At 35.7% G+C, this 64,331-nt stretch overlaps 6 protein-coding genes across 8 annotated transcripts; all 6 read left to right on the plus strand.

The window, feature by feature from the left end:
* Window positions 1-9,355: 9,355 nt before the first annotated feature.
* LOC145056243 (uncharacterized) lies at window positions 9,356-10,274 on the plus strand. Its single transcript, XM_079004188.1, has 2 exons — window positions 9,356-9,743; window positions 9,883-10,274. The coding sequence occupies exons 1-2, from the start codon at window positions 9,356-9,358 to the stop codon at window positions 10,272-10,274; spliced, it is 780 nt and encodes a 259-aa protein (XP_078860314.1).
* A 355-nt stretch (window positions 10,275-10,629) lies between these two features.
* Window positions 10,630-12,300, plus strand: LOC145068904 (putative FCP1 homology domain-containing protein C1271.03c). The gene is made up of 6 exons (XM_079015876.1): window positions 10,630-11,123; window positions 11,214-11,295; window positions 11,386-11,452; window positions 11,549-11,716; window positions 11,825-11,885; window positions 11,955-12,300. The coding sequence occupies exons 1-6, from the start codon at window positions 10,868-10,870 to the stop codon at window positions 12,152-12,154; spliced, it is 834 nt and encodes a 277-aa protein (XP_078872002.1). The 5' UTR covers window positions 10,630-10,867; the 3' UTR covers window positions 12,155-12,300.
* A 3,414-nt stretch (window positions 12,301-15,714) lies between these two features.
* On the plus strand, window positions 15,715-19,319 carry LOC145056259 (uncharacterized). Its single transcript, XM_079004189.1, has 9 exons — window positions 15,715-15,964; window positions 16,059-16,140; window positions 16,238-16,304; window positions 16,404-16,586; window positions 16,671-16,731; window positions 16,818-17,017; window positions 17,840-17,891; window positions 18,341-18,363; window positions 19,221-19,319. The coding sequence occupies exons 1-9, from the start codon at window positions 15,715-15,717 to the stop codon at window positions 19,317-19,319; spliced, it is 1,017 nt and encodes a 338-aa protein (XP_078860315.1).
* A 301-nt stretch (window positions 19,320-19,620) lies between these two features.
* LOC145068915 (putative FCP1 homology domain-containing protein C1271.03c) lies at window positions 19,621-21,186 on the plus strand. Its single transcript, XM_079015887.1, has 6 exons — window positions 19,621-20,004; window positions 20,091-20,172; window positions 20,262-20,328; window positions 20,428-20,586; window positions 20,684-20,744; window positions 20,856-21,186. The coding sequence occupies exons 1-6, from the start codon at window positions 19,749-19,751 to the stop codon at window positions 21,041-21,043; spliced, it is 813 nt and encodes a 270-aa protein (XP_078872013.1). The 5' UTR covers window positions 19,621-19,748; the 3' UTR covers window positions 21,044-21,186.
* Window positions 21,187-53,207: 32,021 nt separating this feature from the next.
* LOC145089753 (protein PSK SIMULATOR 1-like) lies at window positions 53,208-55,759 on the plus strand. Of its 2 annotated transcripts, none has more exons than XM_079028150.1 (2): window positions 53,208-53,360; window positions 54,242-55,759. In XM_079028150.1, exon 2 carries the CDS (start codon window positions 54,292-54,294, stop codon window positions 55,741-55,743), a length of 1,452 nt encoding a protein of 483 aa, XP_078884276.1. In that variant the 5' UTR covers window positions 53,208-53,360; window positions 54,242-54,291; the 3' UTR covers window positions 55,744-55,759. The 2 variants fall into 2 exon arrangements, with proteins under 2 accessions (XP_078884276.1, XP_078884283.1); XM_079028157.1 differs by having other exon boundaries at window positions 54,245-55,759.
* A 3,077-nt stretch (window positions 55,760-58,836) lies between these two features.
* Window positions 58,837-61,618, plus strand: LOC145089766 (protein PSK SIMULATOR 1-like). 2 transcript variants are annotated; one of them, XM_079028168.1, is made up of 2 exons: window positions 58,837-59,063; window positions 59,827-61,618. In XM_079028168.1, the coding sequence occupies exon 2, from the start codon at window positions 59,878-59,880 to the stop codon at window positions 61,345-61,347; it is 1,470 nt and encodes a 489-aa protein (XP_078884294.1). In that variant the 5' UTR covers window positions 58,837-59,063; window positions 59,827-59,877; the 3' UTR covers window positions 61,348-61,618. The 2 variants fall into 2 exon arrangements, with proteins under 2 accessions (XP_078884294.1, XP_078884290.1); XM_079028164.1 differs by having other exon boundaries at window positions 59,830-61,618.
* The last annotated feature ends 2,713 nt before the right edge of the window (window positions 61,619-64,331 follow it).

Raw genomic sequence — 64,331 nt, forward strand, 5'->3', positions numbered from 1 at the left:
GCCTTGCCAGGGTTCGCCTGATACCTGCTAACCATGCTCAAGGCAAAAGCTACATCGGGTTGAGTACACGTCATAGCATACATGATCGATCCTACAGCCGAAGCATAAGGTGTTCGACTCATTTCTGCTATCTCAGCCTCAGTGCTAGGGCTTTGTGTCTTACTCAATCTGGTGTTACTCTGGATGGGTAACTCTCCTTTCTTGGAGTCCTGCATGCTGAATCTCTTCAGCACCTTATCCAAGTAGGTACTCTGACTAAGTCCAATTAGTCTTTTACTCCGATCTCTCAAGATTCTTATCCCTAGAATATAGGCAGCTTCACCAAGGTCCTTCATAGCGAAACACTTCCCAAGCCAGGACTTTACTTCCTGCAGGGTTGGAATGTCGTTTCCTATGAGTAGTATGTCATCCACATACAATACCAAAAAGCTAACTATACTCCCACTAGCCTTGACATACACACAAGATTCATCTTCACTCCTAGAAAAGCCAAATTCCTTGACCTTTTCATCAAAGCAAAGATTCCATCTGCGAGGTGCTTGCTTCAATCCATAAATGGATTTCTCAAGCTTACACACTCTATTAGGGTACTCGTTGCTGACAAAACCCTCTGGCTGACTCATGTAAACATCTTCAGCCAACTTTCCATTAAGGAAAGCGGTTTTGACATCCATTTGCCATATTTCATAGTCATGAAATGCAGCTATGGCTAACAGAACCCGAATAGACTTAATCTTGGCTACCGGAGAAAAGGTCTCATCATAATCCACTCCAGGAATTTGAGAGAAGCCCTTTGCAACCAGTCTAGCCTTATAAGTGTGTACTTTACCATCCATGTCGGTCTTCTTCTTGAAGACCCATTTGCACCCTACTGTCTTACAACCTGGTACATTTTCAACCAAGTTCCAAACTTGATTGTCATACATGGATTGTATCTCGCTATCCATAGCCTCTTTCCATTTAGCAGACTCGGGGCCTGCCATGGCTTCCTCGTAGCTGTTAGGGTCATCTTGACTTACTAGTGTCTCATCACTAATAAGTGTCTCACCTTCTGCAGTAATATGGAATCCATAGTAATGCTCAGGTGCACTCCTAACTCTCGTGGAACGTCTCAGAGGTACAGATTTGTCAATTGGCTCAACAGGAGTTTCCTCCTCAGGTTGAGGGCTAGAGTTTGAAGTTCCTTCACCGCTTGATTCTTGAATTTCTTCAAGATCAATTTGTCTCCCACTGTCTCCTTGGCTTATAAATTCTCTCTCTCGAAAGACTCCTCTTCTTGCTACAAAGACCACATTGTCACTAGGTCTGTAGAAGAGGTAACCAAAGGATCGTTGTGGGTAACCGATGAAAATACACCTCTCGCTTCGAGGTTCGAGCTTATCATGAGTCTCACGTCTCACGAAAGCCTCGCAACCCCAAATATTGATGTGGTCTAGTTTAGGTACTTTACCAGTCCACATCTCGTGAGGAGTTTTGGCAACTTTATTTGTAGGGACTAGATTAAGAATATGGGCGGCAGTCTCCAAGGCATACCCCCAGAATGAGATTGGTAGCGTAGCTCGACTCATCATGGAACGAACCATATCTAACAAGGTTCGATTGCGCCTCTCAGCTACACCATTCAACTGTGGTGTCCTGGGAGGTGTCAATTGTGAGACTATCCCACATTCCCTTAGATAGTCGAGGAACTCTGAACTAAGATACTCACCACCACGATCGGATCGAAGCATCTTAATATTCCTGCCCAATTGATTCTCGACTTCCTGTTTCAATTCCTTAAACCTCTCGAAAGTCTCTGACTTATGCTTGATCAAGTATACATATCCATATCTACTATAATCATCAGTAAAAGTCAAATAATAACGATTAGCATCCCTTGTGGCATGTTTGAATGGTCCACACACATCCGTGTGTATAAGGTCCAACAAACCTTCACCCCTCTCACACGAACCTGTGAAGGGTGACTTTGTCATTTTTCCAAGTAAGCATGATTCGCAACTATCATCTGACTTTAGGTCAAACGACTCCAAGACTCCATCCTTTTGGAGTTGGCCTATGCGTTTCTTGCTTACATGTCCAAGACGACAATGTCATAAAGATGCTTTATCCAAGTTATTATTAGTAGAATCAATACACAAAACATTATTTCCTAAGTTATCTACAACAGATACAGCTTCATACACACCATCACAAGGTAATGCTTTAAAATAAAGAACATTATTAAAGAAAGCATCAATAGAACCAACTTCATTATTAAATGAAAAGGTAAACCCTTGTTTGTACAAAGCATGAAAGGAAATAATATTTCTTGCCATTCCTGGCGAATAACAACACTTATTCAAATCTAAACTAAACCCACTACTTAGCGATAAAGTATAAACTCCAATCTTGGTAACAGGTATAGCTTTCCTATTCCCCATGATCAAGTTTATCCTTCCTTGCTCCACATCCTCACTTCTTCTTAGTCCCTGCAAGTCACAACAAATATGAATACCACAACCGGTATCAAGGACACAAGAATTAGAATGGGGTGAGTTATTAGAAATGATAGTGTAAATACCTGCATGGTTGGGTTTAACTTTCCCATCCATCACATCTTGCTGGTATTTTGGGCAGTTCCGCTTCCAATGAGCTTTTTCATGGCAATAGAAGCATTCAGCCTCTTTTGGGTCAGAAGAAGGAGTAATGAAACCTTTCTTGGTTCCACTTGAAGAAGAGCCATCAAGGGTCCGAGCCTTGGTACCCTTAGAAGAGCTCTTTCTCTTCCTCCCTCGACTTTTCCCGATTGCCAAAACCGGAGTAGAGTTATGAGTAGGAGTGATAGCAATCGACTTCCCCTTAAGACCTGATTCTGCGGTCTTGAGAAGTCCCTGAAGTTTGCTGAGGGTGACTTCTTCCTTGTTCATGTGATATGTCATGCGGAATTGATCATAGCACGATGGTAAGGAATGCAAAATAATATCTATTGCAAGATCCTCCGGGAAGTTCACATTAAGCTTCAGCAAACGATCCACATACCTTTGCATTTTCTGCATGTGGCTCGTGACGGATTCCCCGTCCTTCATCATGGTTGTTATCATGGAGCAGATGATTTCATACCTCTCTTGTCTTGCACTTTGATGGTATCTTTCCATCAAATCTTGGTGCATGTCATAAGGGTAGAAATCCTCATAAGATTTTTGGAGTTCCGCTGTCATCGTGGCCATCATGATGCAAGCCACTTTCGTAGCATCCCTTTCATGTGCCCGAAATTCAGCGATCTCCTGAGGAGTTGCAGTGGACTCATCAATCTCCTTAAGCTCCTTGTCAAGGACATATTCTTTGTCCTCGTAGCGGGTAATCATCCTGATGTTTCTGATCCACTCATTGAAGTTGGACCCATCAAAGGTGACTTTCCCACACAAGTTCATAAGGGTAAAGGAGCCATTAGGATTAGAGCCAGAAGCATTGTTGAAAGACATCTGAAGGAAAGAGGACAAGATTAGTTTAGATATAAGAGACTCCTTAATAAAACACCCAAATGTAATATTAAGGCTAGGATCCAATCACAATATAATATAACTTAGAAGAGGTATGCCGTAATCTAAGCTATATCATATTTGAAAGGTAGGTGAATGACAATTCACCAATTTCCACCACGAAAACCGCAATATTTTAGTATTAGGTTTTTGAATGGTTCTTAGAAATTCCTAGATTCTTTGAGATTCAATGAACTTTTCAAAGACATGTTTCAATCTCGAGTGTGCCCTCCAAGTTTTGTGACTGGGATACCGAGGATCACAAAACGAGGTGTGAAGTAACCATGCAAATCACTTGGTACCCTTAAAGTTTATCACTCAATCGATGTGCCGGTTAACCACACACGCTCCATCGATACTATAATAAACCCTAAGTCACCCTTTACCTACCTTGTTAAGTCCAAGTTAGTGTGCCGGTTAACCACACACGCTCCACCAACGACTTAATCAAAGTGTAAAGTGTAATTTCATGGAATAGCACCTTATTCACATTTTTCCTAAAGTAACTAAGATTGGGGATTTAATAAAACATTTAGTTACTTTATAATATTCATCATACTTTGAATGAGAATTAATAAGTCCTTGTCTTACCCGTTCGGCTAACGACCCTCCACCGATCAAGCAAGCGGTGGGTGAGAGTGGACACCCATTAAGTCACCATTTTATAGGCAACAACCTTATACCCACCTTATAGACCGGCTTCGTGAATGAGGCGTACTAGCGGTAAGACGACTTTGTTCTTATACATATATATATATATATATATATATATATATATATATATATATATAATTATTAAATCATAATAATATAAGTATAAGGGTTGAATTTTAACTTTTAAAATTCTAGGGGTTGGAACTAAAGTTTTAACTTAACTTTACTTGTTCCAAAACTTGAGGGCAAGTTTTGTAAACTTTCAAAACTTTTCATTTCTTGTAACTTATGAGTTTAATAGAGTAATAAAATGAGGACTTTTCATTTTTCCTAACTCTTGTGTTCTTTTAATGGTTTTTAATCCAAGAGACTTTTGGTTTTCCATAACTTGAGGACAAGTTATGGACTCCATTAAAACACATTATGATCATGAATTAATCTACCACAAAGGTTACAAATAATTCCTATGATCATCTAAACATCATAAGAACAAGAATATGAATATGAACACTTTCAAGAATCAAAATCACATTTAATCTTTGTAATTTTGATAGCTTGTTGTTGTAAATGAGTTAGAAAAGACATTACACCTTATAAAATAAGTTTTCAAGTACCAAAACATTTTAGGGTAATGATTCTAATCCATTTCCAGCAACTCAAGTCGAAATTCTGCACTCTGTCGACCCTACTCGCCGAGTGCATAAACCTACTCGCCGAGTAGGTTGAAGATACACATGAAATCGACGAGTCCTCCCCATGGACTCGCCGAGTCCATCAGTCAGACAACAGAATTTTCGACTTTCTTCAACTTTTAAGCACAAATAACAAACAAACAAGCCTAGGCTCTGATACCACTGATGGGTTTTGAGCATTCTAACACTTCCTAAGTGTACATGCAACCCTAATAACCTTGGATCTATGTTTGTCTAATTATCATGCAAAGTTGAATTCCAAGGTTATATTCCTATCTAGCATACATGGGGAACAATTTTAACTTGAATCATAGATAGAATAACTTACCTTGTTGTTGATTGTGTTCCTTGAAACCTTGTGAGCCTAGCACCCCAAGTGTGATGCCTCAAATGCTTCACACAACACCAAATGCTCTTGGAAAGACTCTTGAGATAACACACACTTCTCAAAATCGGCCAAGCCCTCTAGTTTCTTAGTGTTCAACTTGTGTAGCCAATTTTGTGGAGAATGGGACTCTTATATAGTGTTGGCACATCTAGGGTTACACCATGTAAACCCTAATGTGTCATGACTCTTCATTTCCATGACCCATGGGTTTGTAACTCCCATGGAGTATCCATGGAGCATCCTATGGGTAGAACCCAACTTGATAATCCATGGAGCCTCTTAGCCCACTATACAAGATATGGATGATTTACATAATCAACCCATATATTTAATTAGTTATCCTTTGATCACTTAATTAATTCCAAATTAATTCTTGATCAAACTAATCAAATAATATTATTAATATATTAGAACTTATAATATATTAATAATCTCCAAGTGTTATTTCTCTCATTTAGTCTATCCAATTGCATGGTGCCATGCAACCCAAATGGACCATGCCGGGTCGGGTCAAGTACAAGCCCGAAATAGTTATGGACTTAGACACCTTATCCAACAATTATGTGGTAGTGGTAGGGGTGGAAGAGTCCCCAGTTACCAGTTGAAAGATACCAAATGGGAGGTTAGCTCCCGACTATCGGTTGAAAGATACATAAGGGGAGGTTAGCTCCCGACTACCGGTTGAAAGATACCGAAAGGGAGGTTAGCTCCCGGTTACCGGTTGTAAGATACCGAAGGGGAGCCCGACTCGCAGTCATGTTAGCTAGATACCGGTTGAAAGATACCAAGGGACGAACCTTATGTGGTATGTGGTATGATGGGGGAACTCACTAAGCTTCGTGCTTACAGTTTTATGTTTTGTTTCAGGTACCACTTCAGCGAAGGGACGATGATTACAACACCATGTCATTCTTGGGATTGTACTCTAATGTTATTATTGTTTTCATGATATGACTTTGAGACATGTGACTGTAGTTTTGATGAAATGATATGGCTTGATGATATTTTCTTATAAATTATTTTCTATATTGTTATATCAAAAATGAAATTTTTGGTCTTAAAAATTTGGGATGTTACAGACGTCTTCACCCATCCTTCTTTTTTTGGTACTTCAACTCTGGCGAACCAACACCGTAACCTATTGTCTCCTTATCTTTAGTGGGTTGTGGTGTTGATTCGACGGAGTTGAAGGACCGAAAAAAGAAGGGACGATGAAGACGTCGATATCACTAAAGATGAAAATTAAATAGAAGTTGAGGAGGACGAGAGATGGGATGGTGAGGAGATACAAATATATGGCGTCTACTAATTTTTCTTAAATATATAAAGAATAAATACATAACCAAGAAAATTAATTAAAAAAATAAATTAATAAGGGCACAATAGTCTTTTTAGGTAAGACAAAGACCAAGCTCGTAACAAAATTAAACAGTAGGGATCATCCGAGTTAAATAAATAAATTAATTAAAAAATAAAAAGTAGGGATCTCAGAGATACAAATATGTGGGGTGTATTAATTTTTTTAAATATATAAAAAATAAATACATAAATAAGAAAATTAATTAAAAAATAAATTAATAAGGGCACAATAGTCTTTTTAGGTAAGACATGGACCAAACGCGCAACGAAAATAAACAGTAGGGACCATCCAAGTTAAAAAGAATAAGTTAGGGACCAAAAACACAAATTTCCCCGAACCACACGGACCATTCATGTAATTTACTTTTGCTTTTCGTTTTGTTTATATTTAATTATTTTTTTGTACACATCTAGGTAATGATCTTGTTGAAAGCGTTCACATCTAGGATTTAACCTGCTATAGTAGGTCATAATGGTCTTATGTAAACACTTCCAACAAGTTTGTTACCTAGATGTGTACAAGAAAAAGATAATTACCCAGATGTGAACATACTAAAAAGTTAACTACCTTAATAAATCATTTTCCTATTTTCTAATGTTCTGTTTCTGGTATGATTGCAAACATAGTTTTTCTTCAACTTAAAAAAAATTCAAATACCCTTGACTGTGCAATTTATTTCTCATGTTCTTATGTTTGCCATTTGTGAATATACAATTTGGTCCACTATTTTCCTTTAAATTTTATAAAAACTTCAAATGCCATTAAGTGTGAAATTCTTTTGGTATCATGCTATTTTTTATTTTTTTATTTGTGAATACATAATCTGCTGTTCAACTTCAAGTTGAACTTATTTGGGAAAATATTGTTTGTTTTAACTTAGGAGATGACACTTTCATTTTTATATTCATTAATGAAAATTTCAAGCATGATAATCTAATATAAATTTCAGTACTCCTCTGTCTGAAATAAGTTTATGCCTTTCCTGTATTAATTGAACATCACTATCCATGTGTTCTTGCGACTCTTAGATTTTTTATTGAAACTATCAAAATATGGGTTTCTTACATCTCTATCCTCGTGTGCTTGCAACTCTTAGATTTTTTTTATTGAAATGATCAAAAGATAGGGTTTATAATCGACATGATAATGGAAAGTTGGGTTACTATAGATAAGAAAATTGGGTTACTTTAGATAAGAGTTAAATGATACATTGGTATAAGTTTGGGTTACTTTAGATAAGAGTTAAATGATACATTGGTATAAGTTCTCATACGAACAACTTTCAAATTATTAATATCTAGGACACTTAAAGGGTGGTGAAGAAATTTATTACTATTCACTTAGTTATTATTGGTTCAAATTGGTTCATCCTATAGTTGACAATGACTTTTCCATTTTGTACAGAGCCTGAATAAGAGTCAAATTAAATGTAAAGAGTGTCTACATACAACCTCATGAGCTGAACAAGAACCTCGTGAACTGAACAAGAATCTGATCAAATGTAAGGAGTCATCCAAGTGATGCCAACCATCAAGTGTAATACAATTACCTTTTCAATGCAAATTGAAATCATATTTTTTTTGCTAATTGACTTTTCATCAACTATTTTTATTATCCGCTATTTGAACATGCTTTGCAAGTGATGCCAACCAACATGCCATACATATGACATGTAAGTTAATTATAAAAATATATTTTTCATTCCTCTTCTCATGCAAAATGTGATACTATTACATCATAAGAAACACAAAGTTATATTTTCATTCATTTTCTATAAACTTGTAACGAAATCTGTTTAATTTACTAGCATCAAAATTTTAAATATAATGAGCTCAACAACTATCTAATAATGACATAGGAAAAAAACAGATGGCGTTTTTTCACTTTTTTTTGGTATCCATGCCCGGTGAAGGCCATGGGTAGACAGAAGGCATAATGCCCATTCTTTTATGGGCACATTTTATACTATATTGAGAATAGCCTATGAATGTAGTCCACTAATCCACTTGTCCAAGTCCACATTTGTAATTCGTTGATCAGTGGGAGTTGGGATTTGGGACGTACGCAAGAACGCAACGCCAAAACCAGAAGCGATTGATCATTCAGGCTTCGACACTTTATCCAACATTCCAACGACCATCGATCAATTCTAATTACCCTTCGATTGAGTTTAATCGATCACTAATCTGCTAATCAGGTAAGTGTTTTAATTTTACAGTCAAACACTCAAACCCGAATTGAGAATTGGTATCATAATTGTTTATTGTTGGTTGGTAATTTGGTATTTATGAAGAATTAGATTCGAGTTTTACACTTTTAGTTTATATGATATAATTTTTTTTTGTCTTTTTACAGTAAAACAAGAAATCAATAATATATTATATATGTTATCACTTATCAATATTCAGAATAATAGAATTCAGTCAATTTCATTCAATATTCATGTCTCTAGTTTGTTTTTTGTTCCAGACCTCGGAATTGAGTAATGAGTATCTAGTTTGTTTTTTGTTATAGTATTCAGAATCCAGTCAATGACTATTGTCTAATTTATGTTATAAGAAATTAAATGTTATCAGAAATTGAATGTATTTATAATTTATGTTATCACAAATTGAATGTTGAATATGAATACTTTATGTCTTTATACTTGAATGAATAAATTATCATAATCATTTTATTAGATTTATACTTGAATGGTATTTGAAATTTGAATGAATGTTGATTGTTGAATGTTGAACTTTTAATGACGAAGTCTAAGCAACCATCTGATAGTCAAAAACGTAAAAAAAGAAAACTAGATGAAGAAAAGAGAAGGGTTGACGTCGGTGCATTAGATAAATTTATCTATAAACAATTTGTTGAAGAAAAAGATAATGATGCTGTAATTGCAAGTGAAGCAACTTCACTAGCAGAAAAAGTACTTGGTGACTTTGAATTTTTGGTATCAACTATTATTTGGTATGAAGTACTAAACCATATGAATATTGTAAGTAAGGAGTTACAATCAAATGATATGCATCATGATAATGCTATTACAGAAATAAACAAATTGATTGAGTACTTCAATGAGTATAGAGAAACTAGTTTTTCAAAAGCGATTGTTGAACCTAAGGAGATTGCTATTGAAATAGGTATGAATCCATTATTTCCACAAAAACGTTTGATTGTAAGGAAAAAAAAGATTTGATGAGAGTTAAAGTAAGGAAGAAGTTTCATTTACACCTGAATATAATTTTAGAGTCAACTATTTCATGTATATTGTTGATCAAGCCATTTCTTCTCTTGAGACAATATTGGAACAATTCAAAGAGTATGACAAAGTATTTGGTTTTTTTTTATTTCCACGTAATTTGAGGGGAATTGAAGATAAAGATCTTAAGTCGTATTGCCGTCATCTTGAAAATGCACTCAAGTGTGTGGAAAGATCGGATATTGATGCCGATGAACTTTATACGAAGTTGAAGTTATTTGAGACATTGGAAACCAATGAATTTAGCAACCCTATAGATATTTTGAAAATTTTGAAAGAACTTGATTATTTCCCAAATGTATGCATTGCATTTAGAATATTATTGACTATTCCAGTAATTGTCGCATCTGCAGAAAGAAGTTTTTCAAAACTGAAGTTTGTGAAATCTTACTTACGCTCCACAATGACATAAAAAAGACTTAGCGGTTTGGCAATGATATCTATCGAGAACGAAATCTTAGAGAGTTTAAACTATGGAGATTTGATCAACCAATTTGCAATCAAGAATGCTAGAAGAGCTTCACAGGTCGTTGGTTAGTTGTTACGATATGTAATTACTCATTAAAATACTATGATTTTACTATGTTTATTATTATCAAATTTATTGTCATTTTAATAAAAAAAATTGTTTATGTAATTTAATTAGTTAAACGTTAAGATCTAAGAGCTTTTTTTATTCGCCTTGTCCTAGATATTTGAATCCTTGGTATCAAGTCGATTTTCTTACCCCTTCATGAGTTTATCTTTAATAGGGAGAGGCCGAAGACGTCCGAACTCATGAAAGTTGTTAAAGAAATTATTTTAACGTTATTCCACTATTAACTTTCTCACTTCATGCCTCTCTCTCCTTCCTAAAATCCCAGACGCCTGGATGTTAGTACTATTGAAACGGCCGCTAGTGATTGAAATCCCAAAAGCCTTCTCGTTTCTTAGTTGCCATCAATATAAACCATTCCATATCACATCATTACAACCTACCCCAAACCAAAAACCATTCTTACAAAAATGGCAGCGGAAGAATCGAAAATCAAGAATGTGGCTATTGCTTCCGATGACAGTCAAAGCAGCGAAAAAGAAGAAGAGATTAAACACGAAAAAGAAACTGATCTGGGTATTTCGTTGGATAAACTTAGCCTTGGTCCCAAAAAGAAACTGCTTGTGATTCCTCTTGGTGGCCTCATTGTTCACCGAGCTCATGTTCGTGACCGGGGTACCCTCCCAAAAAACCGCCGCCCTGATCTGACCTATGGAAAGTTTAAGGGTGAGTCTAAAATTCTAGCCATGCATATTTTCATTTGGTTATGAGGGTATAATCCAAATATTTGTGAATAACATATGTACGTTTATACAGTCTACAAAAGGCCTTTTTGTGAAGAATTCTTGAGGTTTTGCTTTGAAAGATTTGAAGTCGGACTATGGTCTTCTGCCATGGAGTTAGTATCCTTGAGTTTTTGTATTATATATCATTAATTGATTAATTGATCACTACGTTAATTTACAAGTTTCATTGATGTTTCTTTTAGGCATAACATAGACAAAGTTCTGACCCAAATAACCGGGGAACTTAAAAACAAGTTCTTATTCACGTGGGTGAGTTTAATTAAACTCACTTCGATGCATCTTCATTTTTGGTGTCAAAAAAGCCATGAAAACTCTTGAATTGTTGTTTGTTATTTACCCTTACAGGATCAGAATCAATGTACCAAGACAAGATTTACGTGTTTTGGGAATGACTACAAGCCATTATTCTTGAAAGAACTTAAATATATATGGGAGCAGAAATACCCGAGTGGAGAATACTCGTCGTCTAATACGTTGTTGATCACCGACCCAGAAAAAGCCCTTTTAAATCCTGTATTATTCTATATCTTTAATTTGATATTTTATGTGTATGTATATGAATATAAAATTCTTTGTCCTTTATTTTTATTCGATGGTCTTTGTTTAATTGTTTTGTTGCAGCCTAACACTGCCATATTTCCTAAGGAGTATGATATTAAGAATAAGAACGATGATTTTTTAGGTAAAGATGATACTGGTTGATTTATGGATATATATGTGTGAATTTTTTGCGATAATTAATATTGATCAGGTCCAAATGGGGAGCTAAGGGCATTTTTGGATGGACTTGCTGACGCAATTGATGTTCCAAGTTATGTTAAAGATAATCCATTTGGGGAGGCTGCGATAACACCTTCACATCACTGGGATTTTTATTCGGAGATAATTAGTTCGGGTGGCAAGGAAGAAAGGTATGATGACGAGTTTTGGGATTCTGACCGGAGCTATTAATGTTTTGCAGTTGTGGGTTTTGGAGCTTTTGGTAATGGCGTTTTGTAACTTTAGTTTGTTTTGAACGATGGATGTTTGGTTTTGACATTACCAATATTCAAATAAAATAACTAAATGTGTTATTAAGGTCATTATTATGAATATTTTATTGTAGCCTTAGTTTTTTTATAAAAATTATATATATATATATATATATATATATATATATATATATATATATATATATATATATATATATATATATATATATATATATATATATATATATATATATATATATATATAATCGCGTGTTGCATAAATTTAATTGATAAAAAAAAATCGAAGATAAAACAAACACCCTTAGGCTCGCCATTTCAATATTTCACTTTAATTGATAAAAAAATCTAAGATAAAACAAACACCCTTAGGCTCACCATTTCAATATTTCACTCCGCACCATATCATTTTCCTCATATCTTTCACATCATTTTTTTGAAGTGAAATATCCACCTATCAAACATACAGCTCTAGCACTTCTAGGACCCCTTCTAAGACCCCGAGCATGTGGGCGTGATGTATCCATGCATCAACGAGAGCCACAACACTTTGTGCTTCTATGGTGCTGGAGAACTGTATGGCCTTATTAACCTTTGTTTAGTGGTGCTAATTAGTCGTTGTCACGATGTTAAAACATAGGCTACAAGGAATACCACCACCACACTCCACATCAACCCACTCAACATTTCACATATTTTCACCTTTGGAGGGTATACCACCACTGCACCCTTTCACTACAAGTTTTAGTACATGTTTAGGTTCTAATGCATACAAGAGAAAAAGAATGAGTTGGTGTAGTGTTGAAGCGTGGGAACCAAGCACCAAATTCAACATTTGTGGGCACCGAACATCGAATTGTGTTGCCGCACTATCACCGAGGCCACGTCACATCATCGTGCATGCACCCTGTATGGTAGTATGCCCCATAGCCTTAAAACCTATCTATAGTTGATTAATTTCCAATATTTATATATTTTATTTTTCTGCTAATTAGAACGGATATAATACACTTGAATTAAACAAAAGTTTAAAAAATGTTTATGAACTTTCGATCATTGATTTATATATATATATATATATATATATATATATATATATATATATATATATATATATATATATATATATATATATCAAACTACATGTATTATGGCAACCAAATAATTACGATGTTGACAAAACTACAAGATTAGTCCATCTGTTATTTAAAAAACTTTGGATGGAGTTCAAAAACTTTCTTATTTGTATAGAAGGTCCAAAATCAAGGTTTTTCCTTATTTTTATTTAGTCCATGGACCACTTGAAAGGACGATTTTACATTTTTTTTTTTTTTTTTTTTTCTATTTTCTATATTTATGTTAATACCTTTTTTATTTTAAAAGAAAAAAAAACTAGTCCTACCCACCTTATCACTCCATCGGTAACCCCTCCTATCTTTCTCTCTCCCCCCCCCCCCCCCCCCCTCCCCCTCTGACACACACATACACACCCGCAGCTCAAAAAACACACCCACACCTTTAACTCGACCCTTCATATTCTTTCATCATCAAACCCATCCACCAAAATCTTCCTAATATGTTTAAAACTCTCATTGCTCCCTGTAATCTCCAAATTCTAAAGATGATGACGATGATTTCGAAGAAGACCCATATCTGCAAGCAGTGTTGTAAAACTCGCCGAGTTGACCGATTACTCCTTCGAGTACTCGCTACTCTCCCCCTTGCCGAGGCGAGTTACATGATCCCGAGTACTCCCTGATCGACCCCTTACGAACTGAGTAGTGTTGTGAAATTCGGTCAACTTGGTGATTAATATGTATAATATACTTAATGATTTATTATTGAACACACACATGTGATTATTACTATATATATATATATATATATATATATATATATATATTAAATTTTCAGTAATTATTCACGAAGTGAGACCATTATGCGTTTTCGTTTTTTGTGTATTCACATGTATCCGATTTTGTTATATATTTCAATCAACTTATGATTTGAACATATATAATTTCTCTAAAAATATTTCTACACAAATTTCCAAATCCGAGTACTCCCGAGTACTCGCTACTCGGTAGTCGGCCGAACAGGTACCGAGTAATGAATTCTATAACCTTCTCTGCAAGACCTCAAGTATGTCTACCAAATCAAAAGAGTTAACTCGTTTGGCCAAAAATCCTTAAATACATGGATTATTTAGTGGATGACATGGGATAGAGACATAATGATTTGGTGTTGCTCGATAGGAATGAGAATTGAGAGAGAAAGAAAGTTAAAGAGAAAGAAGGAGGTGTCTCTGATCTAACAACCCACCCACCACCGATACCTCACTCATCACCATTTGTTGCTCATGCCATGAGAAAACGAAGGTGTTTGTTTTTGGGCTCCAAAACTGTAACAAAAATGGAACTAGGTCATTGTTACAGGTGACTTCGTAGATAAATCTCATGATGGAGTCGGAGATACCCAAATTTACCCAAAGGGAACTGTATTTTTCGGCCGTTTGATCGACCTACTCCACCCATCTGTTTAGTGGATGATTCCATCCTTTAAGGAACGGGATTGAGCGGTAGGTCTGAACATGGGATCAACAACTTCTTTGAGGAATTTAGCTACTGGGTTTAGGAATATTACGATCCTAGGAGCAAAACAATCATTTGTTAGTGAACCCATATGCTCGATGGTTGACTCTCTCTGATGGTTCGCTTGTCATTACTGTATGTTCGGACCTTGAAACCTCTCCTGATTTCAGTCGAAACTAGATGTTGATTTCCATGGCATGATATTGGTTTCGATTTTAGGGCTCCAATGATTTTGATGGAGTTGTTTTAAGGAACTGTGTATGTTGATTTCCATGGCATGATATTGGTTTCGATTTTAGGGCTCCAATGATTTTGATGGAGTTGTTTTAAGGAACTGTGTATGTATGTGTTTTTACTGACGAGAGAGAGAGAGAGAGAGAGAGAGAGAGAGAGAGAGAGAGAGAGAGAGAGAGAGAGAGAGAGAGAGAGAGAGAGAGAGAGAGAGAGAGAGAGAGAGAGAGAGAGAGAGAGAGACCATAGGGGCGGGGTGAGCCTTTTTTTTTAATGAAAAAAGTACTAAAAAAAACAAAAAAAAAAAACAGAAAAGAAATTAAAATGACCATTTCAAGTTTACCAAAAACCAAAACCAAACAAAAACCTTTTGGACCATTATCCAAGTGAAAATCCATCCTAAGTTTTTTGAATACTACATACACCAATCTTGTAGTTTTGTCTATGTTATTTTGATTATGCCATGTTGATTAATGTTAAAATTAATTTTTTGTTTACAACGGGTTAATTACTTTTATTTTAAATATTAAAAATCTAGCATTTTACCAAAATTAAAGAAAGAAAAAAACGTTTGAGATAACCTTCGGCTTAGGAAGACGTTTCATTTCACGCATAAGCCTGTTGGTTTCATAATTGCTCTTTGAGTATATCAACACATCAAAACATACCCGAATTCAAAGTTTAAGCCATCCTCACAAAAATGGCAGCCAAAGAATCCAAGATCAATAATATCGTCGTTGCTTCTGAAGACAGCCGAAGAAGCAAAGAAGAAGATGATGAAAATGAAACAAGAATCGATTTGGGCATTTCATTGGATAAAATCATCCTTCGTCCCAAAAAGAAACTGCTTGTGCTTCCTCTCCGCGGCTTCATCTTTCACCGAGCCCATCTTGGCAGTCGGACCATTCCCAATAACCGCCTCCCTGATTTCTCTTACGAAGATTATCTGGGTGAGTCAAAACTTTTGGCCATGCATGATTCCATTTAAGTATGATCGGAGTATAACACAAACTTTGCTCAATAACACGTGGATGTTTTATACAGTTTACAAAAGGCCTTACTGTGAAGATTTCTTGAAGTTCTGTTTTGAAAGATTTGAAGTGGGACTATGGTCTTCATCTATCGAGTTAGTATCATTGTGATTTCTTATATTATATGTCATTGATTCACTTTTTTTTATTCAAATATATTTACTTAACTGCATGCATGTCTGTTTCATTTAGGGATAACTTAGAAAACATTCTGACCAATATTGTCGGAGAACTCAAAAGCAAGTTCTTGTTCACTTGGGTGAGCTTAACTCACTTCCTTCACAGTATCTTTATGTTTCGATGTGTATTTATTTTTTTTACTTTTATGAAGGTTTGTGTTATTATTTACACTTGTCAGGATCAAAATCAATGCACTAAGACAGAGTTCATGTGTTTGGAGAACAAAAAGCAGCTGGTGTTGTTAAAAGAACTTAAACAGCTATGGGAGAACAGGGACTCGAGTCTTCCCTGGTATGAAGGAGAATACTCATCTTCTAACACGTTGATGATCACTGATCCTGTGAAGGCTCTAGCAAATCCTGTATTACGTTTGCTTATATGATTATTTATGTCAATACGAATATTTACATTAAAATTAATATTTGGTGCATGGTGTTTGTTGCAGCCCAACACTGCCATCTTCCCCGAGAAGTACGATGCTGAGAATATGGACGATGATTTTTTAGGTAAAAGTATACATTTACTTTTTAGATTAAGGATGATAGTTGGTTTAAAATTAATTTTGAGTTTTTTATGAAAAAATGTTGATAAGGTCCGGATGGAAAGTTACGAGTATATTTGGATGGAGTTGCAGAAGCTAAAGATGTGCAAAGTTATGTGGAAGATCATCCATTTGGGGAGCCTGCTATATCACCTTCACATTCTGATTGGGACTATTATTCGGAGATACGTTATTGTTATGAGTATGAAGATACTTTTGTCGTCGATAAGAATTGGGACTACTATTCTAAAGTAATGCTTTCCTTTAGAAGGAATTGATTTTTAATTATATATTATACTAATTTAGAAGCCGCTTGTGAACAATATTCTTTTGTGATCGGTTGGAATTTATTTTTGTTTTTCTTTTTTTCTTTGGTAGGTTTATTTGTTATATATAATTTTTTTTTCTTTACCCTTCTTCAAGATGGTGCTCTACACTCAAAGGGCACCGCCTGTGTAGTCTAGTAAGAATGGGTTTGGTGTCCATACATGTTCCTTTTGTTTCCTATCAAATACATCCACTGGACATAGTTTCAAGTAAGAAGTCCTCTCTATTTCCCACTTCTGAAAGTAGGGATGAGCATCGAAATCGGCCCGGGAACCAAACTTGGTGGAAAATAGAAACCGAATTGGACCGCTGGTTCTACCGGTCCAAAAAATCCACAAAGAATATCGTCCTACTCAGAGGGCAATTGGATTTAAATACCCACTTGACTGTTCCTGCAAGAAGCAACTCCCTCTGTGTCTGTCTCTGTTTGAACCACTGATTTCGCTTGTTATGCTGGATTAGAACTTCCTTAAATTATCGTTGTCTCTCTTCGAGGGTGATAGTCGTGACACAAACATGCCATTGATGCTTCGACATACCCCCAATTTTGGATATGTAATTATTCTCCCAAAGCCCGTTTCTAATATCAATTACAAAAGAAGTCGATTTATTCTTTGAAGTTTCGATCAGGCCATTGGCCCTCTTTTGTCTCTGTATCTTGAAGGTTTTTATACAGGCAACCCCTAATTTTCGTTTTTAGAAATTACCCACAATCATATGTTGATTGGTTTCGTTCTTTGTTGCAGCTTCTTGATCTGTGTGTTCATTCTAGTTCATTTGAAATACCGATTGTGGAAGGTATGTGTTATTTTTTTTTTCTTCATGTCCTTGTTTGTTTTCCTTGATCATTGCTCCTGCTCTTAATCGATTACCTCTTCCACTGTGTATTAGTGACGGATTATCGAAAAATTAGAAATTTGGGCCATTCACGAAGCGGGCCTTTTGCGGTTGCACACCCAACAACTCTTTAGGGTCGGCCTGATGTTTATACACATTTAATGAGAAAATGGATAAAAATACTTTATATATATATATATATATATATATATATATATATATATATATATATATATATATATATCGAGGTCCGTCCGTTTATTTTGAAGGTCATGTACGAGAAGTAAATGAATACTAAAATTTTAGATTAAAAATGGATTTGCAAAAGATAATAGAGAATAGGGTTTTTAAGCCCCCGATTTTCCAAAAAAAAAAAACTCGTTTTTTTTTTTTTTTTTTTTTTGCCACAGATGCCTCGAATACCGGAAAATTGGTTCAATTTTCCCTTTATCCTGATTTTACCTTCTATGGTCGGTAGCCCACCTGGTCTTCTTCTCAAACCCTCTCTACCTTAACCACCATCTTCGATTTTGCCCTTCACCACCGTCTGCTTCTTCGATCGACGGGATCCAAAGAAACAAGAAAAAAATTGCAGTTCTCTCACTCTCCAAAATCGAGTGAAGGTTCTTCTTCCTCTTCTGATTTCGATCACCAATAATAGGTGGTGCTTGGTATCGAAGGGGCGAGTTTAGGAGCGCAGGACTTCACATTCATGGTTTGAGTTGGTCAACTATAAAGAGCAGAAAGCGGAATGCCCAAGAGGATAGAATCAAAGACAATCTTGATGCAATTTTAGCTTTTCTTTAGCGGGAAAATCTCTTTGGGAGCAATAGTAGCAGTTAACAGTAAGCAATAGGGGAAGTGAGGCTAGAGGAAAGGAGCAAACCCTACGTCTAATCACCGATACTTGGACCTGTGGGGACTGATTGGTTCCCCTTAGGTGGATTGGTCCCAACAAGGCTATATGTCTACTTGGCTCTGGTTGTAGGCTTTTCGCTTTTTTTTTTTTTTTTTTTTTTCTGCAAGAGGATCAATGGAAAAAGGAATTGAATTCTTTGAGTTCTGAATTCAATTAAAGAAGGTTTCAGTTCTGAATTGTGTTTCCAAAATCTCGTTTCAAGAACAAAAAAATCTTGTTTGAGTTCTGAATTATGTTTGAATTCTTCTTATTTGAGTTCTAAATTGTCTTTGAGTTCTGAATCTAAAATTAGTTCCTTGTTTGAGTTGTTCTGAAAATCTTCTTTGACTTCTGAGTTCTTGCTTGAATGTGTGCGTATGTTTGTATTTCAGTTAAGAAACCATGTGTGTTTGAGTGGAGAAGATGATGGTGGTGTGATGATGGGTTTCTGTGATGGAGGGATAATGGTGGCGTTGGGTGGTGGTGGATGATGGATGGTGTGACATCCCCATTTTCACGGCCAGAAAATATCGATTTTGTTTATGCTTTGTTTAAAAATCAGAGTAACATTTTAAATAAAAGTGTATTTTACAAAATAATAATAATAATAACAATAATAATAAAAGATCTTTTAAATTGACGTGAGGAGCGGAAATTTGTTAAAACCACGCAAATGTAACCTATTAATTTTTAATTTTTGTTAAGGAACAAAACTGTGATTTATTCCCAAAAAAAAAAAAAAAAAAAAAAAAAAAAAAAAAAACCCGATTAAAGGTGGTACAAAAAGTATGTTAATTACCAATAAACTTTTAGAAGCATCTCATCTCTCTTCTTCTTGAATTTCCAAACGACTGCTGGTGTTACAGTTGCCATCGATATAAACCGATCCAAATCACATCCAAACTCACCCTAAATCAAAAATGGCAGACAAAGAATCGAAGATCAAGAATGTCGATGTTGCTTCTGATAACAGTCGAAGCAGCCAAGAAGAAGAACAAGCTGGAAACGAAACAAAGATCGATTTGGGTATATCTTTCGATAAACTTACCCTCGGTCCTAAAAAGAAACTGCTTGTGATTCCTCTCGCCGGCATCATCGTTCATCGAGCCCATCGTTGCAGTCCAGCCAGTACTCCCAAGAACCGCCGCCCTGATTTCTCGTACGGAAATTTTCTGGGTGAGTAAAAAAATACCATGATTACATTTGAGTACAAGGGTATCAGTGTATAATCAAAATTTTGATCAAAGTGTATGTTTATACAGTTTACAAGAGGCCTTTTTGTGAGGAATTCTTGAAGTTTTGCTTCGAAAGATTCGAAGTGGGGCTATGGTCTTCAGCAATGGAGTTAGTACCATTGATTTCGTGTATTCACTTCCTTTCTTTGGAATATATTTGCTTGATTTCATGTATAATTGTATATTGATTTCTTTTAGGCGTAACATACAAAAAGTTCTGACCCATGTTATCGGAGAAGAGAAAAACAAGTTCTTGTTCACTTGGGTGAGTATGAACTCTAAACTCACTTCCATTACATTTTTTTGTAAAATTTTCGAATCAATTTGCTGTTTAGAAGTTTTTGATGTTATTTGCCTTTATCAGGATCAAAGTCAATGCACAAATACAGGGTTCATGTGTTTGTGGAACGAAAACAAGCCGGTGTTCTTGAAAGAACTTAAATACGTATGGGAGAAGTACTCGAAGTACTCGTCTTCTAACACGTTGTTGATCACGGATACTGAGAAAGCTCTTTTGAATCCTGTATTATTTTATAATTTTATTGTTTTGTGTAAGATATGTTGATTTATCATTTATGTGTATATGAATATTGACATTAATTCTTTCTGGTTTGTTGCAGCCCAACACTGCCATTTGCCCAAAGAAGTACGATATTGATAACGAAGATGATGATTTTTTAGGTAAAATGTGTAGATTTATAGTTCGTTTATGGATATTTTTTTATATATAAATGTGTTTTTTTTTTGTATGTTTTGTTTGTTTTTTTTTTTTTGTGGATAAATGTTGATTAGGTCCAAATGGGGAGTTACGACTGTTTTTGGAAGGAGTTGCGGAAGCTAAAGACGTGCAAAGCTATGTGAAAGATCATCCATTTGGAGAACCTGCGATTACACCTTCACATCCTGATTGGAAGTATTATTCCAGGATAATTCGATTTTTTGAGAAGAAAAGAAGTAGTGATACTGATCATAAGAATTAAGAAATGATATGATTCATACCAAATGGGTTGTCGTTGACTGGTTTCTTTAATTTGTTAGGGATATTTTGCATGTAGTTTTGATTGCATCGGATCCAAGAAAGTGTATTGTTTCTAATTAAAATGTTGGCTTATGTTTTAGAAAATTTTACGTATTTTGGATTTTTTTTTTCTTTTTTTGGTTTAATCATGAAGTCTTTGTTTTCAAAAAAAACCCACAGCATTTTTTAAAATTTTTTTCTCAGTTTTTCAACGTTTACTGTAATTTCTTGTAATCAACTATCTTTCTTCAAAATACAAACAAACAAACAAAACTTTTTTTCTCCTAATATTCAACAATTTTTTGTTTTTGACCAATTTTTTTTTGTTTACAATCAATTTAATGTTCTTGTTGCTTGTGTTTATTGTGTTCTTGATGGAGGAAAATTAAGGTTAGGTTGTATTATTTAAGAACCTTTCGAGTAAAATTAAGTGTAATTAAGTAGCTTATGCGATCATAATGTTTGTGGACATAGACTCACAAGTTGTAATTTGTAAGGGATATCACTAATTGCATCTCATTTTTACATATACATGGCCTGTGTTTTCTTCTTTTGTAAATTGTTGCTTAGAGTTATAATTGATTGAAATTTGGTGGCTGAAATTAAAGCAAGAACATGCCAAATGGTGTTCGAGTTTGAAGTAGTTCATCGAAGATTAGAGAATACATATTTATAGTGGCTATATGTGTTCAATTATGATAAGGATTCCCGCATTTGATTTGAAATTGAAGACCAAGAACCGGAATAGCTTTTGATAAGAAATTCATGTTATCTTAGCAGTGAAACTCAGTTGGAATACATGATAAGCTTTCCATATTACAACAAACAAGCCGTGAAATGATGAAAATCGGTTCCTGATAAGGATGAGATTTAGAACCAGACTGGAACGAGAATCAGACCGGAACCGCAACCGTTAGAACCAAAATATGTAGAACTGGTCCGAGAATCGGGTTCCGGGTAATTTGGGTTTCGGGTCCTTCGGGTCCGGGTAAACCGGGTTTAAGAATCGGAACCGTATTAGAAACCGGAACCAGTTTTAGGGACCGGAACTGGTTTTTATAAAAAGTTTAAAGCATTAATATCTCATTCGTTTGAAGTCGTATTGACATGAGGTTTTTTTCAGAGTGTAGTTTATAGTTTGTATATGATTTTATACTATAATTTTATCATTTTTGAGTAAATATTCATTGACTTGTAGTCCCCTAAAGTTGGGATATAAAAATGTGAATTTTCTGTTTCAGATTTATTTTTATATTTTGTGAAATTTTAAAAATACATATCTAATTCGTTTGAAGTCGGATTATCATGGGGTTTTTTTGAAACGTATACCTTAGAGTTTCTAAATGATTTTAGACTATAATTTTATCATTTTCGGCTTCATATTCATTGACTTACAATCCCCCAAAGTTGGGATATCAATGCTGTGAATTTTCTGTTTTTCAGCTTTATTTTTATGTTTTGTGAAATTTTAAAAATGCATATCTAATTCGTTTGAAGTCAGATTATCGTAAGGTTTTTTTTAACGTGTAGTTTAGAGTTTGCACATGATTTTAGACTATAATTTTTTCATTTTTGGTTTAATATTTAATGACTTACAATTCGCCGATGTTGGGATATCAAAGTTGAAATTTTTTGAAGTTCAACCACTTAGTAATTACCAAAAAATTCCGGATTTCCCAAGTTTTTCAGTTGTAGACCCACTTTATCCGGTTCCACCCGGCCCACTTTAATGCTTCTGGGTTTTCTGGTTCTAGACCTACTTTATCTGGTACCTTACCCGGAACCAAACCGGAACCGATTCCTATATACCAGTCCGGTTTCTGGTCCTACAAAATCTCATTAACCGGTTCCCAGGTTTTCTGGGTTCGGGTTTACCGATCCGGGTTTGGACCCACACTCATCCCTAGTTCCTGGTGTCATGTCGTTGTTGCACAGCAATTCAATAGGACATGTGTAACGCCCGGGTTTCAAAGCTAAGCATTTTAAATGATGTAATAGTCTAGTTCAACTATTGTAACTCTTTTGAAGTAATAAAGATGAAATATTTGAATACTATGTGAATTATGTGTATTTATGTGCTTATTACTTATTTATAAATGTATAATAAATAAAGGATAAAAATAAGCGTCAAAATTAAAGTGTGAGATAAACCCGATATCTTTACATAAAGTTGTAGTGGTCGAAACAGGGATTCCGGGGAAATAAAGAACGCCAAAATCCGAGTTATAACGAAGAAGTTATGACCCGTCGAAGTTTCGCGACGGAACCGGCATGATAACGGGGAGCGTAAATAGTGAACTTACGGTAGAGTGACTTTTAGCCTTAGCGATCTAAATGAAAGTCGTAGAATACATTCAACCGAGAGCGTACATTTAAGAACGCCCAAATCTGACTTCGTATGAGGAAGTTATGATTTTTCGAAGTTGCGGCTTAGCGGTATACAGCCCGAAGTTTGAATATCAGATCGAGCGGTTTTTAGCCGACACAACCTAAACGAGAATCAAAGATCTCGTTAATAGTAGCGTAACGATAAAAAATATGGACGAAAACGGACGTCGGATGAAGAAGTTATGAATTTTTAACGGACCAATCCTGCCCCGGCCTGTTAAAAATATAACTTTTAAAATAAAGTCAAAATTAGCCGACGGAGTCTAAACGAAAGTTGCAGAGTACATTTGTAAGACACGGAATCCGGAAGACCAAGATAGGAAAGGAAAACCCTAAGTTAAAGGGGTCAACTCGTCGAGTCCATGGGTGAACTCGACGAGTCGGAACGGGTTCCGCGTCGAGATTTAAGTGACGACTCGGCGAGTCGGAGGGACTGACTCGACGAGTCGGGTCTGGGTTGGGAAACCGTAATTTCTGTACTTGGTACCCTATTTAAGCATCATTTCAGGCCTCCACCCCAGCCTCCATCACTCCCTTTACCTACTCTCGAAACCCTAAGCCTCCATTGAAGTGCTCTCAAGCTTTCTTTGCCATTTTTGGGTGATTTGAAGCTAGAAGGAAGAAAGGAACCTTTGGTGATTCAAGAAGGAGCAGTAGATCCAGAGTTGGTGTAATATTTCATAACATTTGAAGGTATGAAGCTCATACCAAGGCCAATCTGAGTATTGTGCCTTTGAGGACAAAGAAGACTTCAGATCTCAGTACTTTTGGGTTCTAGAATTTCAGAGTTGTTAGCTTTTTCCATACATGGCTCTATTCTATGTCATAGACCACCATTTTTGCTTGGATTTGGTGTTTTAGCTTCATAACCCTTTGCATGCACGTAAACTTAGCAACTTTACATGTGATGCTAACCTTAGGAGTCCAGATCTACGATTGGGAAGCAATGGAATGGACTGAAATCGACATAATGAAAATGATGAAGGTGGACTCGGCGAGTCTGTTCTTGGACTCGGCGAGTCGGGTCGAAACCCTAACCTCTTCTGGATGCGAGTCGAGTCAGTAAGTTAAGGCGGTGACTTAGTGGGTTGGTCAAAACCAGGACTAGGACTCAGAAGTTGAAGGACTCGACGAGTCGCGGGGCGACTCGACGAGTCAAGTCGTGATTGCGGGGGTTTCTGAATTCATGAACTCGGCGAGTCAATAGGCTGACTCGGCGAGTAGGGTCAACCTGGAAGGTTGACTTTGAACAGGACTTTGACTTTGACCAGGGTTTACTTAGTTTGACTTCTGGAGGTTAGGTTAGGACTAAGTGTTATATTGATATTGAAGCTCGGGGAGCTATTGGAGCAGCGGTTGGGGAGTTGTTAGATAGCAGTCAGAAGAGTATCAGTCAGAGCTTCAACAGTGCAGGTGAGTTTTCCTTTTTGTGTGGATGGGTCTACGACCACAATGCCGGCCCATGTAGATATGAGTAGGAAGACCCGGGGGTCAGCCCTAGGCACTGTATGCTAGTATGATATTCAAGACCAAGGTCTAATGTCAGCGGGCGGGTGCCCAAGGATGGATTTACATGATAATTTATACTTGTTCTCTATGTGATACATGTATGTGCCTGGTAGGGAGGTGAGTGTGGGCGAGGTCCCTTATCTCACCAATAGCAGAGGGTGGAAGGTGTTCCATACCTCATTAGTAGCAGAACAGGGGCGAGGCCCGTGATAGGAGTGGAGTGATGTGACATCCCCAATTTCACGGCCAAAAAAGACCGATATGTTTATGCTTTATTTTTAAAATCAGAGTAATCTTTTAAAGAAAACAGTTGCGGAATTTGTTCCCAAAACAAAATATGATAAAATTTATCAAAACAATTCTCAAGGAGAATGTATTTTCATTAAAAAATAAAACCTCGGGATGTCATGTTCCGATACAGACCAAAAGCATAAACAATATAAAATAGACCTTACAACAGTTATTTATAACTACTGATCTTTAATCCAAAATCTCTCGTCAAGTCCACCAACTTATACCCTTGTGCCATTACATGTAATGTAAAGAAAACTGAGTGGATCGGGCTTGGGAGCCTGGTGAGCATATAGGGTTTTCAACCCACAATAATATAATTATTATATTCAATCATCAAACAATCAACCCAATTACCCATCCCCATTATCTTCGTTTATTCTTAAGTACCTTCCCTAAGGAATTATCCTAAGGGTCATTTCCTACATCGTATTTACCTCTCATCTTCTTACATCGCATTTCCTTTATATATATATATATATATATATATATATATATATATATATATATATATATATATATATATATATATATATATATATTCGTTCCTAAAGCATGAATACGCAGTCACAACATCGCCTGGACTCGTAACTCATAGTAAGGGTTAGGCTATCATCGCATGAATACGTAGTCACAACATCGCCTGGACTCGTAATTCATTGTAAGGGTTAGAGTATCATGGCATGAATACGTAGTTACAACATCGCCTGAACTCGTAATTCATCACCTACAGGTTATGAGCCTGTTGGTGTTTCCACGGGGTCATCTAGAATAGTCCGTGGTCGCCATCTATACTCTGGTAGATGACTACATCGCCAAATTGCCACATCGCCGGTCAAGGTTATGGTATCTCCTCTCATCTCACATCACATATTTATCATCACCTATCTCTCATCACCTAATTATCATCACCTATCTCTCATCACCTAATTATCATCACCTATTTCTCATCACCTAATTATCATCACCTATTTCTCATCACCTAATTATCATCACACATCATCTAATTCATCTACCCATGTTCTACCCAACATATTTGTAGATATAAAATACATATACAGATTAACTCATTTAACACGTATATAAAACATCCATTCCACACTCATCTCAAATAAACAACAATATATAAACACATAGCACGTATTTCATAGCAAACACTTAATATATATATATATATATATATATATATATATATATATATATATTAGAAGAAAGTGATCACATACTCACCCAAAACATATACTTAATACATTCACACAATACTTGTATTAAAATCGTGTTATGAAAGGGACTATACACTCACATGTATAAACAACTTTATATTATACACAGCACGTATTTTATAAAATACTTCATATCTATGTGTAAGACGAAAGTGACTATACACTCACTTGATCAGAAGATGATCGGACAACACTACGGCTCTAAGAGTAGTATTCTTTGGTAGATCTGGAAGATCTTCACAAAAACCGGGCTCCTCGCGGGCAGAGCTTCGGCTCGGGAATTGCATTTCTCGGGATCTTCGGGCTTCGAAACTTGCTTCGGATCTCGGGATGATACCGGGGATTCAGGGGTACTTCTTTGCATGTAAATCGATGCAATACAGGTGAGAGATGAGAGAATGAGCAATCAAACTCGGTTGGCCCTTCAAATCTATTTATAGGGCAATATCTATTCAATAGAAGCCAGTCCAATTTCAGTGATTTTCAGACTTTTCCGAACAAGTTTGTGTACATTAGGGTTTACACTTCAGGAAATATCAGGAGAGTGGATGCTCCTGGGTTTGTGAAATTTGAACATTTCAAGTTTCATAATGTTACAGTCCAAGTTCGAGAATAAAAGTATTTTCTGTCAAAATATTTCAGGACTATAAATAGTTTTCTGAATTAAATTAATTCATTATTCACAATTCCAACTAGAGAAAAGCCATTTTCTCTCTGACGGATCTTCGGGTTTTTATCCCAGATTGTGAGTAACTCTTCTAGTAGTGTTAGAATACATATTAGATGCTTATAACATGATTTAGATGGCTAAATCATTAGATCTAGGAGTTTACTCCCCAAGGTGTTCTTGGGCGGTTAACTCCCGAAACGAAGCCAAAAACCGACACTTGAGTTATGATAAAGCCTTAGACTATTATGTATGCAAGTTAGGGACAAGAAAACATGCACAGATCCACCCAATATTGGGAGTTTACGGCCCAGAACTCTCATAGGCCGTAAACTCCATATTCTAACCCAAAATGGTGATTTGAGGACTTAAGGACTTTAAGGCTTGCATCTAGACTATTTTCCCAAGTAGTATAAGGTCTTAAACACATCAAATGGCACAAACAAAAGTGAGTTTACGGCCCAAGTGAAGCTTAGGCCGTAAACTCCATATAAATGGACATAATGGGTGTTTTCATTGCACCTAAAGCCCTAGACCTTTACAAGAAATTGTTCCACATAAAATAAAGGACCAAAGCTCACCAAAATCACTTATCAAAGTGAGTTTACGGCCAAGAGAATGCTCTTGGGACGTAAACTCAAAGGAATAGCACCAAAGTGTGCCTAGGGTCCTCATTTACCTTAAACAATTGTCTAGAACATGTCCTTCAAAAGCAAGAGGCTTGAAAACAACAAAAACAACACCCCAAGGGAGTTTACGGCCGTAAACTCCAAGGGGAAATGGCCTTGAGGCCGTAAACTCCTATTTGGAGTACTTGTAGACCTTAAACCCTTCCAAGGAATTAGCCACTAAGTTAGAATAATTCTAGAAAGCATTTGGGACTTCAAAACACACCAAACACACATGTTTGGGAGTTTACGGCCGTAAACTCAAGAGTTTACAACCTTAAACTCCATGTGTGATGGTTTATAGACAGTAAACTCTCATATAGGGTCCTTTGGAAACCCTAAACACAAGTACCCTGTCCCACAATAGCTTAGATGAAATCCTTAAGGCTTAAAACACTTATATAAAGTGTTTATTATGTCTAGGATGTCTTGACATTATCAATTAGTCATTTGAGTCTAATTGAGTGCATATATGTGTGATTATATGTTCATTAGGATCGTAGTGTGTGCACAAGTCCTCGCTTGACACCTAGCCATCCTATTCCGTTCAGTTCATTCCAATCACCAACTACAGGTGAGTTCATACCCCTAATCAATGTTTTAAAATGATTTTAAATGCTTTAATGGGGGGAATACAAGTAGAAACAAACATATTATTAAATCATTGATATGTATTTTATAACTGTGTTTGTCATTTAACAGATTTCACATGCTACAAAATGTGATGCATGAAATGGTTTTACATCTTAAAAGCACATTGTTACCAAATGTTTTACCTTTGAAATGTTCATTAAAATGACATCAAGTCATTTCTAATTATTGTTCAAAACTCATAAGATGTCTTACAAAAACCATTTTTCATTCTTGAACTAAACTATGCATATACGCTTATATTCTTATATACGTATTGATGTAATAGTTTACATATTTCATTTAGTTTCCCACACTCTTGAGTAGTAAGAGTGTACAAACCTACATGATCATCCAGTCATATTACAGTAAGTTATCATAGGGATAATTTGAAGACATCAAACATTACTTCTATTACAAGGAATCACACAAGAGTCAGTTCATTCATGAGTCTATACTAGTACATTACCTGATACATGAGTACTTACAGATGTTTACCTGATACATGAATATGTTTACATATACTTACCTGTTACATGGACACACATACATGAATACCATGCAGGAACACTTTTACATAGGTGCGTTATCCTGTATTCACTTACCTGGATACTTGTACTTAGAACTACGAAGATGATTTATTAGTATTTACTGTGTAAATTGTCTTTCCTATCTCGGTTCATGGGATAGCTAGGCGGGACTTACCATTCCGAACCCCACTGATTAGCACCAGTGGTCGATGAACATCTTCGGAGGTCTAAGGTTACTACTTATATTAGGAAGATCGATTTGGGACTAACCCTTCCACCCACCTGTTGCTGCTACAGAGGACAATTGGACAATCTTCGGATGTTCATTAGGTTATACATTTCGCTTAATGCGATGTTGTGTTGGTCCTAGTACCCAGTGACAACACTTACAGGAGTACATTTTCCTGTTTACTTTATTTTGTGATACATTCACATAAACGATGAGTTAGACTAAGCACTTTTAGTACTAGTCAATACAAAGGAAAAACTATCATTTTACAAATAGAACATTCGGGTCTTGGTAGAAGACTACACTTCATACTTACAAAACATTCGGGTCTTGGTAGAAGACTACACTTCATACGTAAAGAACATTCGGGTCTTGGTAGAAGACTACATTTCATACTTATAGAAAATAAGGGTTTTTCTAGGGATTTCATATTTACCTCAACATTTTCATTTAAAGGTTATCATGGCCTTCATAACAGATTTTCACAAACAAGGCAATGACACTTATATACTTATGAATTCACCAGCTTTAAATCTGATACTCGCTTTCAAAATAACTTGTATTCTCAGGTCATCGGTAGACAGGTACGGAGGCCAGGTTTTGAGAAGACGGAGCAGACAAGTCTCGTCTTTTATTTTGATTGTATATTTTTGGTGTCTTATTACAATGAAAAAACACACATGTATTAAACTTTACTTATAATGCAATGGATGATGTTGTTGCTTGTTTATTATATTACACTGTTGTGATACTGTACATGACGTCCTCCACCCCTGAACGTTTCCGCTGTTCGTGGTTTTGGGGTGTGACAGATTGGTATCAGAGCATTGTTTATAGTGAATTAAGTATATCAAACCATAAAAGATATACTAACTATAAATATATGGGATTAAAACACTCTGTATCAGAGTTATACTTTTAAATAATAAAATATTTAAGTAAGTATACGTGCCTGCATTCATACTAAAATCAGTGTCACAACGACAAGAACAAAAGTATTACGATTGTTGAATATCACAAGTAAGCCTGGGGATATATGGTCAGTCTTAGGAATGGCATAGTCTGATCAACTATGCTGGTCCAAGGAGTGATTAGAATATGCCCTAGAATGATTGTGATATGGAAACAAGTCTAAAAACTTACCAACCCAACCATAAAGGAATACCATATGGGTATTTGATCTTACTATAATTATCTTAGTAGTTCGTCTATTTTAGCTATTCCTTATATCCCTTTTCTCGCGTAGATTAAAATGGTTGGATTTCACCATGGCGATCCATACTTCCCAAACCAAGGCAATGCTGGTTGGCTTGAGGCTGAACCAGAAGATGGTCACCCAATTCCTTTGGATGATCACCATTCTGAAGGTTTTTCTGATAGTTCTGACTCGGAGTCAGAAGTCAACAACCTACCCCCAGCTGTTCAAAACCCAAACCTGAACCCTCGCCCTGTGTTTCAAGGACCCACACCTCTGTGGGCCACTAACTTGATTTCATGGAGTCATGAACAGGGTCGGCCCATTCCCTACAATGGAGACCGAAGTTTCTACAACCTCACTGAAGGAGGTTCTGCTGATAGAGTCCTACCAATCATGGTGCGTAGGATTTCTCGGAACTCGATAATAGCTCAGGCGACTATCAATCAAGTTTTGGAAGTTGACGCCAACTCTGGTGTTAACACTGTCCACATTCGCCAACTAGAGTCTGCTCATGAAAGGACTCTGGTCCGCAATGCAAATATGCAAAGGGAAATTGCTGAAACCCAAGCAGAAGTTAGAGAACTTCGAGCTCAACAAGCAAGGTCGGACAGGCGTATAAGGGACATTGAACGTCTACTGTCGGGATCGAGGACTCATGCTAGCAGTTCTCGTCGCTGATAGAATCTCGTCGACTCATCTTTTGGATATAACCTAGTTTATGTAAAACTTTGGTCTAATTTCCTATCTGTATAAATCTTAGACCTATTAGATCTTGATCTAGTCTTAAGTCTGTCAAAATTTTCCATCTTGGTTGATGTAAGGCCTACTCCTAGGCAATTTTTCCCGAACTTGTTACATCTGTAATTCCAGTATTATTGACAGATATCAAATCTTATGGAAATTATTATCCAAATGCTATCTTCTTCATTTAATCATACTATTCTTTATGTTGTTGGACTATGGGGATTTAGTCCATGAGACACATTCATTTATCATTTATTCTTATCCATGTCGTCATCTTTTAAACATATAGTTAAAGATGCCGCCACGCAGGAATCCAAGGAGGAACCCAAATAACGCAGCACCAATACCACCACCTGTACCTCTTCAACCACCAAATCCTTTTGATGCCAACATGTTCCAGGCAGCTTTCACAGCAGCAGTTGCAGCTGTTGTGTCAGCAATCAACGCTCCTGCCCCTAGTGGATCGGGAACAGGTGCACCACCCTCGAACCACGACGAAAGCCATGGACACCCTCGGGAATGCACCTACAAGGACTTCACTAACGCCAAACCCCGCATCTTCAACAGAACTGGGGGTGTTATGGTGTTGAGACAATGGATTGAGAAGATGGAATCCGTCTTTGAAATCTGTGCTTGTCAGGAGGGCAGCAAGGTCAAGTTTGCAGCTTGTACCTTCTCTGACCGAGCACTAACATGGTGGAACAGCCATGTTAACTATCTAACTTTGGTTGTGGCGTATTCCATCGGCTGGGAAAAGTTGAAAGACATGCTGATGAAGGAATACTGTCCTCGAGGTGAAATACAAAAGCTCGAGCAAGAATTCTGAGGTCTACAAATGGTTGGATCCGACATCACTACCTACACAAATAGGTTCTGTGATTTGGAAAACTTATGCCCTGATATGGTTGCTCTCCAGAGCAAAAAGATCGAGAGATATATCTGGGGACTGTCGCCCCAGATCCAGTCAAGTGTGATCGCTTCCAGGCCTATTACCTTTGATAGCGCCAAGGAACTAGCACAATCCCTCATCGATCACCGGAAACCCCAGAACACAACAATCCCTACACCAGTACCACAAAAGTCCAACCCCGACTACCACAAGAAGGGGTGGAATAAAAGGAAAAGAGGGGCTCCGCAAGGATCCTCCAATAAGCAACAACTTGTGGCGATCAATGCTGCCACAGTGACTCCTGTTGCCCCTACGAACCCCTTACCAGCAAAAACTTATGCTGGGTCTCTCCCGAAGTGCACCAAGTGCAACTACCACCACCGCGGGCCTTGCGGGGAGATGCAATGCACCAACTGCAACCGGAAGGGGCACACCGCCCGTTTCTGCCAGACTCCAACAGCTCAAGCTGCTCAGGTTCTTAACGTCGGTATGGGCCAAGCTTGTTACGGATGTGGCGAAGTGGGCCACTACAAGAGGAACTGTCCTAAAGAAGGGATGGCTGGAGGAGTGGGAAGAGTTATGGCTCTAGGCCACGAGGAAGCAGTAGCTGATCCAACGATAGTTACTGGTACGTTCCTCCTCGATAACTCATATGCTTGCATACTTTTCGATAGTGGAGCCGAGAAAAGTTTTGTAAGTCGCAAATTTGCACACCTGCTTAAACAAAAACCATGTGCATTAGATAATTCATTCACAGTAGAAATGGCTAACGGGAAAACAGAGAGTACAAACTGCATATACATAGGTTGTACCTTAACTTTAGATGGCCATACTTTCAAGATAGATCTCATGCCAGTTACCATTAAATGTTTCGACATTATCATCGGTATGGATTGGTTGAGTCTTCTGCGTGCCGACATTATGTGCTTCGAAAAACCAGTTTGTCTTAACCTTCCTAACAACGAAACTTTAATTATCTACGGCGACAAACCTAGTACGAGCCTCCGCATCATTTCGTGCATTCAAGCCCGGAAGTGCTTGCGGAAGGAGTACCATGCATTTCTTGCACACGTCGTCGATACCAGTCAAGAACTGAAAGACATTCAGAAAATCCCAGAAGTACGCAACTTTCCTGACATATTCCCAGAAGAACTTCCCGGTTTACCACCACAACGCCAAGTCGAATTCAGAATCGACTTAGTGCCAGGGGCTACCCCAGTAGCCAAATCTCCTTATCGTCTGGCACCGACTGAAATGCAGGAACTTTCCAATCAACTTAACGAACTTCTCAAGAAGGGATTCATTCGACCAAGCTTCTTACCATGGGGAGCCCCGGTCTTGTTCGTCAAGAAGAAAGATGGATCGTTTCGCATGTGCATCGACTATAGAGAACTCAACAAACTTACCATTAAAAATCGTTACGCCTTGCCCCGCATTGACGATTTATTTGATCAACTTCAAGGAGCCAACTACTTCTCGAAGATAGATCTGCGATCCGGATATCACCAACTACGAGTGTTAGAGGAGGATGTTCCCAAGACAGCCTTCCGAACTCGTTATGGGCACTACGAGTTTGTAGTGATGCCATTCGGATTAACTAACGCGCCCGCAGTATTCATGGATCTGATGAATAGGGTGTGTCGTCCTTACCTGGATCAGTTCGTCATAGTCTTCATTGATGACATACTCATCTACTCGCGAAGTAAGGAGGAGCATGGTCAACATCTCCGAAAAATCTTAGAAACATTGCGAGCGGAGAAGCTCTACGCAAAGTTCTCGAAGTGCGAATTTTGGATTCGGCGAGTCGAATTCTTGGGCCATGTAGTTAGCGAAGAAGGTATACACGTGGACCCTTCCAAAATTAAGGCCATCGAGAACTGATCAGCACCAAAGACACCTACTGAAATTCGTCAATTTCTAGGTCTAGCTGGCTACTATCGCAGGTTCATTCAGAACTTCTCCAGCATAGCGAAACCTCTTACAACCCTGACCCAGAAAGGCGTGGCCTTCGACTGGGAAGAGAAACAGGAAAGAGCGTTCCAAACACTCAAACGAGCCTTGTACACCGCCCCGATACTATCCCTTCCCGAAGGAATAGAAGACTTCATTGTCTATTGCGATGCATCCAATCAAGGACTCGGATGTGTTCTAATGCAGCGAGGTAAAGTCATAGCCTATGCCTCGAGACAGCTGAAGACACATGAGGTTAACTACACAACCCACGATCTTGAACTGGGAGCAGTTGTGTTTGCTCTGAAGATCTGGCGACATTACCTATACGGTACAAAAAGCACGATCTTTACAGACCATAAGAGTCTACAGCACATTTTCGACCAGAAAGAGCTCAACATGAGACAACGACGGTGGGTCGAGCTACTTAGTGATTACGAATGCGAAATTCGTTATCATCCGGGTAAAGCCAATGTAGTAGCCGACGCCCTAAGTCGGAAAGAATATATTGGTCGTAGAGTCAAGTCTTTGACTCTAACTATCCATTCACACTTGTCCACGCAAATAAAGGAGGCTCAGCTCGACGCTTTGAAACCTGAAAACGTGGCGGGTGAAGCCCTTAGAGGGATGGATAAGAACTTGGAAGTCAAGGGTGGCGGAGCCTTATACCTCATGGATCAGATCTGGACACCGAAACACGGTGGCTTCAGAGACTTGGTCATGACCGAAGCTCACAACACTCGTTATTCCGTCCACCCGGGTTCAGATAAGATGTATCTGGATCTTAAAAAGCTATACTGGTGGCCTAACATGAAAGCAGATATTGCTACCTTCGTGAGTAAATGCCTCACTTGCGCAAAGGTCAAGGTCGAATACCAGAAACCCTCCGGTCTTCTACAACAACCGGAGATACCAGAATGGAAGTGGGAGCGGATCACTATGGACTTCATAACCAAGTTGCCCAAGACGACGGGTGGACTTGATTCCATATGGGTCATCGTCGATAGACTGACCAAGTCTGCACACTTCCTACCGATCAAGGAAACAGACAAGATGGAGAAACTTACCAGAACTTACATTAGGGAGATTGTAAGACTGCACGGTGTTCCTTTATCTATCATCTCAGACCGAGATAGTAGATTCACTTCGAGGTTCTGGCAGTCATTACAAAGTTCCCTAGGAACTAGGCTGGACATGAGTACAGCCTACCATCCACAGACCGACGGGCAAAATGAGAGAACTATCCAAACCTTAGAAGATATGTTGCGCGCCTGTGTGATAGACTTTGGAAAAGCTTGGGATACTCATTTACCCCTTGTTGAATTTTCCTACAACAACAGTTATCACACGAGCATAAAGGCAGCTCCATTCGAGGCCCTCTATGGCCGAAAGTGCAGATCCCCTCTGTGCTGGGCTGAAGTGGGTGATACCCAATTAGCTAAGGGACGAGTTCCCGAAAGCACTCTCACGGGTCCGGAGATCATTCGGGAAACGACGGAGAAGATCGTTCAAATTCGTGAACGATTAAAAGCCTCTAAAGACCGACAGAAAAGCTACGCCGACAAGCGTAGGAAACCATTGGAGTTCCAGTTGGGCGACCGAGTCCTACTGAGGGTCTCACCCTGGAAGGGCTTGATACGCTTTGGAAAGCGTGGGAAGCTCAATCCAAGATACATAGGGCCTTTCGAGATTCTCGCAAGAATCGGCCCTGTGGCTTACAAGCTCAATCTACCGAAAGAACTCAGTAACGTACATCCTACCTTCCACGTGTCAAACTTGAAAAAGTGCCTGTCTGATGAGACTCTTGTTATTCCACTCGACGAGATCGAGATCAACGAGAGCCTCAACTTCGTGGAGGAACCAGTAGACATCATGGACCGAGAGGTCAAGCAAACAAAGCAGAGCCGTATCCCGATAGTGAAGGTGCGCTGGAACGTAAAGCGTGGACCGGAATTCACTTGGGAACGTGAGGATCAGATGAAACTGAAATACCCTCACCTTTTTGCTTAGTTATTTGTAATTTCTTATTTGCTTACATTCTAATTTCGGGACGAAATTCCTTCTAACGGGGGGATGATGTGACAACCCGAAATTTCCATTTGTATGAACAATATCTATTCAATAGAAGCCATTCCAACTTCAGTGATTTTCAGACTTTTCCGAACAAGTTTGTGTACATTAGGGTTTACACTTCAGGAAATATCAGGAGATTGGATGCTCCTGGGTTTGTGAAATTTGAACATTTCAAGTTTCATAATGTTACAGTCCAAGTTCGAGAATAAAAGTATTTTCTATCAAAATATTTCAGGACTATAAATAGTTTTCTGAATTAAATTAATTCATTATTCACAATTCCAACTAGAGAAAAGCCATTTTCTCTCTGACGGATCTTCGGGTTTTTATCCCAGATTGTGAGTAACTCTTCTAGTAGTGTTAGAATACATATCAGATGCTTATAACATGATTTAGATGGCTAAATCATTAGATCTAGGAGTTTACTCCCCAAGGTGTTCTTGGGCGGTAAACTCCCGAAACGAAGCCAAAAACCGACACTTGTGTTATGATAAAGCCTTAGACTATTATGTATGCAAGTTAGGGACAAGAAAACATGCACAAATCCACCCAAGATTGGGAGTTTACGGCCCAGAACTCTCATAGGCCGTAAACTCCATATTCTAACCCAAAATGGTGATTTGAGGACTTAAGGACTTTAAGGCTTGCATCTAGACTATTTTCCCAAGTAGTATAAGGTCTTAAACACATCAAATGGCACAAACAAAAGTGAGTTTACGGCCCAAGTGAAGCTTAGGCCGTAAACTCCATATAAATGGACATAATGGGTGTTTTCATTGCACCTAAAGCCCTAGACCTTTACAAGAAATTGTTCCACATAAAATAAAGGACCAAAGCTCACCAAAATCACTTATCAAAGTGAGTTTACGGCCAAGAGAATGCTCTTGGGACGTAAACTCAAAGGAATGGCACCAAAGTGTGCCTAGGGTCCTCATTTACCTTAAACAATTGTCTAGAACATGTCCTTCAAAAGCAAGAGGCTTGAAAACAACAAAAACAACACCCCAAGGGAGTTTACGGCCGTAAACTCCAAGGGGAAATGGCCTTGAGGCCGTAAACTCCTATTTGGAGTACTTGTAGACCTTAAACCCTTCCAAGGAATTAGCCACTAAGTTAGAATAATTCTAGAAAGCATTTGGGACTTCAAAACACACCAAACACACATGTTTGGGAGTTTACGGCCGTAAACTCAAGAGTTTACAACCTTAAACTCCATGTGTGATGGTTTATAGACAGTAAACTCTCATATAGGGTCCTTTGGAAACCCTAAACACAAGTACCCTGTCCCACAATAGCTTAGATGAAATCCTTAAGGCTTAAAACACTTATATAAAGTGTTTATTATGTCTAGGATGTCTTGACATTATCAATTAGTCATTTGAGTCTAATTGAGTGCATATATGTGTGATTATATGTTCATTAGGATCGTAGTGTGTGCACAAGTCCTCGCTTGACACCTAGCCATCCTATTCCGTTCAGTTCATTCCAATCACCAACTACAGGTGAGTTCATACCCCTAATCAATGTTTTAAAATGATTTTAAATGCTTTAATGGGGGGAATACAAGTAGAAACAGACATATTATTAAATCATTGATATGTATTTTATAACTGTGTTTGTCATTTAACAGATTTCACATGCTACAAAATGTGATGCATGAAATGGTTTTACATCTTAAAAGCACATTGTTACCAAATGTTTTACCTTTGAAATGTTTATTAAAATGACATCAAGTCATTGCTAATTATTGTTCAAAACTCATAAGATGTCTTACAAAAACCATTTTTCATTCTTGAACTAAAATATGCATATACGCTTATATTCTTATATACGTATTGATGTTATAGTTTACATATTTCATTTAGTTTCCCACACTCTTGAGTAGTAAGAGTGTACAAACTTACATGATCATCCAGTCATATTACAGTAAGTTATCATAGGGATAATTTGAAGACATCAAACATTACTTCTATTACAAGGAATCACACAAGAGTCAGTTCATTCATGAGTCTATACTAGTACATTACCTGATACATGAGTACTTACAGATGTTTACCTGATACATGAATATGTTTACATATACTTACCTGTTACATGGACACACATACATGAATACCATGCAGGAACACTTTTACATAGGTGCGTTATCCTGTATTCACTTACCTGGATACTTGTACTTAGAACTACGAAGATGATTTATTAGTATTTACTATGTAAATTGTCTTTCCTATCTCGGTTCATGGGATAGCTAGGCGGGACTTACCATTCCGAACCCCACTGATTAGCACCAGTGGTCGATGACCATCTTCGGAGGTCTAAGGTTACTACTTATATTAGGAAGATCGATTTGGGACTAACCCTTCCACCCACCTGTTGCTGCTACAGAGGACAATTGGACAATCTTCAGATGTTCATTAGGTTATACATTTCGCTTAATGCGATGTTGTGTTGGTCCTAGTACCCAGTGACAACACTTACAGGAGTACATTTTCCTGTTTACTTTATTTTGTGATACATTCACATAAACGATGAGTTAGACTAAGCACTTTTAGTACTAGTCAATACAAAGGAAAAACTATCATTTTACAAATAGAACATTCGGGTCTTGGTAGAAGACTACACTTCATACTTACAAAACATTCGGGTCTTGGTAGAAGACTACACTTCATACATAAAGAACATTCGGGTCTTGGTAGAAGACTACATTTCATACTTATAGAAAATAAGGGTTTTGATAGGGATTTCATATTTACCTCAACATTTTCATTTAAAGGTTATCATGGCCTTCATAACAGATTTTCACAAACAAGGCAATGACACTTATATACTTATGAATTCACCAGCTTTAAAGTTGATACTCGCTTTCAAAATAACTTGTATTCTCAGGTCATCAGTAGACAGGTACGGAGGCCAGGTTTTGAGAAGACGGAGCAGACAAGTCTCGTCTTTTATTTTGATTGTATATTTTTTGTGTCTTATTACAATGAAAGAACACACATGTATTAAACTTACTTATAATGCAATGGATGATGTTGTTGCTTGTTTATTATATTACACTGTTGTGATACTGTACATGACATTCTCCACCCCTGAACGTTTCCGCCGTTCGTGGTTTTGGGGTGTGACACAGGATCCAGAATGCATCAGAAGTCCTGCCACGTCGTGGCCACTGTTGACACGTCATGGTCTTTGACACGTCGCGCCCTGAACTTCAGAAATTCATAACTTTCGCATACGAACTCCGTTTTCGATGTTCCTTATATCGACGCGTAGGTGAGATTATGATCTAAAACTCTCGTTTAGACTCCGTTGGCTAATTTTGACTTTATTTTTAATATATAAAAATATATTACTTATATATTATTTTTAGTACGCCGGGACAGGAAAACTCCGTTATAAATTCATAATTTCTTCATCCGACGTCCTTTTTCACCTATCTTTGTGTCGTTTCACTACTCTTAACGAGATCTTCGATTCTCGTTTAGATTGTTTCGGCTAAAAACCGCTAAATCTCAAATCGAGTATTCGGGCTACATACTGCTAAGTCGAAACTTCAGAAAATCATAACTTCCTCATACGAAGTCAGATTTGGGCGTTCTTTTTATGCACGCTCTCGGTTTAACGAACTCTTCAACTTTTGTTTAGATTACTAAGGCTAGATATCGTTTTATCTCAAATTCATATTTTACGTCATTCGGCGTCGTGCCGTTCTTTCACGAAACTTCGACAGGTCATAACTTCTTCGTTATAACTCGGATTTTGGCGTTCTTCATATGTACGAAATCCTTCTATCATATACTATAACTTAGTTAAGATTACTCATTCTAAATAATCTTTCATCAAAAAGTCATTTTTGACGCTTATCGTCTCTAAATTGACTAGCCCTGATCTACGGGCGTTACAAGTGAGTGTGGGCAGGGGCCCGTATCTCACTTACAACAGGAGCTTGGACAGGATTCCATGACTCACTAGTAGCAGGTCAGGGGTGAGGACCAAAACAGGCGAGGCCTTAGTACATGAATGAAGTAGGGTATGCTCAGTTTATGTGTTATATGTCATTGTTATGTAGTATGTGTTCAACGGGCGGGGCCCAAGAGACAGGCAGGGCCTAAGAGAAATAGACTTGTATCCGAGCGGGGCTCGAAGACAGGCGGGGCCTGGGATCGGCTGGGCCGATGTAGCGGGCGAGGCCCGAAGTAGCGGGCGTGGCCCAATATATGCAGTATGTGATTATGCAGGGTATGTGGTAAGGTGGGGAATTCACTAAGCTTCGTGCTTACAGTTTTCAGTTTTGGTTTCAGGTACTTCCAGTAGCGGAGGGAAGAGCTCGGGGTGATCGCATGGCACACACCATTGATTAGTCAGCCTTGGATGATTTACTTTGATAATGGAAATATGTTTTGGAATTAACACTCTGAACTATGTTAGGATTTATTTATGGTTTGCTAATTATGATTTAAGTAATGTTTTAAAAAGAAATTTTTAGACTGTACTTTTGGGACGTTACAAGGTTCCCGCCTACGCGTGGATATAAAGAACGTCGAAAACGGAGCTCGCATGCGAAAGTTAAGATTTTCAGAAGTCGGAAAGTAAATTTACGAGATCCAGTGCGAAAATGATGACGTGGCACAATCACAGTCGTTGCTTGCAGCCCAAGGCCTCGTTCCGGATCTTGACACGTCGCATCTCCGATGCCCAACATTCGCATCGGACACCCAACGTTCTCCTTACACCTCACGTACAAGGTTCGGAACGCCTCGCGTTCTCTTCTGCGGACCAAGGATGCCACGTCGCCCCATCCGAAACGTGCCATCTGTGACCTTATCCGAAGCTACGCGCCGCGTAGCTGCTGAACGCCCAACGTTCGTCTGAAGCCAGCAACCTATAAATACCTGTGAGATTTCTCGGATTTTTCACACCATTCTCCTTCTCTCTCTAAACTACTTTCTCTCTCTAAGGGTTTTAACCCCCCTAAAACCCTAGGAAACCCCCTAGCACCCGAAGGAAGCCCCGAGGCTCCCGGAGTCCCGCGAAAAAGGGTCTTTCGGTTTAGAAATGTTGATTCGAGCAAAGCCCGGTTTTCTTTAAAACCCGCTGTAAGTGAGCTACGCCTACGCTATTTTTAATATAGCTTTTATTTAATTATAGTAACGTTGTTAGGAACTTATAATAAGTACTTGGGCTATTATTATGGGTTATATAAGTATTGTTTAACGCTTATATAATAGTAATAATAGCTAGACTATTAATTAGTCGCGGTTAACGTTAGACTAAACCCCAGTGATATTGATACTAAGTTTTATCAAGGGATAATTGTTTTGAGATAACGAAGCATTGTTCGAAGGCAGAACCACCACCTTTTTCAGGTGAGTGCATAGTTACTTTCATCTTACACATAGATATGAAGTATTTTATATAAATTACGTGTTGTGTGCATATTATCTGTATACTTGCTATCTATGTTGGATGAACGATTTTATACATGTTTTAAATGATTTAAATTGTATATGTATTTTATATCTACAAAATGTGTTGGGTAAAACATGGTGTAATGCCCGTGTTTCTAGGCTAGACATTAATATTGACATTATAGTCTAGGTTAACCTTTGTAACTCATTTCGAAGAAATGAAAAGGAATTATGTGAATATTATGTGAATTATGTGTTTTATGCTTAATTATTAATGTTTAATTAATTAAAAATAAAATAAGCGTCAAAATTAAAGTGTGAGATAAGTCTGATATCTTTACATAAAGTTGTAGTGGTCGAAACAAGGATTTCGGGGATATAAAGAATATTAAAATCCGAGTTATAACGAAGAAGTTATAACTTGTCGAAGTTTCGCGACAAAACCGGCACAGCGCTGAATGTCGTAAAAAGTGAGTTTTTGATAAACTACTTTTTATCCTTAGTAATCTAAACGAAAGTCGTAGTATTCGTTAAACCGAGAAGTTCGATAAAAAGAACGCTCAAATCTGACTTTGATTTGGGGAATTGGTACCAGTTACAGACCGGTTCTGATATATGACCGGTTCAAGATCAGGTATTGGTCCTATATGCTCATTGCTAACGTTAAGCACGCTAATTTTTACTTTATAAGTTATCTCCACTTGTTTATCAAGAGTTAACTTATATGCTAGTTAAGCTATGATAAATTATTTATGTTGTCTCCCATCAAGCCCTAGTTTTGTGTTTATTTTGTATTTAGGGATGGCAAAAAAACCCGAACCCGACGGGGAAACCCGATCCCCGAAGTTTTCGGGCCGGGCCAGGTCGTTCTTATTGGGTTTCGGGTCGGGTATCGGGTCCTTATCAGGTATTTTTTCGGGTTCGGGGCAGGGAGTGGGGAGTGCCTACCCCGACTGTCACACCCCCGAACCAGACGGCGGAAACGTCCGGGGGCTGTCGTGACTCAATTGAATACCATAACATTGAATATATATGAAACAAAACAACATTCGTCACCATTCATCAACATAGTACAACCAGTAGTGTTTACATGTCATACATTGTTTAAGACATTACATTTCCAAAAATTAATTTTGTTTGGTTCATTCAAAAATAAACTGCAACCGTCACTGAGTATGATTTCCCTTGATTCACTGGTTCCCTGAGAATACAAGTATTTTGAAAAAACGTCAACATATGAAATGTTGGTGAGTTCATAAGTAGTGTTTGAAATCGAATGTTTATATTGCTTGAAAAACTACCAGAAAATCCGATATTTTCTGAAAAGAAAAGCTTTCGAAAACGTTTGTGAAGATCCATAGGTATGCTTGTTTGTTTCTATACTAAAAAAAAAATGTTCCTTTAAGATGTATGCGTTTCAAATCTGTATGTGATAAAAAAAAAAAAAAACCTAGGGAAACCCGATGTTCCCCTAGCTCTTTTGGAATCCATTAAGTTGCGTTGAAAACATTATGAAAATAGCAGTATCGGTCCCAAGCGACGTTGGAAGGTTCTCGAGCATTGATTATTTACTACAAACCCGCATTACACAAACGCCCAGTTTATAGTTATACTAACGAACCCGAAGGCGTCGTCCGTACTAATCACGTTATCCAATCGCCCGGACTAAGTGTAGTCCCACATCCGAAGAGAAAGAGGTCACGAAGACCCCGGTAACTCCATTAATCGGTTGGGGAAAATATGCGTGCGAGGGGTCCCCGACCCGCCTCGTAAAATGTGTAGACTTTTCTAGCAATACCATGGACCCTTGGGGACCAGTGGTACAAGCCATTGAAAGTCACCCTACGTTGTGCCAAGTCGGTGAAACTCAACACTTCGTAGAAAAAAATGTCTTCGGGCCTTAAGATCAGGTCATTGGGCTAGCTAGGCCCAACAAACAAGATTTTACACTTTTGGGGCCCGAAGATGGTGCGTAGACGTCTGTGCACACTCGTATGTATATGTATTACCAGTCGTTATTTGTACGTATCGAAGAGTTAGTAGTTGTAGATTTTCATTGGCTCGAGACCGAGCCAATTCGTTTAACAACGACTTTTGGTATTGTAATGAGTTGTATCTCGTTGATAGTTGAGGTGTCATTATTTGATCAAGTTGTACATATTGAATCAGCCTTGGAATATTTCTGTTTTCAGCCCCTCATTATTTGTAAAATTTACATTTTCAACCCTTTTATTTCAATATTTCCCGGTTTGGTCCTTAAACTATTTTTCTTGACATTTTAACACCAAAAATTATTGAAATTAATATTTTCCAGCATATTTTCCATAGAAAACAGTTTAGGTCCCTGAAAATGCAGTTTTTCTCGGTTTTAGCCCTTCTTTTCGCAATTTTAACAATTTTGGCCCAAAATGGAAAATTTTTGCAACTTTGGTCCTTTTTAAATTTAAAAAGCATTTTAAACCTTTGAAAAGGGTTTGGGACACTTATAGTCCACTGTTTTACAGAATTTCACAGTTTCGGCCCTTCAAAACAGAAAAATTCGCATAATGGGCCTCTTTGGGCCGAAATTTTCATTTTTAGCCCAATAAGCTTGAAATTTATGTTTTTAATCCTCTAATTGAATAGAATTCCAGAAATAGTTTTATGGAAACTGTTTTGGCACATTTCAACCATCAGAATCTGTAAAATGTCAATTTGGGCCCTTAATTTTGTATTTTTCACATTTTTGGCCCAAAATGTGTGTTTTTAGCTTAAAGAAAATTGTTGTTAACCACTTAGCTATTTTTCTTGTATCACTTATTATGTAGGAACACATTTGAAGCTAAAATCATAAAACATAAGTTACATCTCGGTTTTGAGGGGTTTAATAGCTAGATCCAACATTAAAACACATATAAGCATACATATAAGCATGGAAATCATACAAGGCATACAAACACATATAGATCTACACTTTCACTTGTATTCCCCCCCACAAAAACTCATAAAAACAGAAAATAGGGGTATGAATCTCACCTTGGGGTGTTGGTTCGGTTTTTGCAAGGAAAATGGAAGGAAAAATGAAGTGTTTTTGGCCTTGGCTCCCTTTGGTGAAGATCTTGAGTTTTGAGATGATTCTAGGGTGTAAGATCACGATTTTTGTATAGATTAGGAAAGGATTTTAATAACAAAAGAATTTAAACCATAGATCCATGCATAATCTTACCTTAGATGATGATTTACTTGCAAAATCCTCTTGGAAAGTCCCTAAATTTCGAGATTTTTGGAGAGGGGAGGGAGGAGAGTTCTTGTGTGTTCTAGAGAGAAAGTTGAGATATTTTTGGTGTGTGTGGTGTTGCTCTCGGCCAAACAAGAAGAGAAGAGAGAAAAGAAGTGACTCTTGAAGTGATACATGCATGGAGGTATGTGATATGTGCCTAGAAATCCATTAGATAATAGTGAGGTGGCAACCAAAGTCAACCTCCCTTGGATTTGGGCCTTGGGCCGAGAATATGAAGGGGAAAGAGGAAAAATTTGGGCTTTTGCCCCTAAGCCCAACATTAGAGGTAGTTTAGGGTATTTATTGGACTTATAAAATAAAATTGTGATTTTTATGCTTTATTAAGCTAGGTTAGGTTAAATTATGGATCAAACTTGTGTTTTATTTCCTTCTAGGTTCTACCTAGCCCAAAATATTGGAATAAACGAATGTGGGTCCAATTAGAGCCCAATTAGGGTCCTAAGCCCATGATAGTCTAATTGGGAGCTTATTGGTTCATTTGGATCCAATAAGGAAGTCTTAGTCCAAAATGGACTTAACCAAAACTTCTAGGGTCTCCAATTGTTTGATGACTATTTATAGTACTTGTATCTTGTATTTGATTAAAGTTTTTGATTCACATTAACTTGAATGTATAGATTACATAGCTTAAAATTCACAGTTGTGACACCGACCAGCCCCGCCCCGAATATATATATATATATATATATATATATATATATATATATATATATAAAATTACACTATGCAACTTCTTAATTTATCATTGTATTTATAGTTTTTCCTTCTTTTTTTTCTGCCATATTTCGGGTTTTAGGGTCGGGTTTTCGGGTAATTATCGGGTTTCGGGTTTAGGGTCGGGTTTGGGGAAATTTTCAGTCCCAACGGGGCGCCCCGATAAGAAACCCGTCGGGTTTCGGGTCGGGTTCGGGTTTGGGAAGCCATGCCCCGCCCCGTTGCCATTCCTATTTGTATTTATTTTTTTGGAAAAATTCTTTTGAGAACTTATATATGTAGATGACAACATATTTACGTTTGTACGTTATCACAGAGTATTTGTTTTTTAGAAGACTATAAGGTGCTATTTGTTTTTTCGAAGCGAAAATTCATGAAGTCTGCGGACCACCTCTGCAATCCTCTGTAGCAGAAGAGGTGGAACAAACGGCTGCAGCCTATAATAAGAAGCATGTTTGTTTTTTAACATCTACAGACTGCTGCAGTAAACTGAAATTTAAATAAACTAATTTTATAAATTGAAAATAGTTATCAACATCGAAATTTAATAATTCTAGTTTTAACACATTGAAATAATAATAAAAAGAACATGTAAAAAACAAAAATATAAAACTTTTTTTTTAAAAAAAAAAAAAAAAACTTAAAAAAATGTAAAAGAAGCTAATAGTTTTATTCTAGAAAAAAAAACTAATTTTAAAAAAAATAAAAAAGAAAATAATAAAAAATTAAGAAAATATTGCAAACGATGTCTACAAAGTTCGTAAAAAATTACACACGTTAAAAAGGTGCAACTGAAATTGAAAATATTATTAATAAAACAGTAAAAAAAATTAAAAAAATCAAGTTAAAAAAAAATCATGGAAATTATAAAAATAAATTGTATCACATCCATAAATAAAAATTTAAGAAAATCAAAGTTTAAAAAAACAGTTATACAAAAATTCTTAAAAAAACACATAAAAAAATGAAAGTTGAAAAGGTTAGAAGAGGCAAGTCAAGTGCTGCGTCACGCAGCACACGCGCAGAGGTTTTGTAGTCTGAAGCCTTCCAAAAAACAAACTGTTGCGAGAGGTAAAGTGTTGCGCGTGTGCTGCGCCGCGCAGCAATAAGTGGTTTGAATAGGGATGAGCATATGGACCGGGGAACCGGCCGGAACCGGTACCGGAACCGGAACCGACACCGGAACCGGAACCCGATGGAACCGGTCGGGCCGGGACCGGGACGTTATTTTTGTGGATTTTTGGAACCGGGAACCGGTAGGAACCGGAACCGATTTAACCGGAACCGGTAGAACCGGCAAAAACCGGTACCGTATGATGCTATTTTTCAAGGAGCGGTTCCAACATTTGAAGACACGGCAATAACCGGTAGGAACCGGGAACCGGTAGAACCGCCGGGCCGGTTCGGTTCTTGATTTTGGCCGAAGCCGGTTCCCCGGTCCGGTCCGGTTCGGGCCGGTTCCGGCCGGTTCGGTCCTTTTGCTCATCCCTAGGTTTGAAGAGGTTTTTATAGAAAAACAAACAACACCTAAATGTCAAAAAGTCTTGATGTCTTCTTTTTCAAAAGACAAGGATCAAAGTCTGCAATGGGAATACTCTCAGACGTCTTCTAGTTAAAAAAATTATATATATATATATATATATATATATATATATATATATATATATATATATATATATATTATCTTATAAAAGAAATCTCACTATTTCTAAAAATAGATTGAATATAATAATATTATTTTTTTTAAGACGTTCAAATCATTAAGCTAATAGTACAAGTAGTCATCAATAAAATAATATTAAATTTTAACATGTGTTTTGAATCCTTATATTTCTCAACAAATTCTATCTCCTTCCCTGAATTTCGGATAATTCAAAATTTGAAACCATCATAAAATACATGTTGATTCAAATATCTCTCCTGCAGATGGTTCTTTCTTAACAGATTTTTATTTTAATCCTTACTTGTAATTGATTTCATCATTTTTAACTTTCTATATTTTTATCTTATAAATATATTGGGTGAAGGCTTTATTATATCAGGTTTGTTCCTAAAAAGGTTTTTACTATGTTTCTTTAATGTGTTGGCTTTGCAGGTTCAAAGAACTCAACCAAAAGGGCCAGTTAGAGCATTGTATTATCATTAGTTAGTATATTTTGACATCTTACTTTTGCAATAAAGAACGGTTAAACACAAGATTTGACATGATTAAGGTAGTTTGTATATTTTTCATCTTGTTTAATCTAAAAATGAAACATTTTTCATCATTGGTCCTTATAATATCAAGTTTCATCACATGGACTTCCTGATTACGGTGATTATTGTCCTTATTATAAGGTTCTATATAGATTTTGTTCAATATTTTAAGGTTTCGAGAACCTAAATCAATATGAATCCTTGAATTACATACCATCGTTGAAAATGTTTTAATTTGTGACCAAACTTTGTTTAAAATCACAATGAACAAGTTGACACCTAAGTATTGTGGCCTTCTCAAAGGCATATTTATCGACTTTTGAATCATAACACCTGATATTCTAAAGGTTTATTTTTATAAACTATTATTTATATATTTTAGCATTTTACTTAGTAGGACATTAAATTAATAAAGGAAATAAGGAAAACGAAAAAAAAAAAAAAAAAAGAGGACGATAAACAATACAAGTGGTTTGGGTATGTATAAATGGAAGTAATAACCATTTAGGGGGTGTTGGCAAAAAAGCTTATTGCTTATTAGTTTATTAGCTTATAAGTTAATAAGTAAGTGTATGGTAACTTATGAAAAAAATGACGTATTAGAGGTTCCCCACCGGAATAAGTTATTTTAATCCAAACACTTTTTTAACTTATAGTGATGTGGAACCTAATAAGTTGTTTTAAAAAAACTTAGCCAAACACCCCCTTAATATGGTATGATAATGCTCTTGAAAAATAGATGTCATTTAATATTCATTTCTCGAAGTGAACGCAAAATGGTTTTACCTCTAAAGAGATCAAATTATTCGCCGCCCGCCGCTTTGCGCAGGTAGACGGCTACTATATATATATATATATATATATATATATATATATATATATATATATATATATATATATATATATATAAAGAGAGAGAGAGAGAGAGAGAGAGAGAGAGTTAGATTCAAATGTTTTCACTATCTATTGTGTGTCTGTATGATTGATTCTGGACCAATCATTTTAGTTATTTTAAGAAAGTAATTAATGTTTATTAAATGCTGAAGATGTAATTAATATCTATTATATCTTCAACATGTAATATGCATTAATTACTTTCTTAAAATAACTAAAATGATTGGTCCAGAATCAGTCATACATGCACACAATAGATAGTGAAAACTAAATAACCTAACCTTATATATATATATATATATATATATATATATATATATATATATATATATATATATATATATATATATATATAACTTAGAAAAAAAAAAGCACCAATTTATTTCTTAGGTACGTAATTATTTAATCGAAACTTCTTTTTGTCTTTGGTTTGTATATTCCGATGCAAAATGCTACATGGTCTAGTTGTATTACGATTAAGTTTGAATACATATATAAATATCACTAATTAACCATATATATATATATATATATATATATATATATATATATATATATATATATATATATATATATATATATATATATATATATATATATAGGTAAAGTGAATATACCTAACAACCTTATATAAGCTTAGGTACCTAACCTCATCAAACTATATCATTTTGCATTAAATTTTCATTGCAATCATCCAAGGTTCTTAAACTTCATCCCTAAACTTGATTTACTTCAAAAAAAATTGGAAATTCTTCATTATATTTCTCCTACATCATTTCATTTGTAGCGGTAGGATATGAAAGTCATCAGGTGGCATTCGATAGAAAGACGTGATGTAAAAGAAAGATATTGGTAAAAGTCCAAAGATTTTGGAAGTAATCAAGTTATGGGGTTGAAGTTTAAGAACTTTAGGCAATTACAATGTAAATATGATACAAACCGATGTAGTATTATGGAGCTAGGCGCCCTCTAATCGGTCAGGTAGCGCCTAGGGATTAATCGGAGATTAATCGGGACCTAGTCGGGATTTTTACAACACTGCCCTATATATATATATATATATATATATATATATATATATATATATATATATATATATATATATATATATATATATATATAGATGGAAAAGTGAATATACCCTTAAGGGTATATAAGCTTACGTACCCAAACTCGCTATACTACGTTGTTTTGTATCATATAATACATTTTAATTGTCCAATGTTCTTATAATTTAACTTCTAACTTAATTACTTCCATGATTTTTATAAATTACACATTTATCTTCATCTTATATAATTTTCATTTTCAACTACAATATATATAGCCTAGTAGGTGTTCGGCAAAAACATATGAAGTAAGAGAAAGATAATAGTGAAATTTCGAAAATTTTGAAAATAAATCAAGCTAAGAGTTGAAGTTTCAGAACATTATAATGAATATATCAAACAAAACGACATATTATGGTGCGTTTGGGTACGTAAGCTTATATACCCTTAAGGGTATATTCACTTTTCCCATATATATATATATATATATATATATATATATATATATATATATATATATATATATATATATATATATATATATATATATATATATATATATATATTAAGTATGTTGATCATACAAGACATTATTCCAATTCATTTTGTCATTAACATTTAAAGTGTAACAAATATTGATGAATGTTATAAAAATATAACTATTTAAATTCTAGTATTGAAAAACTATTTTAAGTTCAAAAAATCAATTTATTTATATTTTAATTTATTTTAGTAGATTATAGACGTTAAAAAACAAACATTTTTCTTACTGACTGCAAATATTTGGTTTATCTTTTCTTTTGAAATCTGCAAACTACATATATATTACCTCTTAAAAAATAAATGACAGTACAAACCAAATTGCAATAAACTCAAAAATTAAATTAACTTATAAACCAGCTATACACCTTAAACATAAACTAATATTGAACATAGATTGAAAGAGGAATTCATTGAAATACTTTTGCTAATGGCTAAAAACCAAATATGATTATATAAAATAACATTTAAAACTTAACTAAAAGTAATTTCACAACAGTACAAACCAAATGATGCACAAACAAGGGCACATTGCATTATAAACAAACACCTAAGTATAAGTTTATATAAAATTGGCAGATTTGTTATTATAAGTATAACTTTCTATAAAATTATATGAAAGCACTTTAATTTGAAAAATTATAATAAATATAATATATAAGTTGGGTTTAATATTGTTTCTCCAAAAAGAACCCTTGGATGGAAGGACTCCATTCCTCCCACTTTAATCTTCAACGGAAATAGATCCCTACCAACTAGGGATGAGATTTAGAACCGGAAAATCGGACCGGAACCGGAACCGGACCCGTTAGAACCGGAATATATAGAACCGGGTCCGGTTCCGGGTTTAAAAATTGGCTTTATCCGGGTTCCGGGTAATCCGGGTTTGGGTCCATTGGGTCCGGGTAAACCGGGTCTAAAATCCGGAACCGGTTTTTGGAACCGGAACCACTTTTTGTGAAACGTTTACAAGATGCATATCTTATTCGTTTCAACTCCAATTGACATACGGTTTTTTCCAACATGTAGGTTAGAGTTTGTACATGATTCTAGACTATAAATTTTTCATTTTTAGTTTTATATTCATTGACTTACAGTCCTTAAAAGTTGAGATACCAAAGCTGAAAGTTTTTAGTTTTTTAGTTTTTTTGTGTTCGGTGAAAGTTTTAAAACATGCATATCTAATTCGTTTGAAGTCGGATTGACATGTGGTTTTTTCCAACTTCTAGTTTACAGTTTGTGCATGAGTTTAGACTATAATTTTGTCATTTTTGGTTTTACATTCAATGATTTACAGTCCTCCGAAGTCGGGATATCAAAACTGAAAATTTTCAACTTTTCAGCTATTTGTTTTTGTACTTTGTATTATGTGAAAATATTAACACAAGTATATCTCATTTGTTTAAATTCGGATTGACATGCGGCTTTTTCCAGAGTGTATTTTAGAGTTTGTACATGATTTTAGACTCTAATTTTGTTAATTGTGGTTTCGTATTCAATAAGTTATAGCCCCCCAAAGTCGGGATATCAATATGAAAATTTTCAAAGTTCAACCCACTAAGTAGTAAGTAATTACCAAAAAATTCCAGTTTTTTCGGGTCTAAAACCACTTTATCCGGTTCCAACCTACCCACTTTGATGTTTCCGGGTTTTCCGGTTCTAGACCCACTTTACCCGGAACCATACCCGGAACCGAACCGGAACCGGTTCCTATATACCGGTCCGGTTTCCGGTTCTATAAAATCCCGTTAACCGGTTCCGGGTTTTCCAGGTCCGGGTCCATCCGGGCCGGGTTTGGACCCACTTTCATCCCTACTACCAACTCATATTTTTTAAAACAAGTTTCGATGTACTCCTTTCGTCCTAAATTGATAGTCTACTTTTGACTTTTTAAGTATTTATTATTCAACTTTGATCGTAAATATTTTTTATTTGTGTTATATATTATTTGATAACATATAACAATGAAAAAACATTTAAAATACGATTCATTCATATATTTTGCATCAAGTATTATCTATCAAAAGTAAAAATAAATAAATAAATAAAATATAAATAAATAAATAAATAAATTAAAGAAAAAAAATTTAAAAGTCAAAAGTGAACTATCAAATTGAAACGGATATAGTATATACTAAAAGTTGAGAGGAGGGAGAAAAAAAATGAGAATTAGAAGACTTCAACATACATAAAGATATATAAAACACCATCCCACTAATATGAGACATATTAACAATAAATCCTTTATGCTTAATCGAAGCTTAAAATGATTTATAAAATATTTTTATAAATAGATTCGGATATTAATAGAAATTCATTAAGGTTCTTAAAATCATTTATATACAATTGTATCACATAACTCTACATCTCATCCAATAGTCCCTACTCCCAATGGTCCAAACGAATATCAATCTTTTTTCCAAGTCAAATGATCAATAAAAAGAAAATGGTTAATGATGGTTATAATAAGTAAAATCAAATCATTATTCCCGACAAGTCAATTTTTGGTCTAAAAGAAAGACAAAAACACATATGATAAATTCTTAATTTCTAGAGCTTTGACATAGTAAAACAAATATATTGTTGTATAACATTCGGCCGGAATTTACAACATCGAGGACAACAATATACCAAGTAGTCTTTGTTTCATCCAAATGGACAAAACGTAAGGGGAAAAAACATCTTACAACTTGTGATTGGAATTTCAATTATAATTGAAAGAAAATAGTTTAAATATTTAAAAAAATCATATGGTATGGGTACAATTGTTGGTTTTTGTCAAATCTATTATATCATAGCCAAACTATTATCTTTTATATGAATCTGAATTGATTTTATGGTAGGTAAAATATTTTAAATCTATTATATCATAAACAAACTATTACTTTTTTAAAGTATTTCATTGATTTTGTATAGCATCCTTTTAATTGAATAATTATTGTTTTATATATTATCGACGTTGAAAATCATAATAATGCCTCTACACGGCGTCGTTTGCTAACATATCCCCTGAAGATCCGGTTAACAGATAAGTTCATCGAATCCACCGATTTGGGTCGCATTTATATCGAGTCCTTTTCAGTTTTAGCTCACGTTTCTGTTGCGCCTCTCACAACAGAAAGAAACCCATCCCACCTGTCTCTCTGTGGTTCTTCTTCGCAGGTCAATGTTGCTTCGAACATCTCCGCAGCTCTGGTTCTGAATTCTATGTGAGTTTTCTTGTTCGACACCCAGGTTTTACCTTGCATTATCGATTCAAATCTGTAACATGTAATGAAATTGCATGTGGGTCTTGATAGAAGAAAGGATTATCTGCATTTGCTCAATTTGTTTAGCTTCTGTTGCTTCAAACGCAAAATTAGAACAATTCGTAGTGAAGTTTCTCGTTTCTGCTTACGAATTCTTTGCGTTTTTTTGTTTCAAGTCCCCCTTTAGTTGTATAATCGATTCGAATACTTGGATTCTTGTGAAATTTCAAGTGGGTGTCGATAGAAGATTCGATCTTTCGCATTTTCTCAAATTTCTAATTTCCCTTGCTTTAATTTGTTGTGACTTTTTCTTGTTTCTGCTTCCGAATTGTTATTTTGTTAGTGAGTTTTCTTCCTCGAAACCAAGATAATATGTTGTACCATCAACTAAAATCTATGATTTGCTGTGAAATTTCATGTGGGTGTGGTAAAAGAAACAATTTTTTGCGTTCTCTTGATGTGTTTAATTTATGTTGCTTCAAATGCTGAAGTAAATCAATTTGTTGCGACACTTCTTGTTTATGCTTATAAGTTGTTTGTGGGTTTTCTTGATTCAAACTAGACCATGTCACCAACCATGATGAGACAAATCTGTATTTTTTTTCATGAAATTTTGTATGGGCATGATGGAAGAAAATATATTTTATCAATTTTTCAATTTGCTTAGCTTTTTGTCTCTTCAAATGCCGAATTAAACCAAGGTTTTGACTTTTGATACCAAAATTTTCAAGATTTGTACAAAGTGTTATGAAGTTCGATTCTTTGATCTTTTAAGGGTCAAATGAGAGAGCTTTTCAACTTTAAAATTGATTAGTTTCTTGAAAATCTTGTTGTTTCTTTAGCAGGATAATTGAATATACACCACGATTTTCTCTAAGATCAATTATAAAGCATGGGGATCGAAACAATGGAGTCATCATGGTTTAATACTATCTGGAAATCTTCACGGAAACCCACAAGCTTGGAGCCCGAAAGGCCCTTAATCGGGATAATGTCATTTGAAGTCTCCAGATTAATGACAAAAGTTGCTAATTTATGGCAATTCCTAACCCATAAACAAATGACCTGGTTACAAGACCAACTCAGTAACTCACTTGGAACTCAGAAGCTCGTTTCAGATGACCACAATTACCTCATGGAGCTTGCACTACTTGAAATCCTAGACAACATCAAGTGTGTGGCTCAAGCCGTGGCTAGGCTCGGGAAAAAGTCAATGGATCCAATTTTCAATAATCTTGACCACATTTTCGATAATCCTATGGAGATTGATGTTAATTGGTGTGGATGGGAGTATAGATTGAAGAAAATGGAGAAACGGGTCAAAAAAATGAAGAGATTTACTGCAGTTACTTCACAGTTGTATGAAGAATTAGAAGTGTTACATGAGCTCGAAAAAGATTTAAAAATAATGCAAGAAAACAACACGGATCAAATGAAATTACACGAATTTCAGAAGAAAGTGGCGTGGCAACATGAAGAGGTCGCTGATCTACGTGAGATGTCCGTGTGGGTTCGCTCGTATGATTATATTCTCAGGCTACTCGTTCGATCGCTTTTAACAATAGTCAATAGGGTGAAGGGCGTTTTCGGAATAACACAAAGAAGCTCGGGTCATATCTCACGTGGAGGAAGTGATATTGGAAAGGGAAACTGTTTTGCGCGAAGTAATTCCATTTCTGCCCTTGTATCGGTCTACCCTTTTGAACGCGACATTAAGAGGTCAGCATCGAATCTTGGAGATAAAGCAGTAAAATCAAGAAACACGGCTCAAGTTGGATTGGGTTGTGTTTTATTGGATTCCAAGAAAAGATTGTTTCAAAAACCTACACTTGGTGATGCGGGTTTATCTCTTCATTATGCAAATGTGATTATATTTATAGAAAGATTAGCGATTGCACCTCGCTTTATTTGTCCTGAAGCACGAGAAGATCTTTATCAAATGTTAACCACAAGAATCAAGAACTCATTTAGAGTGAAAATTAAAAACGAGGGTGTCAAGGTTTATAGTCGTGATCTTGCATATGAGTGGAGTTCGTTGATGCAAAGAACACTCAATTGGTTGGCTCCACTTGCTCATAATATGATAAAATGGCATTCTGAGAGGAATTTTGAGAAGCAACGGATGGGATTGGGTGGAATTGTGCTTCTTGTTAATACTTTACATTATGCGGATCAAGTGAAGTGTGAAGATGCAATTACGGAGCTTGTTATGGGGCTTCATTATGTTTCAAGATTTGGGAGAGAAATTAATGATAAGGCTTTTGTGGGGTGTGGGTATGGTGGAGAGTTTGATGATTATTTGGTTCATAAGTGTAAGATAGATTCGATTGAGTTATATGACTAATTTGCTGTGAAATTTATGTCTTCTTGACTCTATGGTGCCTTCAACAAGTCCTAGGGGTTGTTTGATATTGGATCACAACTAAAAGCTTGTGATTTGGTTCTATTGAATCTGAGATACCTCTTATTGTGTCTGATAAGATGTTTGGTCCGACTTAATCAAACATTGGATCAATCACTCAATCAATAACTATTAAACAATCAACTTTTATCAAATGTTTTTAGAACTATATTCGAATCTTAAAAAGTAGATAGGTAAGATTTTAACACATATTAAAATCTTTCAAACGTCTATGGTCACTACAAATATCATATCATTTTGGTTTGGAGAAGTTGATGTTTTTGTCAAGAGAGGAAAAGTGTTTATAATAATTAAGATTGAGAAGTTGATGTTTTTTGTCAACAAAAGGAAAAATGTTTATAATAATTAACATCAAATCATTTATTCCCGACCACTCAATTTTTCTTTGATCAGTATCAAAAAAAATATTCATAAAAAACCCCAACATTTCTAGAACATTGAATGAGTAAATCATCCAAATGGTAGGAATTTACAACTTTGAAGGACAACAAAATACAAACAACATCCAAAAGAAAAATGTTGTTTACGCTAACAGGACAACACAAAATAACTATCTACATGAATAAACTTGTTTGCTAAAGTCAAATATATCAATGTGTCAAATTAGTAGGCATATCTATCTTATTGATCTTATCATATTTTGTTAAAATAATTATGTTTTTAGAGAAAAAAAAAGTTTTGTCTAGTTTAAAGTGTCTAGCAATAAACCCAACTTATATAAACTTTATCAACCAAAGATCCGACCTAATGAAGACATCATTATCAACCGTAGTGGTGCTTACAATATAAGATGCCAAACATATATCACGACAATGTTTTAGAATGGATAAGGGTGCATTTGGTTGTGGGAAACTGTTTTCATTTTCTATGAAAATGTTTTCAAAAAATAGGGTTGAGTTTTCATTTTCAATTTTCAATAAAAACGCGTTTGGTTGGAACGGGTGGAGTTTTCATTTTCCATTTTAGAAATTTGAAAAACTTTGGAAAACTGTAAAAATCACTTTTCAAATTTACATACAATTTGGAAAACTGAAAATTTTCATTTTCGTAGAAAACTTTTGAAAACTAAACGAACCAAACGCGTTTGCAAAATTTCCGTTTTTCTTGGAAAATTTTCCTAGAAAACTGTACAACCAAACACACCCTAAATGTTAAGACCTATGACCAGTTGTGATTCATTTCCAATTTTTGCAGTTTTGTAAATAAAACAAATATTGTACATGCATACACATATACAACTAAAATTTGATATGGAAATTGGCATTGACCTATGGGGGAACCCGGTTGACCTGCCCCCATTGGGGTTAGTGATTACCCATCAAATCAGGGTCAGGCGTAGGCCTACGTCTAAGTCCGGGTCCAGGGCTAAGGATCCTCATATGTAAAAAATTGGAGATAGGGATGAGGTTGGGTATTGTATTCTCCACACCATCCGGTCTCAATTTTAAACCCTAATTAAATTTCATCCCACATTTTTTAAATATTAAATCTAAGAATTTTGTAATGTAATTAGGCTTATGAAGTTCATACTAACAAATTTGTGTTGGAACTATGATATAATGAAAAATCCTTTGTGAAAGTGGTCTCACATAGCAGGAAGATAGACTTTGAAGAGGCCTTATAAACAATGTCCTCAAACTATATAAAAATTAGTAAAATTAATGAGAGACATTGAGTTTTAAATAAAATCCTAAATTAATTTTTTGTCAATTAATTAGTAAATCTATTGATTGGTTTTTTAACTATTTTTCATAGTTGAGATCGGTTTTGATAGGTTCTAACTGTCAAATGAAACCTATAAATACCATAATAGTTCTAGATTTTTGGATATATGCATAAACACAATAAATGTTGAATTTTGTTCATTGTTTTTCTTCCCTTCTTAATGACTACAAACTGTTAATTCATCATATTCAAAGTTAAATCTTAAATTGATTGTTGTATTCTCAACACATACTCTAGACGGACAATTTTTGTCTTATGACACTACATTAAGGTATATCTCAATCTTTGATGTTTATGTTTGTGTTTCACTACTTGATTCAAGTATGTGCTTTTAATTTGTATTTGTATTAAATGACACTACATTAAGGTGTGTCTCGATCTTTGATTTTTGTGTTTGTGTTTCACATTCAAGTATTTCTATGATTTTGTATTGTACTAATCAAAAAAATGCATAGTGATTAGAACTTGATCTACCATTCACAAATATCAAACATTAGAATCCATGTTTATAAACCAGGTTGTGCTAATCTTACTCTAAACATTTATTGTTTAGTGACCTTACATGTAGTGTTTACCAATGAAAATTGATTAGTAAATGACCAAATAAAATAGAAATGTTAATTCTCTTATGTATTTTGTTTTATTTTATATTACTTATCAAAATCTCTTTATAAATAATGAAGTTTTTATTATTTATAAAGATAATAACAATCGGTAATTAACTCTTATTTTTTTCATGTTAATATGCCATAGAGTGATTATTTCAATGATAATCTAACACCATTTTTGAAGTGTTATTGTGTTTTGGAGTCATTAGCCTTAGACTTTTAGTAAAATAATGAAGTTTTATACTCTTAAAGACGCATTGTGTGGTATCTTTTTGTGTATAGTTTGCAATTCAAATAAAAATTCAAGAATAAGCTTATTTATGAATAAACTTCCTTTTATAGATAATTAAATATTTTATTACACTAACAAGACACGAATGAAATAAAGTTACTAATTTAATTAGTGTAGACACGTTTTTTCAAATCTATTATCATAATCAAAGTATCATGTTTTTATGAATATAATCGATTTCATGGTAGGTAAATTTTTGTCAAACCTATTAACTATTATACCATAATGGAACGATTAGTTTTTTTTATCAGTAATTGATTTTGTGTAGTATACTTTTATTTGAATATGTCTTTTATGTTGGAAAAAATATATTATCTGAATTTGTTATCTAATCTATAAAATGATTGGACACAGCAAACACCTAAAGAAATAAAAAGTTATGCACGTCGAAAATCATATTAAGGCCTCTTTCACGACGTCGTTCCTAACAAATCGCCTAAAGATCCGGTTAACAGATCAATCCACAGGATTCACCGATTTTGGGTGCATTTATTTCTAGTCCTTTTCACTGACGTTTCTATTGCAGCTCTCACAACAGAAAAAATCTATCCACCTGTCTCTCAATGGTTAATGCTGCTTCGAACATCTATCTCTCCATCTCTGCTTCCGATTTCTATGTGAGCTTTCTTGTTTAAAACCCAGATAATATGTTGCATTATCGATTCAAATCTGTAGCTTGATAGAAGAAAGGATCTTTTGCATTTTTTCTCAATTTATTTAGTTTCCGGTGGCTCAAATGCAGAATTAAAACAATTTGTAGCGAGTTCTCTTGTTTCTACTTACTAATTCTGCGTGCTTCTTGTTTCGAGCTTCAAATCTGTGATTTTTTTGTGAAATTTCATGTGGGTTTTCTTGTTTCCGCTTCCCAATTGTATGTGGATTTTTCTTGCTTCAAACAAGATAGTATGTCGCAGTCTTGCAGACTTGCAGTATCGACTCAGAACTGTAATTTGTTTTTGAAACTCAAGTGGGTTTTTCTAAAAGAAACGATCTTTTGTGTTTTCACAATTTGTTTACTTTCTGCTGCGTCAGATACAGAATTAAATCAATTTATAGTTAGCATTCTTCTTTCTGCTTATCAAATTGTTTGTGGGTTTCTTGATTCGACCTAGAGGATGATCGATCCATATCAGTAATTTCTTTTTGATACTTCATTTGGGTCTTGATAAAAGCCACGATATTTTGTATTTTCTCAAATTTCTTAGCTTTTTGCCTCTTCAAATGCGAAATTAAAACACGGTTTTCCTACCAAGTTTTTTCAAAATTTGTTATCTTTAAAGGGGCAAATGAGCAAGCTTTTCAACTTCAAAATTGATTAGGTTTATGTGAGTTATCGATGAATTCAATTATTTTTAACTGGAAATCTTATCGTTTCGTTAGCAGGATTAGTAAATAAACACCAAGATTTGTTTGTGACTTTCTGTTACAAGAATGGGGATCGAAACGATCAAGGAGTTATCATGGTTTACTACTATTTGGAAATCTTCACGGAAACCCACAATCTTGGAGCCCAAAAAACCCTTAATCGGGATCATGTCATTCGAAGTCTCCAGATTAATGGCAAAAATAGCTAACTTATGGCAATTCCTATCCGATAAACAAATGACCCGGTTACAAGAACAACTCAGCAACTCAATTGGAACTCAGAAACTCGTTTCAGATGACCACAATTACCTCATGGAGCTTGCACTACTTGAAATCCTAGAAAACATCAATTGTGTGGCTCAAGCCGTGGCTAGGCTCGGGAAAAAGTCGACAGATCCAATTTATCATAATCTTGACCATATTTTTGATAATCCTCTTGAAATCGATGTTAATTGGTGTGGGTGGGAGTATAAATTGAAGAAAATGGAAAAACAGGTTAAAAAAATGAAGAGATTCGCTGCAGTTACTTCACAGTTGTATGAAGAATTGGAAGTGTTATATGAGCTCGAAAACGGTTTACAAAGAAAGCAAGAAAATAACACAGATCCAACTAAATTACACGAGTTTGAAAAGAAAGTGATGTGGCAACGTGAAGAGGTCGCTGGTCTACGTGAGATGTCCGTGTGGGTTCGCCCGTATGATTACACTCTCAGACTACTAGTTCGATCGCTTTTCACAATAGTTAATAAGGTGAAGGGCGTTTTCGGAATAACACAAAGATCCTCGGCTCATATCTCACGTGGAGGAAGTGATATTCGCAAGGGTAGTTGTTTTGCGCGAAGTAATTCCATTTCTGCCCTTGTATCGGTCTACCCTTTCGAACGTGACATCAAGAGGTCAGCATCGAATCTTGGTGATAAAGCTATAAAATCAAGAAACTCGGGTCATATCAAATCACTCAAAACGGGTTACATTTTGTTCGATTCCAAGAAAAGATTGTTACATGAGCAAAAACCAACACTTGGTGATGCGGGTTTATCTCTTCATTATGCAAATGTGATTATATTTATTGAAAGATTATCGATTTCGCCTCACTTTATTTGTCCTGAAGCACGAGGAGATCTTTATCAAATGTTAACCACAAGAATCAAGAACTCATTTAGAGTGAAAATTAGAAACGAGGGTTTCAAGGTTTATAGCCGTGATGTTGCACATGAGTGGAGTTCATTGATGCAAAAAACACTCAATTGGTTGGCCCCACTTGCTCATAATATGATAGAATGGCATTCTGAGAGGAATTTTGAGAAGCAACGAATGGGTTTGGGTGGAAATGTGCTTCTTGTTAATACTTTACATTATGCGGATCAAGTGAAGTGTGAAGATGCAATTACAGAGCTTGTAATGGGGCTTCATTATGTTTCAAGATTTGGGAGAGAGATTAATGATAAGGCTTTTTTGGGGTCTGGGTGTGGTATGGAGTGTGAGGATTATTCGGTTCATAAGTGTAAGATAGGTTCGATTGGGTTATATGACTAATTGGGTGTGAGATTTCTGTCTTCTTGACATAATTGTATTTGTTGAGAACTTGTTTAGTTTGTTTGGATAAAGTATAAACATGGTTCTCTTTTGAGATGGACGAGTCTCATGTAGAGTGTAAACTTAGGTCTTGTTTATTGTTGTTGTAAAATGTAAATAACATTCCACGTTGCTGGATGCTCGTGGTTTGTTTGGAACCTTAGCGTGTCTTGCTGCATTTGACAATTTTACTATCATTTGTATAAAGTTTTCGTGTGAGGAGTTTGTTCAAGTTTTGTAATATAAAATGTTTAGGTTTTGTTTGTTATATAGAACTGTAATGTAATAGTATCCCAAATAGATTGAGGGGACGTAATAATATATATATCTAAGGATATAAGGTTACCACTTTATCTTATGTATATCTAAAGGTATTAGTGTTATTATAAATTCACATCAAGACGCCCAAATGTGGTATGTCATTCAATTATCTCGCACAATAGAATTGGAAAAGCTTTTACACCATGGAGCTTAAAATCGAAGAGAAGGAAAGAGAAAGAAATGTCATTTCATTACCATTTTTAAATGAAAATCGAGAACACGACTCACTGTCTTTTTTCTTTTTACTACCCCTTCTTAGAAAAAATATAAAAAAGAATACTATCATTATTTAAGTAAAACTCAAAAAATGAGGTTTAGGTTTGAACCAAAAGGAAAATGACTGGTAACTATGTTACAAAATCGTTCAAAAAACATCATTTAAGTTTGGTATGTACAATAAATATTATCAAAATAAAGCCTTTGTATAAAAAACACCAACGAACAACATAATTTGTTGAAATTTCACCTTATAGTAACCGGTCCTTACCGGTAAAAAATAATTAAAGGGAAAAAAAAACAAGAGAAAATGACTCTAAACTGTATCTATGTTTCAAAATCATTCAAAAAACATCATCCAAGTTTGATATCCAAATAAGGTTTTTGTACAAAAAAAACATCAACAAATTATATGTTTTGTTCAAATATTACCCACAGTAACCGACTCTTATAGGTTAATAGATGACTTTGCCTAATTATTATGACATGACAAAATAATTAATGACAAGACATTAATTGATATATTCATCATTTAAAAATTAATTTGCGGCTTCTTCATGAACAATTGACTTCTTCTCCTGTGATGATCTCCAACTCAATATCACAAAATTTAAAGATACATAAGATATTTGATGATAAAACCCTTTGTGGTTGTGGACATCCTTCTCGAATTTGGGTGAAGACTAATCCTGTCAAAAACTTTAGGGTTTGTCCCAACCGAATGGTAACTTTAACCGAAATTTTTATCATGTCTTTTTCCTATATTTTTTAATACATATCTGTGTAAGCTATTGCTATGGATAGTATAACAATCTTGAGCAATACACTTTTTTGAATATATATATATATATATATATATATATATATATATATATATATATATATATATATATATATATATATATATATATGCTAATTTGTAGTATGGTGAAATATACTTGTTGTTTGCATCTCCCCTGACTACATGACTAAATTTGAATGGATTGCAAACTATTATACATCTTCCAATTTCCACAAATCTCATTCCATGAGCGACCTATAGACATCTATCTAATTTTTTCACAAATTTCAGTCTTTCGTTGATGAAGAAGCCCTAAATTGCTTTTTAAAAGAAGAATGTAGCCCTAAATTGCTTTTTAAAAGAAGAATGTAGCCACAAATCTCATTCAACTAGTCATGTCATTAATTATTATGTCATGCCACCAATAATTAGGTCAAGTCATCCTTTAACCTACAATAGTCGGTTATCAGTGGGTAACCTTGAAAAATACTTACATTCTGTTAATGTTTTTTTTATACAAAGACCTTACTTGGATGATATTTTTGAACAAACAAAACTTCGATAGTGTTTTTTGAACGATTTTAGAACATAGTTACCCTCCTGAGTCATTTTCTCTTGATGTTTTGTTTTAATTATTTTTTATCGGTAACTGTCAGTTACCATAAGGTGAAATGTGAATAAAATATATAGTTTGGTTACCATAAGGTGAAATTTAAGCAAAATATATAGTTTTTTTTTTTGTGTTTTTTATACAAAAATTTTATCTAAAGGGGAAAATATTAATCTAGCCAAATATATTAATTACATATCTAAAATTAGTCAAAAAAAACACATTAGCCAAAACTAGCCCACAAAATAGTAGATAGGTTAGGGTTGAATACGGTCATCGAGGGTTGACAAGAGTCAACCTTCGAAAACTACTATTTCGTCGCAATGGACTACTCTTTCGTGGCCCGTCTACTGTTTTGTGGCTCATTGGCCCATAGTATATAATGTCTTATTTTTCAGTTTAGGTTACTTGTTTTTCATTTTTTTTTCTTCCATTGTCTACTATTTTCTCTCAATAGAGCACCCGAAGACCAACGAGATACGTCCATTTTTAATCTAAATTTTACTGTATTGTTGATTAAGAGTAGTTTTTTGTATATGGGGATGACTTTTTTTTGAAAAAAACTGGAAAAAAAAAAATTAAAACTGTAGGTTTCTTACAAAACCTATGGTGTACAAGTCCATAATGCACAAAACCGTAGACTTCAACCCAAAACCGTAGTTTTCATTAAAAAAAACCGTAGAGATAACCCAAAACCGTAAGCTACGGTTTGGGAAACTGTATTTTACAGAGAGAAAACCGTAGGTTTTAAAAAAAAAACTATGGTTTTATATCTTCAAAATGAAAATAAAAATTATACTAAACACGAAACTGTAGATGAATTAGCGAAATAGTAGACGATTCTAAAAACCTACGGTTTCGTATGCTATTTTGGTACAATTCCTAATTTTTGGCTAAAAATGGTTAATTACTTTCTTAATTTGGCTAGATTAATAATTAGCCTTTATTTAAATGGTGTTTTTAAACCATCCAAACTTTTTTTAAACTATTTTAAAACATAGTTATTTTCCCTAAACC

The sequence above is a fragment of the Lactuca serriola genome, chromosome 1 (assembly GCF_051521515.1).
Source record: "Lactuca serriola cultivar US96UC23 chromosome 1, Lser_US96UC23_V15, whole genome shotgun sequence".
Taxonomy (NCBI): Eukaryota; Viridiplantae; Streptophyta; class Magnoliopsida; order Asterales; family Asteraceae; genus Lactuca; species Lactuca serriola.

What these genes read in the sequence shown, in the direction of transcription:
- LOC145056243 (XM_079004188.1), top strand. Translation starts at nt 9,356, where the DNA reads ATGACGAAGTCTAAGCAACCATCTGATAGTCAAAAACGTAAAAAAAGA. An exon ending in GGAGATTGCTATTGAAATAG is followed by an intron (nt 9,744 to 9,882) that starts GTATGAATCCAT and finishes TTGTTGATCAAG; the next exon opens with CCATTTCTTCTCTTGAGACA.
- LOC145068904 (XM_079015876.1), top strand. Translation starts at nt 10,868, where the DNA reads ATGGCAGCGGAAGAATCGAAAATCAAGAATGTGGCTATTGCTTCCGAT. An exon ending in CTATGGTCTTCTGCCATGGA is followed by an intron (nt 11,296 to 11,385) that starts GTTAGTATCCTT and finishes TGTTTCTTTTAG; the next exon opens with GCATAACATAGACAAAGTTC. An exon ending in AAAAAGCCCTTTTAAATCCT is followed by an intron (nt 11,717 to 11,824) that starts GTATTATTCTAT and finishes GTTTTGTTGCAG; the next exon opens with CCTAACACTGCCATATTTCC.
- LOC145056259 (XM_079004189.1), top strand. Translation starts at nt 15,715, where the DNA reads ATGGCAGCCAAAGAATCCAAGATCAATAATATCGTCGTTGCTTCTGAA. An exon ending in CTATGGTCTTCATCTATCGA is followed by an intron (nt 16,141 to 16,237) that starts GTTAGTATCATT and finishes TGTTTCATTTAG; the next exon opens with GGATAACTTAGAAAACATTC. An exon ending in CCTCGAATACCGGAAAATTG is followed by an intron (nt 18,364 to 19,220) that starts GTTCAATTTTCC and finishes TTTGTATTTCAG; the next exon opens with TTAAGAAACCATGTGTGTTT.
- LOC145068915 (XM_079015887.1), top strand. Translation starts at nt 19,749, where the DNA reads ATGGCAGACAAAGAATCGAAGATCAAGAATGTCGATGTTGCTTCTGAT. An exon ending in CTCGTACGGAAATTTTCTGG is followed by an intron (nt 20,005 to 20,090) that starts GTGAGTAAAAAA and finishes ATGTTTATACAG; the next exon opens with TTTACAAGAGGCCTTTTTGT. An exon ending in CTATGGTCTTCAGCAATGGA is followed by an intron (nt 20,173 to 20,261) that starts GTTAGTACCATT and finishes GATTTCTTTTAG; the next exon opens with GCGTAACATACAAAAAGTTC.
- LOC145089753 (XM_079028150.1), top strand. Translation starts at nt 54,292, where the DNA reads ATGGGGATCGAAACAATGGAGTCATCATGGTTTAATACTATCTGGAAA.
- LOC145089766 (XM_079028168.1), top strand. Translation starts at nt 59,878, where the DNA reads ATGGGGATCGAAACGATCAAGGAGTTATCATGGTTTACTACTATTTGG.